Source organism: Leucopleurus acutus, assembly GCF_964270905.1.
Source record: "Leucopleurus acutus genome assembly, chromosome: 7".
In the NCBI taxonomy this organism is placed as follows: domain Eukaryota; kingdom Metazoa; phylum Chordata; class Mammalia; order Artiodactyla; family Delphinidae; genus Leucopleurus; species Leucopleurus acutus.
Window position 1 is genome coordinate 74,781,351 of NC_139150.1, and position 65,831 is coordinate 74,847,181.

Consider the following 65,831-nt stretch of genomic DNA (forward strand, 5'->3'; position numbering starts at 1 on the left):
GTTACAGTAATCAACCATATCAAGCTATCTTTTAAACTAAAAGACAGAGAAAAACTTTATGTAATAATGATACTGACACTTTCTGAATCTCTTTTCAGGCAGAGTTTTTTTTGGTTTTTGTGACCATGTTATAGTAGATTGATAAACATGGCATACGATAATACCAATTTTTCATTAATATGGTGATTTTAAATATCACATTAAAGATAGAATCTTATTTAAAATCCTCCACCAAATGTATTTAGAGGGAAAAAAAATCAGTTACTAAAACTCGTAGCTCTCTTTTGGCCTCAGGAAATATGTCCCAGGCAGAGAAGATATACTAAAACAGAAGACTAATGAATAAATATAAGTTATTCAAAGAATAAGAAACAATTTATCTTTTAAAAGTGACACAGTGAATTATCTTCCCCCCAAATTTTAAAACATTAAAATATTGGTTCTCTGAATCTATAATGTCATATCTTTTTATTTTTGTACAAATGACTTTTAATCTTAAGAGAATAAAAAAGATCTTACAACTGACAATAACTATTATAAGAATATACCTAATAAAGCTAATTCCCTTTGCTATTAAGGAGCAGTACTAACGTGTTTTACATTCAGGGTAACAACTGCTTCTACCAGATAATCAAGCTTTGGTTTTAAAATTTAAAAATAACTCTGATAAAATTAACGTAATAATTTTAAGAATTCTTTGAAATAATTCAATAAGATATCTCATATATATGTCAGCCCTCCTTTATATAAAGTACATTTTTATTTGTATACAATGAAGACTGACTACATGTCTTAAAATGAAAACACAGGGGTACCCTGGGAAGATAGTGGTAGCAAAAGCAAGAGTTTTTGAATCTCTCCATAAACCCAGGGAGAGCAATGGAAAGAAAACCCGAAAACCATGGACAACATTTAAAACAAGACTAAGTACAGGTATGCAACAACCTCAAAATATAAGTAGGTATAACAAACCCCTAACAAGTCCTATGACCTTCATAATATCAGCACTTCTGTAGGAGAAAACAAAGGGAAGCCAACTGGGCATCTAACAGACCTGATAATAGGAGACGCTCAAAATAAGTAGAAATCAGGTGAGGCAATTTGAGACAGCAACTGAAGGTGGGATGGGTTTTGCCTCTCATAATAGTAGGTGAATGTGAGGATAATAATGTCTCAAAGCAGCAGGAGCACTCTAGACCCTAAGCACTCCTGAAACGGACCAGCCAGGGCTCCCTTCTAGGAGAAAGTCCCACTAAGAAGAATCACTTGGTGGTAGAATCAAAACTGATCAGGATAGAGGAAATCAACAGATGGAAAGAGGAGTTCAAGTAAAGGTGGGAAAGGGGAACAGAGCTCTGAAAGCAAGGCAGCACAATTTTGAACAGCAGAGAACAAAAAACAAAGGAGGGGCTTCCCTGGTGGTGCAGTGGTTAAGAATCCACCTGCCAATGCAGGGGACACGGGTTCAATCTCTGGTCCAGGAAGATCCCACATGCTGCGGAGCAACTAGCCCCATGTGCCACAACTACTGAGCCTGCGTTCTAGAGCCCGCAAGCCACAACTACTGAGCCCACATGCCACAACTACTGCATGCCACAACTACTGCAAACCAAAAGGAGTATGAAGACAGAAAAGCTAATCTGAACCAGGTTCCTTTTTAAAGTTCAGAAAAATGAGCTTCACTAAAAATGAGAAACAAAAATATCAAAATCAAATCCTATGCTATATTGTTATAAATAAAACAGAGAATAAGGAACAGAATAACATCCCTCCAGACAATAAAAGTACACCAGAAAGACCCACAGAACATATCAAAACTATTACCTTGTATTTTAAAATGAGATTAAAGTCATTACAAAAATGATACAAGCCATAAAAAAATGAAATATGAATCAGAATTAGAAATGAGGGGACAGAATTTAGGGAGAAATTAGAAATGAAAGAAAAATGTCACTCCAGAAATGAAAACAAAACTAGAAGAAACATAGGAGTGAATAAACATAACAGATAGTGCCTTAAGAGAAACAGGTGAAAAGGGAAAAAAATTTAACTCAAAATGAGGATAAAGAAGGTTCACAAGAAAGTGACATATATTGAAGATAAGCAAAGACACATGGCAAATGACAGGAAATCCAGAAGAAACCAAAGCAAGGGCAAAAGAACAAATACTACAATAAGAATTCAAGTAAATATTTGTAAAATTAAAAAGAATGTGAAATTACATAATGAAAGAGCACACGGCATATTTGAAAACATCAGCACAATAACTAACGCCAACACATATTCTCTTAAAAATTACTAGAGTGAAAGAAGAAAAACACATGGTGACCTATATAAGCCAGCCTCAGGTATCACAGATTCTAGTCTACCATCATCCTTGTCTACTCTCTTTCACACCTTTCCACTTGAAACCGATTAATCGAAGCTTGGATTTAAGAAAAACAAAAACTCAGAATTGACCAAAGCAAAAACAAGTTAAAAATTCAAGTCACATCTGCTTAAACGTATACTAAACAACCACATTTGCCACTGCTCTCTCATGAAAGTCCACCGAAATGATAAGAAAATTTTGGAAGTTGAAGCACAAATGAGTGGAATTGACTTAGCAGGTGAAGAAATTTGCAACCCGAAGGGCTGTAGTAAACTAAGAAGCAACTTGCTTCTAAACACAAACCCAAGTAATGAAGATCCTAGGTTCCTCCAAAGACAGTGCAGAGGGGAAAACACGAAAGTTGTTTTCACAAACAGGCAACCCTTCTTTCACCAACTCCACAGAAAACTCTGGCAGAGTTGAAGCATGAGATTCTAAACCCAGGCATACCAAGCAGAGCGAAGGGCATTCAGGAAAAAGCCTTCAGAGCAAACCGTGGATATCCTCAGGCAGCCCCAAAGAAAAGTGAATTGTACCAATTAGCGAGCCTCATCCGTAAACAGGGCTTCCAATCAGCTTTTTAGGGTCTTACTCATGAAAGCAGCTAAACATCACCACAGATGGAAGGAAATTCGAGACAACCTTAGAGAGGAAAATAAGAAAAAAATTAAATTGAAGGAACTAGAAGGCAAAAAAGCAGAAGAAAACTTGAAAACAACTACTAAAATTAACATCCTCAGACAGGTAAAAATGTTTCGTCCATGAAACTATCAAGCGCAAGTCCAAGGCAAGGGTCAAGCAAGGCCCAACAGACTTAGCCATTAACGAAAAACAACAAGCTCTTTTTAGATGCAGGCAGCTTATTACTTACACAGTGAAAAAATCGTAGTCAAAGGTGCCAAGTCCCCATGGTCTCTGGGTTGGGTGACAGCAAAGTAAAAGGAACCAGATGCAACAGGATTAACAGGACACTGTTGCTGAGGTGCTAACGCCAGGCTGCAGCTAAGAAATTTTATAGCCTACAGCTGTGCCCTAAGTGGGGCAAGATAGAAAGTCTCAAGTCTCCAAGGAACCAGGGAGGCAGATGGGAAAATTGCCTCAAGACATCCTTCTGCAATATAGGGAGCTTCCCTCAAGAAGAAAAGGCCGATGAGAAAATTTTCTTGTGACGGCTCCTCACAAGACTTGACTGTCTGACCACGTTCCTAGGAAGATAACAGGGCATTGCACCAAGACTTAGGCCAGGAGGTTCAAGCTCTGACTGCATGGCCTACGGGGGATATGTACAAGGTCACCAGAACACCATGGAGTGGAGCCATGGCCCTACAGACACAACATACTGCTACTTTTAAAAGGGAATATTCAGAGAATTAAAAAATCTTTTGGATATTAAAAATATGATAGGAGAAAAAATCATTGGAAGAACTGGAAGAGAATATTAAGAAAATATATAAGAAAGCAGAAGAAAAAGATGGAAAAGAGTGAGAAATAAGAAATTTTAAAATTAGGCCTAGATATCCACATCTTAATAAAAGGAGTTCTAGAAATAGAGATTAGAAAAAATTAGAGGGAAGGAACTTATCCAAGAAGTAATATTAAAAATCTTCCCAGAACTCAATGATGTGAATTTCCCTTTTAAAAGAGTCCATCAATGATGAACTCAAGGATGAAAAAAAAGATCCATCCTTTAACACATCATCAAGAAATTTCAGAATATTAGGAGTAAAGATAAGATACTAACAGCTTCCAAAGAGAAACAAACAGGACACACATAAGTATCAAGAATCAAAATGACAAATGACTTCTCAATAGCTTCAGTGGAAGTTAAAAGGCACTGGTGTAATGCTGTAAAATTGAAAAGGACAATGATTTCCAGCCTAATGTCAACACTCACATAATGTTTCAATTGAACATATGGATAGAATTGAGCCATGTTGAGTTACACGAATGAATCAAAACTATTTATTCTTTATGTAGTTTTTCACAGGAAGCTGCTGGAAGAGGTACACCACCAAAATGAGGGAATAAACGAAAAGAGGAAGACAGGATTCAGGAAATGGGATATCCAGCACGAAAGAGGTGAAGAGCAACCAATCCAGATTAGCATAGGACAGAGAGCCCAGGAGAAATGTCTTTAAAGAAAGAAAAAAACAAACCTAGATTACATGATGTGTTTGAACCTACTAAGAAACTGAAACTCCTGGAAGGTAGTTAGGGTACAATTTAACTGCTACTACAGAGAACACTGAGCAAATGAAAGAATAAGGTCATTATAAATTAATTCCAAACGGCTTAAAACAAAAATTGGAACAAGAAAGGAAATCTAATTACAGATACCACACAACCCAGTTGTGAATAACATTCACACAGTCAAAAGAGTATAAATATTGAATGCTAATTGAACCAAAACTGTGATGTAACTGCACTAAATTGGGAGGATGAGAGAGGAAGCTACATTTTTAGGGAACAGGGAGAAGGAATAGAGCTTAATTTTCATATTCCAAAATAGATCAATAAATAAAATCTAAGGCTGAAATATCAAGGAATAGCAAAAAATCATGTTACTCAGAAATACAAAGGTAAAATTTTAAGAAGGCGAAAAGATTTGAAAGTGGTTACCTCTCAGTAGCAAGAGCTGGTGTAAAAAGAATAGGGAAGGCAGTACTGTTTTTCATTATAATAAGCCTTGGAAAAAAATTTTTTGACTTAAAACTATCTACATATTTTGAAATAAATAAATAAAGCAATAAGTTAAAGATAGCAACCTAAGTTTATAGGCCAAAGTGAATAATTCTAGACAATACTTACCAAGTGACCCTGACAATAAAGACTAATAGGTAGGACTTCCCTGGTGGCACAGTGGTTAAGAACCTGCCTGCCAATGCAGGGGACATGGGTTCAATCCCTGGTCCAGGAAGATCCCACATGCCACGGAGCAACTAAGCCCGTGTGCCACAACTATTGAGCCCATGCACCACAACTACTGAAGCCTGCACACCTAGAGCCCATGCTCCACAACAAGAGAAGCCACCGCAATGAGAAGCCCACGCACCACAATGAAGAGTAGCCCCGGCTTGCCACAACTAGAGAAAGCCTGCGGGCAGCAACGATAAATAAGTAAATAAATAAATAAATAAATAGTGAAAAAAATAGGTAAAAGAAAAAAAAACTGGATTATTGTTCATATCTAGCAACCCTATGGGACAAAGAAAGATTAGACTGTTTCATTTTGAATAGGGGGAAGAGGAGGGGAAGCCCTAAAAAATACTTGAACTCAAAAGAGTTCCCTAAGTTTTACAAATTTTATGGTATTTTCTACTGGAATCACAGGATGTTACAGCAGAAAGAAACCTTATATATTTGCTAATGATTCATCTCTCCTATTTTATAGTTACTTGTCCAAAGTTACACAGCTGGTTTGGGCAGAATCAGAACCCTCTGTTAACTCTCACACGCTTGTCATTTTATCACAATGCATTTTAAAATAATAATTAAGTATCAAGGAAATTGAGTTCCTACTGATATATTCATTAGCACTTTTCTTTTTATTTAAAAAGGGAGACTACTTGAAAATAAAAAATGTAAAAATATCTATTAGTTTTAAGTTAAAGCATATTAGTCTTTTACTTTTAAATAATTAGACATTATACAATAAAGGAAAAGTATCTATAACCAAACTCTCTTTTCCTACTTTTTATGATGAAATGGAACCGAGAATTTTTAAAACTTTCAGGCTGCCATCTATATTTTGCTTAAATTGTGGGTTCACTCCTGCTTTATCTACCTGGAAAATGGCATTGAAAACACATATTTTATTGCAATTTGTATTACTATTCAAATGACTCAGAACACCTTTATTCAGATAGCTAATCATGCCCTAGGATCTAACGATTTGCTGAAAGTAGGTTTTGACAACAAGATTTACAAGGAAAAGATATACTGCCCTATAGTTTTAAGGAACTGATGGTGTTCAACCAAAGGACTTGAGAGTGTTAGGTGATTTTCATAATTATTATGCTACACACTGGTAATCTAGTGATAGGTTTTTAGGATACACCTTGAGTCTCTGAATTAATAGGAACATCAAAAAGCGGGCCAAGGCCTATTGCAGAGGACCCATTATTACCAGTTGCCACCTATCATTCAAGTCTTGGGTCAAGTTCCTAGTCAAATATCAGAATTACCTGACTTTGGATGGAAAGTTAGGCTGCCCATTTTTCTTTCCTCTTAAATCACTAATTAAACATTGCCTAAAATTTTTCTTTACCTTGGCAAAAGGGAAGAATTAGGCATAAAACGAAGCAGTGCTCATATGTTTATTCATCAGTCTATTCCATGCTAAAATCTACACCACAACATTCCTACACCATAACAGTTTAAGATTCTGAACAAGACTAAACACCTTTGAGGTAGTCAATAAATACCTGTGAGCTGATGATTTAAATGACAGCATCAGATCAATATATGATATTTTCCCATATATTGATCTAGGCATTTCTAAAGTAACCTTATTCCTGTTCTCTAAAGCCATTCATTTGCAAAAACCTCTTGTCTTTCAACATTACAAAAAAAAAAAGTGAGAAAGTTGATTTTCCAAGGTAAGAATCCAAGCAGCCTCTGATTTGTTCAGTTCATTCTACCTCAAACGCTCCCACTCTAGTCAAATGTCCTCTAAACAATTCTGCACAGTGAATACAGCAGACACACAATGCTTCATGAAGGTGGTGACTTTAATCAGCTACAAAGCACTCAGACCTTTTTCTACTCCTATGTTTGATCACACAAAAGTCATCTACTGCATCTTATAATTAATAAGCAGCAATAAAGTTTATTCTGCACTACTTTGTTATTATTTTAACTTTTAAAAGTTGAAATAGAAACTGATTTTTTCATTTTGAAGCAGTAACTATGAGAACTATTTAAATCATATCCATGTTTATCAGCCTAAGAGAAGCATTTCAAATGATATAGGCCTCTGTCCTTCATTAGAAAGATTCCACAAGAAAAAAAAATGACAGGATTATTTAAAGGCATGTTCAGGAACAACAAAAATGAATTTGTTAACTGCAACTCCAGTGTTTCATAAATACTATTTTCATAAGAAACCCTCTAAAATGTACATATAATTAAGCCAGCTAGTAAGACACAATCCCTGTAAGTTTTGTGTATAAGGAAAATCCTCATACAACATTAACAGAACATGGCTGATAAATAAAATATACTGTTTTTGTTAGCAAATATAAAAACAATAGTTCCAGATTTATCTTTTAGAAAAAAAATTAATTTATTTTAAGAGTCTCCGCCTAAATTCATTTTGGTATCAAACAACTACAATTAGTGATGGGGCAAGCATCCATAATTGTGGCAGGATGTTATTTACAAAAACTATACAAAATTAGATTAATTATTACATCAACTTATCAAAGCTTCCTGAAATTAGTTTCATTTTTGGAAATGTATCAAAAGTCCTCAGATCCAGAATGATAGTCTTTATTATTTTTAATTCATTAATTTAAAATTATTTTAATTATAGCACATCAGATCTTCAAGCAAAAACATCGGATGAAAGGCTGTACGATAAAATAGTCTCCTTTTCCTAATAGCTTGGAATGTAAATTAAAATGTGTTTTTTTTTTTTTTTTTTTTTGCGGTACGCGGGCCTCTCAACTGTTGTGGCCTCTCCCGTTGCGGAGCACAGGCCCCGGACACGCAGGCTCAGCGGCCATGGCTCACGGGCCCAGCCCCTCCGCGGCATGTGGGATCTTCCCGGACCGGGGCACGAACCCGTGTCCCTTGCATCGGCAGGTGGACTCTCAACCACTGCACCACGGGGGAAGCCCTTCCCTTTTTATTGAAGGAAAAAAAAAATGAACTAAGCGTCCAGTAATATCAAATACCTGTTAGAATAACTTGTCTGCTGGAATTAAAGTTGGGCAATTACTTCTACATTGTTAAAAAATGCTTTATATTAAGTCCTTTTTCTCTTTTATAAAGAAAGCTTTTCTCAGCCATTTTGGATCTCTAAGTCTTGTAACAAAAATGTCACTCAGTTTTTACTAGCAAGTCCACACCCATAGAAGGCATCTTCAATGCAGTACATATTTTAAAAGTGCATATAAGCATAACTAAATTTCTTAAATTGTTAACAAACCTAGGAGCAATAATTTAATATTCTATCGCAAAATACAGGTAGCTTAAAGGCAACATGCTTGGTCAATCTTTCATAAACTTTTTGGTTTGATGTCAAAACATTTCAAAATAAAGAAAAAAATACCATGACTCTTTGCTAATGGCTTTTCTGGTATTAATTTGCAGATATAGCTAAATACTCATCTAACAAAGTATCCCGGTTACCCAATGATATTTGCCATGAATTCAGAAAACAATAACATATATAATACAAAAGTAACAACAACAACAAAAACATGTATTTTAGGCCTAAAATGAGTTTATCTAATAAGAGTTACATGAGAAATATCATGTAAGACCCCAAATAAACTTTAGATACAAAATTATATGATGTGGCTTTGTTCAAACACATCTAATATTCAGATACAATTTAAATAAACTAGGCTGGCTTTTTTATATCACCAGCTTTCATTAGGGCTTTAATAGCTCTTGCCCTCATCTCAAGTTCTAGCAGCTCCAGCTGCTGTGCAGAAGGCTGAACATCTTCTGGTGGAGGAACAGTCAGGGTGGCGGCTTTCGGTTCCTTTGGGCTAGACTCTGCCAGTCCCAGAATCTCATTCACACTTTTCTCAATGTCTTTCTCCAGGTCATCTATCTGACCAGCTTCACTTTGGACTGTATTTTCTGAGACCTCTGGAGCAGCTGCTTCTTCATTGCATGGGCCTTCTATGTCGCTGTCATAAGCATCTGCATTTATACTGAGTACATCACTATCTTCCCCTTTGCCTGTAACAAACAAAAAAAGGCAAAGAACCATGTAACCTAAATGCCCTGATCAAAATTTCCTTTCTGTTTATGATGAAAGGGCTGCTGTGACCCACACCTCCCACCATGGAGTCCCAAATACATTCCATAAACCCCATCCCAACCCCTGTTCCCCTGACTCAACTTCCTTCCTCCCTTCTTCCCTTCCTCCCTCTCTCCCTCCCTCCCGCCCTTTCTTTCCTTCTTTCCTTCCTTCCCTCCTTCTTTCCTTCCTTCCTTCCTTCCTCCCTTCCTTCCTTCCTTCCTTCCTTCCTCCCTCCCTCCCTCCCTCCCTTCCTTCCTTCCTTCCCCCCTCCCTCCCTCCCTCCCTTCCTTTTTTTCCCGCCCCCACATAGATTGTGGGACCTTAGTTCCCTGACCGGGGATTGAACACAGGTCCCAGGAGTGAAGGCGCCGAGTCCTAACCACTGGACCGCCAGGGTTCCCCCCTTCAACTTTGAAAACAGATCTGATTTAATGCAAATTTTAATGTATTTTTCATTCCACTTTAGAAGAATATGGAAGCACTGGGAAATGTATACCATCATATGGATGTCCCTGATCAATTTTCCTAATTAAAATATCGTTAACTCTTTAGACCACAGTGAAGCCTCTACATTACAAAATGCTGACACCCTTTGGATAGAGTATAGCTTATTACTGAAGAAGCAAAATTCTATTTGAGAAGGAGTTTAAAATACTTTGCCTTATAAACTACAAAAAAGGAAAAATATCACTGGCAAGCTGGACACCATGTGCATTGCAATTATTTCAAAGCTTTTCATATACTTTTTCAAACACTTTGTTCTAAATCAATAAATTAAAGGAGAATGCCTAAGGCCACTTTCTAAGGTAAAATAACTTTTCACCAAGAGGATTTTAATTAATAAAGTTAGCATGCCATAAATTTTTAAAGTACGTTTGTTATAAAACTTCTATAACTGATGCTAAGAACTTGCATATAAACACAGATTGTAGCCCTCAACCACCTTGGCCTGGACCATTACTGAAGTCCACGAGTTATTTACAACTTTGAGCGCTCCCTTATACCTCCAATTTATTTATCTTTTAAATTCCTAATATTTTTTTTAAAAAGAAAGTAATGATCCTCCAATTGTTAGCTTTGTTAGTTTTCTTGTAGTAGGAAGAACTTATTGACAAAATATAGATTGACAGATGGAAAATTCTGATAATAGAATGTACAAACAATTCTACTCCATGGATTTTAAAATAAATGATATAGTGACCTTGATTCTGCTACACACCCTCTCAATGTTTCAAAGGAGAAAACTCTTTATGAAAAAACTTTTTTTGATTATATTTTCTATGGATTCGTTTCAAACATTTTTAGAGGGCAGAGGTGGGGTTTGCTTTATTTTTTTAATCAGAAACAGCTATACATGTTATTCACTGAAGAAATGGGGCTCTATAAATTTGGTGTTCTCAGTTTACATTAAAAATTATCCAAATCCAAGTGACTGGGTTCTCTGTAGCACAGTTTTGGTAAAAGCATTCACAAGTTCCATCTGCCCATTATACCTGCACCATGGATGCCAAAGCTTTGTAGAATCTGTACCTGAAATGATTTAGCATAAGCACTTCACTTCACAAATGTGAAACTAAGGTAAGTGATTTGTACAATGTAATCTGACAAACTATGTAAAGATCTAGGATCATACTTCAAGTCTTTTCACTATTTCTTAATTTTCTTCATTCTACTGACTCACTTTTAAAGTATAGCTTGCAAATATATGAATACATTTTCAAAGATAATTTACTCTCATCCTATTAGAAATAGCAGGGTTTTTTGTTGTCAATTATGTTCCTCAAATCAGGAGTAAAACTTGTACACTCTTTCTAAAAAAGTAACTTTAACCTAAAATGCCTCATTCTAAGCCCTCAAAATGTCAGTGTGGTAAAGTTCTGTCCTTCCACACCCCCATTTTACATATGTGAAAATGTGTGTGTGTGCGCATGTGTGTTCACAGGGAAGTGAGTACACATTTAAATTATAAGAGAATTCTACAAAAGAGCATCTTCAAGTTTTTACATGGGCTTAGGAGTCTGAGAGTAACAAATCAATCTCAGGGAAATTGTTTGTACTCCTCTAAAATAAATAAAAACAGTTTTACTGTATGCATGATGTTAAAGTAAGACTATTGAAATCCACCAAGAAAAATAAAAAGACAGGTGGGTCTGAGGTAAAATAATACAAATGTAATTGAAAATATTAAGAATAAGAATTCAGACTGTTGGCTGTTAAAGACATTACAATAAAAAATGGCTCAGGGAAGAGAGCAAGCATAAAATTAGACCCAAATTGCTGATGTCATAAAGCAGCAAAATAACTAAAGTAACTTAGATGTGGTACATATATACAATGGAATATTGCTCAGCCATAAAAAAGAATGAAGTAATGTCATTTGCACCAACATGGATGAACCTAGAGATTATCATACTAAGTGAAGTAAGTCAGAGAGAGAAAGACAAATATCATATAATACCACTCATATGTGGAATCTAATTTTTAAAAAAAGATACAAATGAACCGATTTACAAGACAGAAATAGACTTACAGATATCGAAAACAAACTTATGGTTATGTACAATTTTGAGTGCTCAAAGTTGTAAATAACAAACTTATGGTTACCAAAGGAAAAAGGTGGGGGGACGAATAAATCAGGAGCTTGGGATGAACATACACATACTACTATATATAAGATAAATAACCAACAAGGACCTACTGTATAGCACAGGAAACTACTCAATATTCATATTGAGTATGAATATAGGTGATAACCTATATGAGAAAAGAATCTATAAAAGAATGAATATATGTATATGTTTATGTATAACTGAATCACTCTGCTGTACACCTGAAACTAACACAACATTGTAAATCAACTATACTCCAATAAAATTAAAATAAACAAATTAAAAATTTAAAAATAAAGTAACTTTAAAATATACACAAAGAAACAAGAGGGTATGATATATTCCTTACTAGATTATATAAAAGAGCAGAATTAATGTAACATGGGTGGCCCTTAAAATACTACATACCATTTAGAGAACTTCAGAGAAAAAGCAGCATAACTAAAGAAATGAATCAAATAACTTAAGGGAAAGGACTAAAGGAGTTGAAGAATTTGGCTAAGGAACACAGAGTAGAGTTAAAATATTTTTCAGGGAAAAAGCAATACAAGGATTTATTGAGCATTCATCTCTTATGGTTGATCCCCTAGCCAACTACTCACAAATATACATTCTATTCCATTTTCCTCTGATCTGGATACATTCATCATTTCTCTTTTCTTTTGTTTTCCTGCTATCTTCTGTGCTACCAACTTGATTCATACCCGTCAAACTCTACACAAGTACCAAAGCTTTTTAAATAACAAATCAATCCATCTAGATTCAGTATCTAGACAGCAAAATGAATCAATCACTATCTAAATTCATCACTAACACAGATGAATAAATGGAACAATTTATCAGAGAAAATATTTGTTTATATTATTTAATGAGGCATAGTTATAAACATGGGATAAAACCATAAAGGGAAAATATCTCACAACTAAACAGAACACCCAACACTTTAAATATTTTACTGACAAGGAGAAAATTTACAACTACAAAAGACTCAATCACTTTAAAATTAATATAGTTTCGGTATTTAAAAATGGGAGTGTACTACATAATAGAAAACCTAAAATGCAATACCTGTATTTTTATTATCATCTATAACAAACCTCAATGCTTGAAAGCTACAGAGATTCCCCTAAGCTAGATAAAGGAAAACATTTTATGTTTTATGTTTGCTTTTTGTTAAAATAAAAGTTTTAATTATCCAAAGTAAACAAACATAGAAGAATTATTAAATATTTTGAGTAATAAAAATTAAAAAGGACTTTTAAGTTATATTACATTTAAACCTTGATAGGGCCTATAATATTCCACTTGCAAATAATTCAACATATCAGAATACTTTTAAGGCATAAAATGAAAGCATATCTAATGCTATGAGTGACTACATGCTTGTGAAACTTCTTGATAGTGAGTTATTAAATTAAGCCAAGAGACAAACCCTAGTACATGGAATAATTAAGTACCTGTCTGAATTCCTGATAAAGATGGCAAATTGAGCACACATATCTAATTCCTTTCCCTATCAAGAATCCACTGAAGTGACAGGAGAGATACTTAAAAATAATAGCATAAGGACTTCCCTTGTGCCACAGTGGTTAAGAATCCACCTGTCGGGCTTCCCTGGTGGCGCAGTGGTTGAGAGTCCGCCTGCTGATACAGGGGACACGGGTTCGTGCCCTGGTCCGAGAAGATCCCACATGCCGTGAAGCGGCTGGGCCCATGAGCCACGGCCGCTAAGCCTGTGCGTCCAGAGCCTGTGCTCCGCAATGGGAGAGGCCACAACAGTGAGAGGCCCACGTACCGCAAAAAAAAAAAAAAAAAAAAAAAGAATCCACCTGTCAATGCAGGGGACAAGGGTTTGAGCCCTGGTCCAGTGAGATCCCACATGCCGCGGAGCAACTAAGCCCGTGCACCACAATCACTGAGCCCGAGCTCTGGAGCTTGTGAGCCACAACTACTGAGCCCAAGTGCCACAACTACTGAAGACCATGTGCCTAGAGCCCGTGCTCTGCAACAAGAGAAGCCACCCAATGAGAAGCCCATACACCACAACGAAGAGTAGCCCATGCTTGCTGCAAACTAGAGAAAGCCTGCACACAGCAACGAAGACCAAACGCAGCCATAAACAAACAAATAAATAAATAAATTTATAAAAAAGAAAAAAACTGTAAATTAACTGAGAATGAAAATAACAAACATCAGTCCTTCCTAAGTAAAATACAAAACAGAGAACCACAAAGGAAAAATACCAACAAACAAAGCTGAAAAAACGTAAGACTTCTGAGAAAGAAAATAGACTACAAATAAAATTGTAAGACAGGGCAAACCTATAATAAAATATTAGCAAAATACATTTTTTAACAGGACAAATGTAAGGATATATACAACGTCTGGGTATTGTTAGAAATAACTAAAAACATGGGCAAAGGATAGAAACGGGTTAAGCATTTCACAAAATATGAAATACAAAGGATCAATAAACATATAAAAATGATCAACATAATTTTTCATCAGGGAAATACAAATTAAAACATTAAGATATTACTTTTTACTCATTAGTAAAAAATAAGAATTTCAGCCATCTGGAGAAAAAAATAATAAATTGGCAAGATGCAAAAATGATCAAAACACACTGTTAAGTCAAAAAAGTAAGCTAAAGAGTAATAATCATACTATGTTAAAAATAACATAAGTAAGTTATTAATAGTGGTTTACTTCTGGGGAGGGGAGTAAAAGTAGAAGGGGAAGAGAAGAAATTGAGTTTTCCAATTTTGCTCTATGAACATATGTATTTCTTCAACCATTTCTAAGAATATAACCTTGTAGAAAGTTTAAAAAAGAAATTATAATATTAGATAAGAAAGGGTATCATCTAAAAAGAAATTTTGCTGGATTTTTACAAAATGTAAGTAGGCAGGATAAAATTGACAGAAAAATAAAGGCAAAGCAAAATCACTGCCAAAGACACCACAGGTAAGTGTAATTCTTTCTTAGAGTCTTGGAAGCAGGGAAGAGTTGGCTTTGGAACATACAGCAAGATACTTAAACTCATTCAGAATAGTTGAGTCAACTGAACCCTTCCTTCCTTCCCTCCCCTTCCTTGACACATGCCCAAGCACACTATTGGGAGGCCTACCCCATTCACTTACACTAAAGAGATCTGGTAGAGAAATATAACTAAATATCTATTGAAGAAATCCAAACCAGCTACCAGAAAAACTACAATAAATGAAGAACCAAGATGAACAAAGGAGGACATAAAGAAAATTTAGGGATCAGAAGATATTCTACTGGAGGAGAATGAGGGGTTGGGGTGTCTACTTAGTATCCGTATGGAGTTTGAAGTAGACAATGTAGCCATAAAACAAGCACAGGGTGCAATGAAAAAGGACCAGAGAACAAGAAATATTATAATTTACAATTACAGTTATCAAGAGCAAACATTCAATGGCTGTTGAAAGACAATGTTTAAAAAAAAAAAAACCTTTCAAAATGTAGAAAATAAAAATATATTTAAAATATGCAATAAAAGTTAAGAGATGAGGATGAATGACTCACAAGTCCAACAACCTAATATAATTAATTCAACAAATATTGTTGAGCACCTACTATGTATAAGACATTGTTTTAAACACTGAGGAAACAGCAGTGAATTTTAAAAATTCCTTGCCTTACCATTAAGTCATAGGAGAGACACTATAAATAAATCAACATCAGGTGCTATGAAAAAAATAAATCAGGATAGAAGATAGTAGTAGAATGTTTTCATACAGTGATCACTGTAATTTGATACAGTAACAGTTGAGCAGAGACTTAAAGCAACAGAACAAGTCAGAAAGCAAGAAGAGAGGGAGTGAAGAGGGAAAATACTATGTATAAAATAGTTAACTAATGAAAACCTACTGTATAGCACTGGGAACTCTACTCAGTGCTCTGTGGTGACCTAAATGGGAAGGAAATCCAAAAAAGAGGGGATATATGTATACATATAGCTGATTCACTTCACTGTACAGCAGAAACTAACACAACACTGTAAAGCAACTATACCCCCCAAAAATACAAATAAAGAAATAAGAGAAGAAAACTGATATGAAACAAAGAAGGCTTTCACACTGAAAGGGTCTGCCAAGAGCATCACACCTAAGACACATCCTGTGAAATATCAGAACTCAACGATTAAAAAAAAAATAGTTCTTAAAATTTCCAAGGAGGGAAAAAATAGATGTCCAAGAAAAGATAGCCTCAAGAAATCAAGAGCATTCTTATCAGCCACTGTGGACAATACATTCCAATGGCTACGGACATGCTCACAAAAAAGAGGACTAATGACATACTGTGTCTCGAGGACACAACACTGCTTCTAAATATTCTTGTTAAAAGATTGAACATGAATCTGATCAAGGCTTTATATCTAATTATCAATTTACAGAAAAATAATGTTAAATAAAACACTGAGATGCAATCAGTAAATTTAAACTGAGAAACTCCGACAACCCAGCTTCTTCAAGAAATAAACTGCAAAGAGAGGGAGAAAGGGAGAGAAAGGGGAGTAGATTAAAAAGAGACTCAGTATCATCCAATTGCAATGTAGGGACCTTATTTGGATCCCGATTCTTACAAATATAGTTTTAAAAATACTATAAGACAATCAGAGAAGTTTGAACACTGAATATCTCAGGATTAAAATTACATTATCACTGTTCTGTAACCCCTAATGAAATAATGGAACTAGACAATACTAAATAGCTATTAAAACCATTAGGCTGACAACACCTGACCCAATAGATCAATCTTAATATCACAATACCCACCAATGAACAACTAGGTTTAAATTTGAACACTTTCTGAATATTATCTGATGGTTTAAGAAATGCTACTTTTTAAGGTATTATGATTATGTTTAAAAACCCACCTCTTATCTTTAAGAGATATATTGATACTAAAATATATACAAATGAACTGAAAAGATGTAGGATTTGCTTTAAAATAACATAACAGGTAGGAAGCAGGTAGGAATATAGATGAAAAAAGATTAGACATAGGTGGATAATTGTTGAAGATGTAGCTGAGTACATGGGAATTAATATTCCTATTTTCTTTCCTATTTTTGCTTGAAAATTTCCCAAATAAAAAGGTTTTTTAAAGTTGATTTTTATTTAGAAACCTGTAACAACAGGTTTTAATACACACACAGACACACACACACACACACACACACACTGGAAAAGAAAATGAGAACATCGAAATCCAATTTTCCTATCAAGCAAACATAGAGTTGGTTATTAGAAGGGTTAAACTACTTTACTTTTTCTATTTTAATTAGTTTTTCTCATCTGATTTTAAGTTATTCACGTTCAGTGGTTATGCCATTTAGAACAACACATTTCACCATCCTTCCCTCTAGAATCTTAACTCTCCAAGGCCTCCGGCGTTATCAATCTGCTGGAATCTCATTAGTAACAAAGCGTATGATATATTGGACAGCAATGCTATGCCTCCATGGATTTCTTTTCTTAGACTACAGATAATTTTGGTTTAAAAATTTTTTAAGTTATGAAGAACACATTTTTAATGTATTCTAACTGTAGAAAGTCAGCTTGATAACTTTTAACATTTTTAGTGAGTTCCAGCCTTTTCAAGAAGCCAAAACTTTATTTTCTGAAAAAGAAACAAAACTGTTCTTTTAATATATAAGAATAATTTTTTCTGGATAAGCCTTCAATCTTCCTCTCAGCAAAACTAACAGATTTGGCTATTTTTTTTCATGCAGTGTTTTAAACTATTGATTTAACTTTAAGTGCATCATGTTAACCATCATATTCAAAACTTAATCATGACATTAACCAACTATTACTCATAAAAAAGAAAATGCAAACAATTTAATACAGAAAAACTGTCTAGTATTCCACCAAACCCCTTGAACTATCCATTAAACTTCTGGATAAGTGATTGTCTGCTAGCCTGTAAACCTAACTTTTAAGAAACACGAATCCAGAGATTAGTAAATATTCACTCAGTATCTATTTACATATGTGCTGTAAAGGCCACAGAAGTAGGCCTTACAAAATGCCACAGGTAGTGTAGACTAAATATGTGTGGCAGGATTTAAGACACAGGTTTTGCCTTCATGGTGCTTGAGGATGCTTAAAATATGAACATCACACTTTAAAATGCTAAATTGTACAATATAAAGTATAATAGAATATCACAGTATATAAAGCAATAGTGAAAAGTCAAGGAGATCTTTACAGACATGTATTATTAAGTAGGTCTTAGAATCTAACAGGTGATATTGACAGGGGAGGAAACTCCAAGTGTGAGGGACAGAATGGACAAAGGCAAAGTATTAGATCTAAACTCAGTACAATATGTGAGCCTAACAGAATAAAACGCAGACGTGAGAATACAGAAAAGGGTAGTACCCAAAATTACTGCCTCTGAAGACATCACCATTCCAGGATAAAAAGCACAACAGGCTTTTACAATGGATCAGGTAAGTAAATATTTTGGGGTCACACTGGGGTACAATAACAGGCTAACACATGAGAGATTCCTGACCACCCTTCCTCTAGTAATCTGAAAGTAAACAGGAAGAACTTATTTTTAGATGTCATTCATCATTTCTCCTATCATTTGATTAAACAGGCTTCTAATATGAAAACATACAAAACATAAAACATGGGGTTAAAAATGAAGACAGAGTAGTGTATTTACAAGCACTGCTGTTTAAAATCAGGCAACTGTTCTCCCCAAAGATTTGTTGGAACTTATGAATTTAAAAGGGCATCACACTCAAATATTCTCTGCTAGTAACATCTCAGTGCTCCACAATCTGCCCATCCAAGGAAGGCGTTCTTAAACTCATCTACCTCACAATAGGCCACGTTTCCTGCGACACTGCTTTAGTTTGTTTAAATATAAATATAAGCTTACAAAGAGATACTAAAGACTGGATTCTAATTTTAGATAATGTAAAAGTATCTTTTATATACTCATGCAGAAAGCAGCCAGTCATTATCAGTATGCCAGAAAAGTGGTAGTGCATTTCATAAAACATAGAAATCCTACCCTAAAACTGAAAACACTTTCATTAAAGAAGTAGGAAAAATAACGAAAACTGTCAGTTTCACCCTCATTCTTTCCATAAAAGAAAATACGTGGAAGTAGTGAGAGTCTTTGGAAAAAATAACTATGTCACCTTAGAGTATATGGTATGAAGGTGGAAAATGCAGTATAAAGTGTCCTGTATGTTTTCAGAATGGTTGGAAAAAAGATAATCTCATGAGGAAGGACAGTTCAAGAGTGTAGAAAGATGCTCAAAAATAAAACTCGGGCTTCCCTGGTGGTGCAGTGGTTGAGAGTCCGCCTGCCGATGCAGCGGACACGGGTTCGTGCCCCGGTCCGGGAAGATCCCACATGCCGCGGAGCGGCTGGGCCCGTGAGCCATGGCCGCCGAGCCCGTGCGTTCGGAGCTTGTGCTCCACAACGGGAGAGCCCACAACAGTTAGAGGCCCGCATACCGCAAAAAATAAAAAAATAAAACTCTAACCAAACATTAATTATCCAAATGAGGAAATATCCAAAGAAATATAAGCTACAGAAGAATCTCTATGATGACCACATATTTTATAAAGGGCACATGATCAATGCTTAATATAAAAGACTGGTATTAATCTATACAAGCAATATAAACAAAGCTAAAGGCTAAGGGAAACAAACCAAAACATGGCTCAGTTTTGTTAAGACCAGAAAGAAAAACAAGCTTATAAGCAACTCACTCTTTGGGGTAGGTGGTAGAATATTAATAGGTAAATCTAACTAATATTCTATTTCATTTCTATCTTCTTTTTAAGAACCTTGAACATACTGGACAGGACAGAAGAGAAAGAAGGAATTCTTTTAGTCATCTATCCATCCACTTACTCATTCAAAAGAATATATGAGTACCCACTACAGACAAGCAGTGAAGACTTAAAGAATCCTAAGACACAATCCTTTACCTTAAGTACCTAAATTTAGGTACTCATAAATGCTTATTGAATTGAAAACAATTATTAATTATTGGGCAGTGTTATAACAGAAGTAAATAAGCAGGCAACTATGGACTTTAGTTAGTAATAATGTATTAATAGTGCCTCATCAATTTTAACAAATTTACCACACTAATGCACGATGATAATATGGGAAACTGGGAGAAGCGGTGGTAAGTGGGTATACAGGAGCTCTGTACTTTCCACTCAATTTTTTGTAAACCTAATTTAAAGCTGTTCAAAACAATTTTAAGTATTAGTTTTTAAAAATAAAAATAAAGCTTGTTAACTACAAGCTCAATATGTTATCAACTATATGATGTGGCAACCAAAACGGCTGATTAAATCATAGGCTAGGTGTGAGGTGTATAAAAAGTTCAGGAACTGTTAACAAAATTGATTTCAAGCCTAGTATTTACTATCTTTCTTTTGGTAGCAGCACTTCTATATAAGGAGGTACTTTTCCCAATGAACTGGATGAGAACATAGTGGCTGAAAAACGCAGAGGATCCAAACATCTGAGGAAGGGTTGGAGTATGCAACCTCCAGTGTAGCTCCCCTAAGAGTGTGTCTAGGATCCTATGAAATGCATCACAAGATAGAATGTTTAAAATGAGTACAATTTAAATAAACATTTCTCTCAATACTGAACCAAATTCATAATTTCATTCTTGATAAAAAACACACAGAGCATTATGCATCCAAAAACCTTATCGGTTTACTTTTTTTTTTTTAAATCCAGAAAAGTCTCACATTCAAATGCAACAGAGGGGCCTTCAAAAGGTACAGGAAGAGTATGGGCTAATTTCCATATAAAATGTAATTTTTACCCTTTCATTCAACTACTACTCATAGAAAGAGACAAATTAAAAAGCAGGGAGGATCATGTTGGTGTCACTGCTGGTAATAACTTGTGAAAAAGCTCAAAGGAATGAGAAAAGAAATGTAAATTCTTATGCCACACCGATGGTTACACCACAATCTCTTCTTACTTCACCAACTGCTGAACTGGATAACATTTCCCCAGAACAAGTTTTTTTAAATCTTTTAAAGAAGTTAACTCATGTTGAAAAGCTGCATTCTGTGAATACTTATTTGTTAGAGCCAGTCAAGGAGATAATCAAGGGCAAGGAGGAAAGGAATTAGGCTCAAACTTTGAAAACAAATCAGTAGTACACATGCTTCTCTGCTTCCAACTCCAGAACAGCCTTCTAACACTTTCTTTTCAGTTTCCCCTCAGCTCTCTAACACTCCTACCTGCAATTTTGGTTTTCAAAGGAAGAGGCAGCACAGAGCTCATCTGCCAATCCAGACTTCTTCACGTAAAACTTTTGGCCTACAAATGCTACTTAATTAACTGATGATCTTCATTCTCTCTTCCTTTACAGTGCAATAAAAGTCTCTGATGACATTTTTCTCATTATCTTTTCAATTTTTTATAGCTTGTACTTATTCCTTCATGGTTGTAAAGTTCTTTTCAGCAAAACTCAACCCCTTTGTAACTGCAAACTGATTTCTTCATTCTTTTTATTCTAGTCCCTCTCCGTACCTACCTTCCCTTCTCCTAGTGCAGTACTACCTCAGAACAACAACAGAAGCAATAAGAACAAAAATTGAGTTTTTCCATTTCTCTCTCACCTTAAGGACTCAAACAGTCTCACACAATTTTACGCTTAATCTTTGCTAAATGATGGAAAATATCCCATATAAAACTGAATTTTTTTGAAGTAATAAATGAATACATTATGGCCACCATCAATCCTTTACAATAGTCTAAAAGAGTGGTCTCTCAACTTCATTATTTACATAAACCTATCAGTGAAAACATTTTTTAAGTACCTGTCCAACTACATATTTTTTATTTACTTATAAATTAATATATAATTAATATGAACCACTACAATTACATACATGTAACTGAAAATTTTAAAAGGGAGAGGTTTAAATATATAAGTTTATATGTATTTATTTACTTTAGAAGCTCTAGTATTTTTATCTTGCATTCCCAGGAAGTGTGTATAATTACACCGTGGTGACCAGTGGTCTGAAAGGCTGAAAGAAGCCCAAAGAAAATACCTATCTAAACTTTCATCACACGGTTTAACCACTGAAAACAATTTTCCCCTATTAAAGTCTACTTTTCAAATTCTTGAAGCTCTCAACAAGGTAATTCTTAAAGCTGTCTATCATTCATTAACTGTTTTTTAATTAATTTATTTATTTATTTATTTATTTTTGGCTGCGTTGGGTCTTCGTTGCAGTGCACAGGCTTTCTCTAGTTGCTGTGAGCAGGGGCTACTCTTGTTGCAGCATGCAGGCTTCTCATTGCAGTGGCTTCTCCTGTTGCAAAGCACTGGCTCTAGGCACGTGGGCTTCAGTAGTTGTGGCACGCAGGCTCCAGTAGTTGTGGCTCGCGGGCTCTAGAGCACAGACTCAGTAGTTGTGGCACATGGGCTTAGTTGCTCTGCGGCATGTGGGATCTTCCGAGACCAGGGATCAAACCCGTGTGCCCTGCACTCTACCCCAGGATTCTTAACCACTGCGCCATCAGGGAAGTCCTATCATTCATTAACTCTTGAATTAGAAGGCCAAAATATAATTGCATGAGGCAACTACATTACTTTAAAAAAAGTGACAAGATTTGAGTCTAACCACAGCAAAAGTCTGTGCATTTTGTGTGTGTGTTTGCACATCTTTCTCTAATAGAAAAGAGGAATAATTTTCACATGAGAAAGTTAATGTAAAAGATTCAGAGTAAAATGTAGTCAATGTCTTATTAATTTTAATCGTTTTATACACCATGTGCTTACATTACTTATTTTTATAACTGTATTCAAATGAATGCATCTTAAGTAACCATCATACAGCTTAAAGACTAAAAACTCAAGCATCTTTTTCTCTAACAGAAAAATGCAGAGATAGAAAAAATTGTATATCTCATTCTTCTTCCATTAAACAATTTAATAAAACAGTTACTAAGAAGCACTCTTCACAAGTGCAGACACTGCTCTAGGCCCTGTTCTTTAGAAAATCTGATAGAAAGGAACTTCAAGATCGAGGCCAAACATCCAAATATTTAAACATTGCGAGAATCTGCTCTACAACAGCAACACCAAGTGGCCATTTGTGCAACCTGTGTTCAAACACCTTCAGCAATAGGGATGAACGTATCTCAGAAGGCAGCCCAATGCATTTTCTGATACATCTGATTATTTGAAATAAATAAATCGATCCAAACATGTTTAATGATAACCTTATCTACTGGCCCTGCTTTTATTCTCAAATTCTCAATACAGAACAAGCCTAGTCAGTCTTCTATTTAACAGCCCTTCAAATATTTTAAAGGGACTACTATAAACCTCAACTCTTCTTGTCAACCTAAATACACAATTTTTAACTTAGCTATTTGATTAATCATGTATAGTAAAAAAAAATTTCTCATAACAATTTCCAAGAAGGAATGCAAACATAAGAGTTTAATTCTTGAAGTTACAAAGGAGAATAATTTGCAAAATTACACAAAGTTTACCCCAGTTGTAAACTTTAAAGCAAAAATTTAAATTGTTTTAATATTACTAAATGTCTTAACTTTATTTATTTATAGATAAATATATAGAAGAGAATTCATTAAGATTAGCAAAGATTTGTTTGATATTTTAAAAGTATTTTCTATGCATTAAATACCTTTGACAAACAGCAGTTTCATTTTTTTCTTAACTGTAGCACAAATGACTAATTTAGAAAATTTATATAAACCATTCTTATACAACTACCCTCCTGCTAAAAATGAATGCCTTAGGACACTAATCCTAATCCTATTTTACTACAGGACCAATCAATCAACTAGTAGATTATATTTACATTTAAATAATGTTTGCACAGTGAAGGTGAAAGTTAGTGTACAATCTGATACCTTCAGCACAGCCAGTTTCATAAATAAATTTCCTATCGATAAGATAAATATTACCAGTACTAGACAAAGAAATGCCATTTTCAATTTACCTAATTCATAGTCACTGTTTCTCAGTATTGAGTATTTTAGAAACTGAAAAAACTGAAAATATAATTTAAATAACTTGTCAATATCATATACCATTAATAGGGCATATAAGATTTATTTTATCCTGAAAGAACAAAGGGAAAATTCAGTGCTGCTTTATATTTTGGTCTACTGAGCAAAGGGTTACTTTAGTGCTAAGTAAGCTTCAATTAATTTTCTTAAATGGTCAAGTCATTAAATAAAATGACAACGCATTCACAAGGAGAATTATGCTCTGTTTTTATTGAGCTAATAACTGTGAGCAAAAATAGAAAGTTACAGATAATATTAAATCAATTTTGAAAGTTCTGCATATTAAAGACAGACAATATTAGTTCATTTAAAATAAAGGCAAGGGCTTCCCTGGTGGCACAGTGGTTGAGAGTCCGCCTGCCGATGCAGGGGACACGGGTTCGTGCCCCGGTCCGGGAAGATCCCACATGCTGTGGAGCGGCTGGGCCCGTGAGCCATGGCCGCTGAGCCTGTGCGTCCGGAGCCTGTGCTCCACAACGGGAGAGGCCACAACAGTGAGAGGCCCGCGTACCGCAAAAAAATAATAATAATAAAAATAAATAAATAAATAAAGGCAATAATCTTTACTGAGCCTGTCAGGATTTGTTTCCTGGGGTACCTCACCTTCTTGGTTAACTCCAAGCAAGTTAGTTACTATCTGGTTCAGATTTCAGCTATACTAATATTTGTCTGTAAAAAGTTCCATATAATTGAATCTTCTAAATGACTTACGTTTATCCCATTATGCAACAAAATTTAAAATTTTAACCACTTCATAGGCATTTTTCTAAAAGACTTCACTTATTTCACTGCTTTCTAAAAAGAGCTGAAATTTAATTTAACCATTTTCTACAAATTTAGTTACAGTATGAACATGAACTGTACTGCAAAACGGTAACTGCTGTGCTTGGATCTCCTGTTTCCTCTCCTCTGCTTGCTGTCACTTACTGATGACAGTGTGTTCTTGATGTTTCTGATGCTGAGGTGAGAACCCAAGAGTGTCTATAAAGGCTCCTGAGCATAAAAAACTAGGCTTTGTGATATCTGGTTACTGAGTTATTTTTCTCTCCTTCTTCACCTCCATCGCTAATTTCCCAATTACTGAAGTTACCATAAAAAAATATATATATATCACAGCAAAATAGGCTGTTAGCACCAGGAAGGGAATTCTGAAGAGAGATCCAGGTACCTGAACACAGAAGCAGAAAAACCCCTTCCCTTAGAGGGCAGCACTGGCTAATGTGCACAATGAGGTCTCCATTCCTTTTTCACTGGGAACTGGAATCAACCTGCCCATTCTAGACTTTTCTATCCTTTATATGGCATTCTTTTTTTTAATTTATTTTTCAGGATTTTTTTTAACATCTTTATTGGAGTATAATTGCTTTACAATGTTGTGTTAGTTTCTGCTGCAAAACAAAGTTCATCAGCTGTACGTATACATATACGGTATTCTTCTCTCCACAGATAATTTAATAGCACAGTCTCCACACCTTCTGCTCATTAAATGCAAAGAACAGAACAAAGGCAGAAACAATAGCAGTGCTGTCAAATTACACATGGGGCATAAGAGTTAAATGACCATGACTACATTATATGGAAACGATGTGTGCTTGGCATGTATTGATACACGACAAACAAATATAAATAAAACTATGAATCTGAGTTTCTGTCTATGGGGGTGCTGAGAAGGATAAGGGCACAAAGATGTAATTTTGTCTGGCACTGGAATTCTCAAAATCATCAGAAATATTTATAAACACCAGAGAACGTAAGTTAGAATTACAGAAAATCTAGATTTTGTTCTCACTACACATAAAGTGAAGGAATCACAAAATTAATTAATCAACGTTCTCCCTTTTTCTTTTAAATACATATTTTGTTTTTTTGTTTTTAATTTATTTATTTTATTTATTTATTTTTGGATGCATTGGGTCTTCGTTGCTGCACACGGGCCTTCTCTTGTTGCGGCGAGCAGGGGCTACTCTTCTTTGCCGTGTGCAGGCTTCTCATTATGGTGGCTTCTCTTGTTGCAGAGCACGGGCTCTAGGCACAGTGGGCTTCAGTAGTTGTGGCACAAGGGCTCAGTAGTTGTGGCCTGTGGCTCTAGAGAGCAGGCTCAGTAGTTGCGGTGCACCGGCATAGTGGCTCGGCAGCATGTGGGATCTTCCGGGACCAGGGATCGAACCCGTGTCCCCTGCACTGGCAGGTGGATTCTTAACTACTGTGCCACCAGGGAAGTCCCTCCCTTTCTTAATTAAGCATTAGTAGTACAGGCCACGGCTTAAAAAAAGAAATTCTGCCTAAGTAAACTGATGACCTGTTTCTCTCTACCAAATAAGTTCTTATGATTCAAGTTTTAGAGAAACTATTCTAAGCCATCAAAGACTAGCTGCCTACAAAATAAACAACATAACCCTCTTGGCTGCAACAGATTCTCACTGCTCTGAAGTAATTTTCATCAGAAAAATGGAAAAATGTGAAGTAATCTTTGACTAACTAGTAAAAATTTATTTTTACATTCAGTTTTCCCTACTAGGCATGAGAAAACAACAACAACAACAAAAAGACATCTAAAAGATTAGCCCTATTCATCTACCTGGCTTGAATAAATAACAACTACCATTTTACTTCTGTTAGCTGGTAATGTCAAAAATTACTGATTTATAGAAAATAATATATGAGGAAGAAAGTAAACAAGGATAAAATATCTAGCAAAAAAAAAGACAGAAAAAAGTTACTCTATAAAACTTTCTCCCCATATACAACCCAAAGATATCCAGTTAACACAGCTACAGTATCTTGGAAGTGAGAATATATAATAGATTACTGAATTAAAACTATTCAAAAATGACACCTTTCTGTTGGCATCTGTAACCATACAGCACTAAGACAGAACCACTCCAATGGCTAAAGGAGTCATGAAATAAAGGATGTATATCTTACTCTTGATCTTAGACTAAATAAACTATTTTGTTTCCCTATCTATAAAATGGGGGCAAACTGGAAGACTGTGAAAATTTATTATTGGTAAAATGCTTATAATTTTCAGGTAAAATGTTACAGATAAAGTTAAGTACGTGATCCATACCTTGTTTTAGTTCCAAACCTTCAGGTTGCTTGTTCTCTCTCAGGGATGAGGTAGAATCTACACAGATGTCTTGCCTGAGGAATGAAAATAAATAAAAACAATCTTTTAAACATTATTCAATGAAATAATATTTACTGCTGAGGTTCCTAGAATTAAGTTATACACTTGAGAAGACAGTGAATTCTTCTCAGCCCCCAAGGTACCATTCAGTACATTCTGGAAACTCAGAAACATGTATACAAGTGTCAGAAGCAGCGGCTATAAACTACTACCAATTTAAGTAGTATACTTTGTAAAATCAAGGAACAAACCAGGAATGAATACCGAGGTTAATTTTCTCTCCCTTCCAATACTCTGCAGGGTAGATGATGGGAGAAGTCATAACTCACAGAAGAATCTAGTAATTTTTCAAGTTCAACTGTTAAATTTAATGGGCACTCTGGCATTCAAATTATTATTTTTTTGTTTGTTTTTGCTGTATGCGGGCCTCTCACTGTGTGGCCTCTCCCATTGTGGAGCACAGGCTCCGGACGCGCAGGCTCAGCGGCCATGGCTCACGGGCCCAGCTGCTCCGCAGCATGTGGGATCCTCCCGGACTGGGGCATGAACCTGTGTCCCCTGCATCGGCAGGCGGACTCTCAACCACTGCGCCACCAGGGAAGCCTCAAATTATTTTATATTCATCTAATTTCATACCTCAAATGCTTTGGTGTCTACGGGATGTGGAAAATACATATCTTATTTGTAATATACATATGTAATCAAAGTAAATGGATTATGTATAAGATCATGCCATAAAAAAAGTTCTTGATTCACTATTTCTGCAAAAGAGCTGTAAACTAAACTAATACTCTTTCTTAGAGAGCATTATACCATTATAATATTGATGTTACAAATACTCTACAGCAAAAGTCAAGACATTAATTATTGTAAATATTCAAAATAACTATCTTCTTTAAAATACATACCTATTACCTTCTGAGAATTTTTATACACACCCTAAGACTAACATACTAGAAATATCTAGGAAATTTTCGTATTCACAAAACTTTTTATATCCACTTAATAACAAATCCCTCAAACAACTAAAGGATAAAGACTTGTGATTATTTCTTTGAGAAGTTTACAATTTTCTTTCCAGTCAACACATTTGGCACTTATAAGTTTGTTCTGTATTAAAACTTTACTAATACAGTACAAACTCAAATAGAAACTATGAAAATATTTAACTTGGTACTATGACATCTTAGAGATTTATAACTGAGATAGCTCCATTTTTTATCCTTTTGTCTAATGTTGCCTACTCAGATTTTATTCTTTCACCAGAATGACTAGCAGATCCCAAGGAGGATATCAACAACACACCCTGGCAATCTAGGGGCAGATTAAATACCAATATACCACATTAAAAGCTTTGCAAAGGGGACTTCCCTGGTGGCACAGTGGTTAAGAATCTGCCTATCAATGCAGGGGACAAGGGTTCGATCCCTGGTCCAGGAAGATCCCACATGCCACGGAGCAACTAAGCCAGTGCACCACAACTACTGAGCCTGCGCTCTAGAGTCCACGAGCCACAACTACTGAAGTCTGCATGCCTAGAGCCCATGGCAAGAGAAGCCACTGCAACGAAGAGTAGCCCCCGCTCGCCACCACTAAAGAAAGCCCAAGCACAGCAATGACAACCCAACGCAGCCAAAAAAAAAGAAAAAAAAAAGCTCTGCAAAGAATAAAGTTAAAATATGCCACCTCAAGCCTTACGTCAAATTAGACTTTACCTACTGGGAACATTAATCTATTTCTAAGTATACTCCTTTAGAGAAAATGTTTGTTTGCTCTAATACCTGAATGGCACTTATTTCTCTTCTAAACACATACACCTAACTTTTTCAAAAAATGACTTGAACAAAAACATAATGTAACATCACCATTAAAAGGACCATGGGCATATGCAATACCTAATAAAGACACAACATCACTCACGCAACATTATAGCTGAGAATGTATAATCTATATCATGAGGAATCATGAGACAAACTGCAAGTGGAAATGAGTAATGTTCTATTAAAAAGAGGGAGGGGAGTTAAAGTCAATGTTATAAAAGACAAAGAAAGGCTGTGGAAATATTCCAGGTTAAAGGAGGCTAAAGAGTCATGACAATTAAATGTTATAACTGACTTGAGACTGCTCAACTGGAGGGGAAAACATAAAGGATATTACTGAATCAAGTGACAAACTAAAATACTGATGGCAGATAGGATAAAAGTATCAATGTTAAATTTACTAAAGCTGAATTTACTGAAGTTAACAATGTATTGCGGTTATATGAAAAAGAATATCACTATTTTAGGAAAAGTACAATGTAGTATTTAGAGGTAAAGTGTCATGATGTATGTAACTTAGCCTCAAATGTTTCAGAAGAAAATATACAAGTATATAAAGAGAAGGTGTGCAAATGGGACTAAATGTTAATAATAGGTAAATCCAGGTACAGGATATATGTATGTTTCTTGTACTATTCTTATTCCTGCAACATTTTAATAATTCTGAAATTATTTCCAAATAAAAATTTTAAATTAATAATAATGTAGTGAAGTGCATTATTTTATGCATTATTTGATTTTCTCTGTGAAAGCTCCTTGAATCCCCTTCAAATAAAACCGGACCCCTCTATAAACTCTATCTGCTGTCATAAACAAATTTTTTTATTGCCCAAAGTGAATGTTTATAATGTTCTGTTTTCTCTTAAGTTGGATTTGATCAGGCTGTTGAAGAAAATCACCAAAAAAAACTTCAGACAGTAGAGGTAGTACACCACCTTGTGGCTGAAAAGTGAAAAGCTAGATGCTTTTACATCAGTATCATCTGAAGCTGAAAAAATGTTCCAGAAAATAGTTTGGAATTTTAATTTTTCCAAGACGTAGATTTGCAACTAAAATTATCATACACATTCAGAGTTCTGTAATGCAATTTAAACATTTTCACTAAAGAGCATAAAAGGCAAGACGGAAACAAAAAAGGAAATGTCTTAAAGTGTAAGAAAATTATGTCTCCCCCAACATAATAAAACATACTAAGTGTCAGAGTTAGGAAAACTAAAGGAATTCCAATTTATAGTTAAATTACATTTAAATATTTCTATCAAACGCTTTAAAACCATATAAGAATTTTATAACAACTGGAGAGAGAAGAGGTGAAGAGAAAAAAGGGGGGAGGGAAGGAACACACTAAAAATCTGGCTTGGGTTAAGAATCTTGCAATGTTTTTTGTAGTCTTTTCCATTAAGAAAAAAAAAAAGACAGTTTTTATTTCCCCAATTCTCTTCTCCCATCTGCAATGCTCCTTAAAGCACCTTAATTTACAATCTTGGTCTTGAATTATAAAAGAGCCCTATATCTATCCTTCGGATTTAAGTTCTCAAACCAATATCAGTCCAACTTTCTTTCTTTTACTCCAAATATGGTTCTATGAGTGATGCTTTCTTATAACTCCAATGAATTTGTTTTTTAAAATCAGAGTAATACACTGGGGAGATCTGTAGGACTTAATCAAGAACAACCACACATGTGAATTACTAAGGTTTAAAATATATTGCTAAACAGAAAAAAAAAATCAATTTCTTGTCTAAAAGAAAAATACTGGGAAGAGACCTCAACAGAAGGATAAAGAGAGAACCAAACCAGAAGGATTCCTCCCACTTTGGAAAAAGTCAGCTAACAAAGAATCAGGCAAACTGGCCTAACGACAGATACACCCTTGGTTCTCGCCACTATCCTGGGAGTAAAACTAGAGGCTGAATGATGCCAGCTTATCATGTTATGAGGTTTCTACTATTAAAAATAAGAGACAGGCAAAGAAACTAGAGTAGCCAAAACAATTGTGAAAAAGAATAACCAAGTTTAAGGATGCACACTATCACATTTCAAGAGTAAAAAGCTACAGTAACCAAGATAGTAATGGTATTAGAGAAAGGATAAACATCTGGATTAATAAAACAGAACAGAGTACAGAAACAGATCTAACACATATATGGTCAATAGTTTAAAACAACAACATAAATGTGTATCACAGTTCTGTAGGTCAGAAGTCTGGGAGGGGTCTCACTGGACTAAAAGTGTCCACAGGCTGCACTCTTTTCCGGAGACTCTAGGGGAGAATTCATTTCCTGCTCATTTGGATTGTTGGCATAAATTTGTTCCCTGAGATGGTAGGGCCAAAATCCCTGTTGCCTTGCTGCTTACCCAGCTTCCAGTCAAGGTCTTCTCATGTCACATCTCTCTGACCTACTCTTCTTCTGTCTTCCTCTTCCACTTTTAATAACTCAGTGTGATGAGACTGGGATAACCTGGATAATCCAGGATAATCTCCCCATCTCAAAGTCCTTAACCTTAACCAAATCTGTAAAGTCCCTTTTCTCAATATATAAAGTAACACATTCTTAAGTTCTGGAGATTAGAGAGTCATTTTTCTGCCTACTATATTACCTGAACTGGAGAATGGATAAGCAAACTGTGGTTCACCCACGCAATGGAATATCAACTACTCAGCAAGGAAAAGGAAGGAACTACTTATATACACAGCAACATAAGTGAATCTCAAATGCATTATGCTAAGTGAAAGAAGCCTATATACTGTATTTATCTATATGACATTCCGGAAAAAGAAAAAGTGTGAGGACATAAATCAGGTTGTCAAGGGTTGGACACAGGAGAAGGAGTGGACTACAAAGAGCCATGGGGGAAATTCTGGGTATGATGGAACGGGTCTATATTGTGGCTGTGATGGTAGATAAATTTGTCCAAACCTGCATAACTATACAGTGAAAAAAACAAAAAACCAAAACTAAATTACACTTTTATCTAAATTACACTTTTAATATTTTTGTATCTAAATTACACTGTTAATATTTTTTAAGTTGGGGTACCACAAAGCCTTAGAACAAGTTCAGAAAAATGAAATCACCTAGTGCTCAAATGTAACCCTCAAACACTATGGAATGGAGCAAAACAATCTTTCTCAAAGGGCCTTTCCAAATAGCAAATAAATTCACATCTCTAGTGTTTCCCTCAGCAAGCTCATTCCTCAAGATAGCAAAATTTAACCCTTGTTTCCATTTCCTTTCCCCAAATAACATAATTCCAAAAATCAGTTACCATACTCCAGTTTCTCTGATCCATGATTCTCTAAGAATTCATTCTATAAATTGCCCCCCACAACTCCAAGTTTTTGTAAATAAGTCAATTCTCTAAATGGGGGCTCTAATCTATATAAAAGTGACTAAAGGGAATCACAGAGGTTCTCCTCTTTGTTCTATCCCTATATTCCTGCTTTCAAGCCTTTTCCAGTTTTAACATTTGTGTGAAATCACTTTATAAGTGCTTTAAAGGTGCACAAGTAGGATGTGTAAATATCCTACTACTTTGAATGTGGAGTCCTATCTAAGCATTAAGTCGCAATACTGTCAATGATTAGTAGTACTTTCTGTGAAGGTTTTCTGAAAAACGTATTCTGTTATTTCTGATAAAGTTATTATATAGAATAGTCTGCCTAAGTATTACCGCTAATTTAGAAGGACACAAGAACATAAGTGGGGTACAGATAACCAATTTATTACCCTTTACCAGCCAAAAAGCACACAGTCAAGCCCTTTATAATACATATACTATGTCTAAAAGAATTTAGCATACAGAAGTAATGGCAATTTAACAAATTGATCTCATTTGTGAAAAAAATCCTTTTATGCTTTAAAATAGGTATACAATAGTTTTCTCTTAATTTAAACTATGTTTGTAATAAATGAAAAAGTTAGACACTTGTAAGCAATAAATTTTTAAAAAGCAGTAGCAGTAAAGAATAATAATTTTAAAAATCACAATGAATTCTTTTGCTTTCTTTAGGCTTTCATAAAAGGAATTTGGAGAAGGGAATCCCCAATACTCATCAACGTAAAGTGGAATTTTAAGAACAGTGATTGTGTGACTCAAAGTAAAAATTCAGTGATTCATAGTAAAAATTCTAGAGCAAATACAGCAACATTTTTTTCAATGCATTTCAACAACTACTATTCTAAGCACTTTACAATCTTTTCCCATTTAATCATCATCACAATCCTATGAGTAGGTACTGATATTACCCCTATTCTCCAACCAAGGAAATTGAGGCCCAGAGAGGTTAACTAACTTGCCAAAGGTCAGAGAGATAGTAAGCTGTGGAATTCTGCTGCTAAAAGTGCAGGCAGTTTAACTCTAGAACCTTCATTCTTTACATTTATGCAGACTTTCTCCTACTTAAAGAAATAGTTCTCCAAGCAGTAATATTAAAAATGATACGTAGCCATCATCTATATCTCAAAGTATCAGGTCAGTTTTCATTCAAAATTTGACCCCAAGACCTCATAGGAAAATACTTCTTTCTATTGGAAAAACTAAGATATGCTATTAAATCATCAAGACAGAATTATTATTTTACAGTGGAAAATTTCAATGAAAAGACAGACATGAGCAAATACAACTGGTAACCAAAACAAATTCCAAATGAATCAAAGATTTAAACATTTTAAAAAACCATAAAGTACTAAGAGAAAGTATGAAAAATACTTTTTATAATTTCAGAATAGAGAAGGACTTTTGTAAATATAAAACCCAGGAACCATAAAAGATTGATAAAATCAGACTACATAAACATGAAATATTTATGCATGTGCAAAAGAACAATAAAAGCCATAAACAAAGTAAAAAAAAAAAGCAACAAGCAAAAAGAAAAACAATTGCAACCCACATCACAAACAACGGATTAAAAAGACCAGAGGGGACTTCCCTGGTGGCGCAGTGGTTAAGAATCCTCCTGCCAATGCAGGGGACATGGATTCAATCCCTGGTCCAGGAAGATCCCACATGCAGTGGAGCAACTAAGCCCATGTGCCACAACTACTGAGCATGTGCTCTAGAGCCCGTGAGCCACAACTACTGAGCCTGCCCTCTAGAGCCCACAAGCCACAACTACTGAGCCCGCATACCGCAACTACCAAGCCTGCATGCTGCAACTACTGAAACCTGTGCACCTAGAGCCCATGCTCTGCAACAAGAGAAGCCACAGCAAAGAGAAGCCTGTGCACCGCAATGAAGAGTAGCCTCCACTCACCGCAACTAGAGAAAGCTCATGCACCCCAACAAAGACCCAGTGTGCCCAAAACAAATAATAATAATAAAATAAATTAATTAAAAAAAAAAGACCAAAGCCCTCTACCTACATACACACACAAGGTAAACAAAAATGACAAAGCTCACAGAAAAAGGAAATTCAAATAGCTTTGTAATATATGGAAAAACAGTCAATTTCACTCAGAGAATATAAATTAAAATTCCAATGAGATATCCTTTTTTACCTATCAGATGAACAAAGATCAAAATGTTAGATAACATTATATTAGCTAAAGTATATGAAAACATGTATTCCACATTTTGGGGGAGGGGTATAAATTGGTTTAAACTCTGAAAGTCAATTAGGCAGTATCTATTAAAATTTCAAATGCCCAAACATCTGATCCAACAATTAACTTATAGGGCTTTATATAATCACAGAAGAACAAGATGACTTACATACAGAGATACTCATATCATATGCAGTAACAGAAGACAGTAAACACTTAAATGTCCAGAAGAACAAGATTACTTATATACAGAGATACTCAACATATACAGTAACAGAAGACAGTAAACACTTAAATGTCTATAGATAGACTTTTGCTATATTCAACAATGGTGTTGAATATAGTGTGTGTGTGTGTGTGTGTGTGTGTGCATGCGTGTGTGTGTATGAAGCCTTATATGCACTAGGTAGAACAAAATCCAAAAAAGTCATACTATTAAATGGAAAAAATTAAACAAAAAAGGGTATGGAACAGTTTGCACAATATGCTACCATTTGTGTGACAAGAAAAACTATACATACACTTATACATTTGTAAATGTATACAATTTCTCTGGGAGGATACACAAGAAACTGGTTTACGGTGGTTGCCTCCAAGAAGGGATTCAGAATGGGGAACAGAAAAAAGAGTGAGACTTATTTTCACTATATACTTTAAAAAACTTTATACTATGCGCATACATTTACCATTCAAATAAATAAGCTGTTAAATAACACACACAAGATATATGGCTATGTGGGAAAATGTCCTCATTTGCTGAAAATTCAAACATAAATATGTAGAATCAACTTACAGTACTTCAAGAAAATAGATAAAATAAATATGGAAAACTGTAATAATTGTTAGGTCTAGGCAATAGTTATTTGGGGGTTTCATTATACTGTTCTCTCTACTTTTCTATACACTTGACAATTTTCGTAATAAAAAAATAAACACAAGAACAACCTAATACAGTGAAGTCCCTTTTGCCTAACTCGGACAAGATGGTATCACTTAACTGAAAAAAAAATATTTTATTAACACAGGGAAACACTTTTAAAAGTTACATATAGGAGGAGCTTCAAGACGGCGGGAAGACTAAGACGCAGAGATCACCTACCTTCCCACAAATACATCAGAAATACATATACATGTGGAACAACTCCTACAGAACACCTACTGCACACTGACAGAAGACCTCAGACCTCCCCAAAGGCAAGAAACTCCCCACGTACCTGGGTAGGGCAAAAGAAAAAAGAATAAACAGAGACAAAAGAATAGGGATGGGACCTGCACCAGTGGGAGGGAGCTGTGAAGGAGGAAAGGTTTACACACACTAGAAAGGCCCTTCATGGGCGGAGACTGCGGGTGGCGGAGGGGGGAAGCTTCCGAGCCACGGAGGAGAGCTCAGCAACAGGGGTGCGGAGGGCAAAGCGGGGAGATTCCCGCACAGATGATCGGTGCCGACCAGCACTCACCAGCGCGAGAGGCTTGTCTGCTCACCCGCCGGGACGGGCGGGGCTGGGAGCTGAGGCTCGGGCTTGGAGAGCAGGGAGAGGACTGGGGTTGGAGGCGTGAACACAGCCTGAAGGGGGCCAATGCGCCACAGCTAGCGGGGAGGGAGTCCGGGAAAAGTCTGGAGCTGCCGAAGAGGCAAGAGACTTTTCTGGCCTCTTTGTTTCCTGGTGCACAAGGAGAGGGGATTAAGAGCACCCCTTAAAGGAGCTCCAGAGACGGGCGCGAGCCGCGGCTATCAGTGCGGACCCCAGAGACGGGCATGGGACTCTAAGACTGCTGCTGCCGCCACGAAGAAGTCTGTGTGCAGAAGTCACTCTCCAGACCTCCCCTCCTGGGAGCTTGTGCAGCCCGCCACTGCCATGGTCCCGGGATCCAGAGACAACTTCCCCGGGAGAACACATGGTGTGCCTCAGGCTGGTGCAATGTCACGACGGCCTCTGCTGCTGCAGGCTCGCCCTGCATCCATACCCCTCCCTCCCCCAGGCCTGAGTGAGCCAGAGCTGCCAAATCAGCTGCTCCTTTAACCCCGTCCTGTGTGAGCGAAGAACAGATGCCCTCAGGCGACCTACACGCAGAGGCGGGGCCAAACTCAAAGCTGAGCCCCAGGAGCTGTGCAAACAAAGAAGGGAAAGGGAAATTTCTCCCAGCAACCTCAGGAGCAGAGGATTAAATCTCCACAATCAACTTGATGTACCCTGCATCTGTGGAATACCTACACAGACAATGAAACATCCCAAACTGAGGAGGTGGACTTTGGGAGCAAAGATATATATATATTTTTTTCCCTTTTTCTCCTTTTGTGAGTGTGTATGCTTCTGTGTGTGATTTTGTCTGTATAGCTTTGCTTTTACAATTTGTCCTAGGGTTCCGTCTGTTTTTTGTGTGTGTTTGCTTTTTTTAACTTTTTAAAAATTTTTTCTTAATAGTTTTTTATTTTAATAACTTGATTTTACTTTATTTTTTTAAATTTTATTTTATCTTCTTTCTTTCTATTTTTTCTCCCTTTTATTCTGAGCTGTGAGGATGAAAGGCTCTTGGTGCTCCAGCCAGGCGTCAGGGCTGTGCCTCTGAGGTGGGAGACCCAAGTTCAGGACACTTGTCCACAAGAGACCTCCCAGCCACACGTAATATCAAACGGCAAAAATCTCCCAGAGATCTCCATCTCCACGCCACGACTCAGCTTCACTCAACGACCAGCAAGCTACAGTGCTGGACACCCTATGCCAAACAATTAGCAAGACAGGAACACAACCCCATCCATTAGCAGAGGGGTTGCCTAAAATCATAAGGTCACAGACACCCCAAAACACACCACCAGACGTGGACCTGCCCACCAGAAAGACAAGATCCAGCCTCATCAACCAGGACACAGGCGCTAGTCCCCTCCACCAGAAAGCCTACACAACCCACTGAACCAACCTTAGCCACTTGGAACAGACACCAAAAACAATGGGAACTACAAACCTGCAGCCTGCAAAAAGGAGACCCCAAACACAGTAACCTAAGCAAAATGAAGACAGAAAAACACAAAGCAGATGAAGGAGCAAGTTAAAAACCCACCAGATGTAACAAATGAAGAGGAAACAGGCAGTCTACCTGAAAAAGAATTCAGAATAATGATAGTAAAGATGATCGAAAATCTTGGAAATAGAAAAGAGAAATTACAAGAAACGTTTAACAAGGACCTAGAAGAACTAAAGAGCAAACAAACAGTGATGAATAACACAATAAATGAAATTAAAAATTATCTAGAAAGGATCAATAGCAGAATAACTGAGGCAGAAGAACGGATAAGTGACCTGGAAGATAAAATAGTGAAATAACTACTGCAGAGCAGAATAAAGAATGAAAAGAATTGAGGACATTCTCAGAGACCTCTGGAACAATATTAAATGCACCAACATGTGACTTACAGGGGTCCCAGTAGAAGAAGAGAAAAAGAAAGTGACTGAGAAAATATTTGAAGAGATTATAGTTGAAAACTTCCCTAATATGGGAAAGGAAATAGTTAATCAACTCAAGGAAGCACAGAGAGTCCCATACAGGAAAAATCCAAGGAGAAACACGCCAAGACACATATTAATCAAACTGTCAAAAATTAAATACAAAGAAAACATATTATAAGCAGCAAGGGAAAAACAACAAATAACACACAAGAGATTCCCCATAAGGTTAACAGCTTATCTTTCAGGAGAAACTCTGCAAGCCAGAAGGGAGTAGCAGGACATATTTAAAGTGATGAAAGGGAAAAACCTACAACCAAGATTACTCTACCCAGCAAGGATCTCATTCAGATTTGATGGAGGAATTAAAACCTTTACAGACAAGCAAAAGCTAAGAGAATTCAGCACCACCAAACCAGCTTGACAACAAATGCTAAAGGAACTTCTCTAGGCAGGAAACACAAGAGAAGGAAAAGATCTACAATAACAAACCAAAAACAATTAAGAAAATGGTAATAGGAACAAACATATCAATAATTACCTTGAATGTAAATGGATTAAATGCTCCAACCAAAAGACACAGACTGGCTGAATGGATACAAAAATAAGACCAGTATATATGCTGTCTACAAGAGACCCACTTCAGACTTAGGGACACGTACAGACTGAAAGTGAGGGGATGGAAAAAAATATTCCATGCAAATGGAAATCAAAAGAAAGCTGGAGTAGCAATTCTCACATCAGACAAAATCGACTTTAAAATAAAGACTATTAGAAGAGACAAAGAAGGACAGTACATAATGATCAAGGGATCAATCCAAGAAGAAGATATAACAATTGTAAACATTTATGCACCCAACATAGGAGCACCTCAATACATAAGGCAAATACTAACAGCCATAAAAGGGGAAATTGACAGTAACACAATAATAGTAGGGGACTTTAACACCCCACTTTCACCAATGGACAGATCATCCAAAATGAAAATACATAAATAAACACAAGCTTTAAATGATACATTAAACAAGATGGACTTAACTGATATTTATAGGACATTCCATCCAAAAACAACAGAATACACATTCTTCTCAAGTGCTCATGGAACATTCTCCAGGAAAGATCATATCTTGGGTCACAAATCAAGCCTTTGTAAATTTAAGAAAATTGAAATCGTATCACGTATCTTTTCCAACCACAACGCTATGAGACCAGATATCAATTACAGGAAAAAATCTGAAAAAAATACAAACACATGGAGGCTAAAGAATACACAATAACCAAGAGATCACTGAAGAAATCAAAGAGGAAATCAAAAAATACCTCGAAACAAATGACAATGAAAACACGACGACCCAAAACCTATGGGATACAGCAAAAGCAGTTTTAAGAGGGAAGTTTACAGCAATACAATCCTCCCTTAAGAAAAAAGAAACACCTCAAATAAACAACCTAACCTTACACCTAAAGCAATTAGAGAAAGAAGAACAAAAAAACCCCAAAGTTAGCAGAAGGAAAGAAGTCATAAAGATCAGATCAGAAATAAATGAAAAAGAAATGAAGGAAATGATAGCAAAGATCAATAATACTAAAAGCTAGTTTTCTGAGAAGATAAACAAAACTGACAAACCATTAGGCAGACTCATCAAGACAAAAAGGGAGAAGACTCAAATCAATAGACTTAGAAATGAAAAAGTAGAAGTAACAGCTTACACTGCAGCAACACAAAGCATTATGAGAGATTACTACAAGCAACTCTATGCCAATAAAATGGACAACCTGGAAGAAATGGACAAATTCTTAGAAAGGCACAACCTTCCGACACTGAACCAGGAAGAAATAGAAAATATGAACAGACCAATCACAAGCACTGAAATTCAAACTGTGATTAAAAATCTACCAACAAACAAAAGCCCAGGACCAGATGGCTTCACAGGTGAATTCTATCAAACATTTAGAGAAGAGCTAACAACCATCCTTCTCAAACTCTACCAATATATAGCAGGGGGAGGAACACTCCCAAACTCATTCTACGAGACCACCATCACCCTGATACCGAAACCAGACAAAGATGTCACAAAGAAAGAAATCTATAGGCCAATATCACTGATGAACGTAGATGCAAAAATCCTCAACAAAATACTAGCAAACAGAATCCAACAGCACATTAAAAGGATCATACACCATGATCAAGTAGGGCTTATCCCAGGAATGCAAGGATTCTTCAATATATGCAAATCAATCAATGTGATACACCATATTATCAAATTGAAGGAGATAAACCATATAATCATTTCAATAGATGCAGAGAAAGCTTTTGACAAAATTCAACACCCATTTAGGATAAAAACCTTCCAGAAAGTAGGCATAGATGGAACTTTCCTCAAGATAATAAAGGCCATATATGACAAACCCACAGCCAACCTCATCCTCAATGGTGAAAACCTGAAACCATTTCCACTAAGATCAGGAACAAGACAAGGTTCCCACTCTCACCACTATTATTCAACATAGTTTTGGACATTTTAGCCACAGCAGTCAGAGAAGAAAAGGAAATAAAAGGAACCCAAATCGGAAAAGAAGAAGTAAAACTGTCACTGTTTGCGGATGACGTGATACTATATATAGAGAATCCTAAAGATGCTTCCAGAAAACTACTAGAGCTATTCAATGAATTTGGTAAAGTTGCAGGATACAAAATTAATGCTAAGAAATCTCTAGCATTCCTATACACTAATGATGAAAAATCTGAAAGCGAAATTAAGAAAACATTCCCATTTACCATTGCAACAAAAAGAATAAAATATCTAGGAATAAACCTTCCTAAGGAGACAAAAGACCTGTATGCAGAAAATTATAAGACACTGATGAAAGAAATTAAAGATGACACAAATAGATGGAGAGATATACCATGTTCTTGGATTGGAAGAATCAACATTGTGAAAATGACTCTACTACCCAAAGCAATCTACAGATTCAATGCAATCCCTATACAACTACTGGCGTTTTTCACAGAACTAGAATAAAAAATTTCACAATTTGTATGGAAACACAAAAGACCCCGAATAGCCAAAGCAACCTTGAGAAAGTAAAACGGAGCTGGAGGAATCAGGCTCCCTGACTCACACTATACTACAAAGCTACAGTAATCAAGATAGTATGGTACTGGCACAAAAACAGAAATAGGATAGAAAGCCCAGAGATAAACCCACGCACATATGGTCACCTTATGTTTGATAAAGGAGGCAAGAATATACAGTGGAGAAAAGAAAGCCTCTTCAGTAAGTGCTGCTGGGAAAACTGGACAGGTACATGTATAAGTATGAAATTAGAACACTCCCTAACACCATACACAAAAATAAACTCAAAATGGATTAAAGACCTAAATGTAAGGCCAGACACTATCAAAGTCCTAGAGAAAAACATAGGCAGAACACTCTATGACATAAATCACAGCAAAATCCTTTTTGACCCACCTCCTAGAGAAATGGAAATAAAAACAAAAATAAACAAATGGCACGTAATGAAACTTCAAAGCTTTTGCACAGCAAAGGAAACCATAAACAAGACAAAAAGAGAACCCTCAGAATGGGAGAAAATATTTGCAAATGAAGCAACTGACAAAGGATTCATCTCCAAAATTTACAAGCAGCTCTTGCAGCTCAATATCAGAAAAACAAACAACCCAATCCAAAAATGGGCAGAAGACCTAAATACACATTTCTCCAAAGAAGATATACAGATTGCCAACAAACACATGAAAGAATGCTCAACATCATTATTCATTAGAGAAATGCAAATCAAAACTACAATGAGATATCATCTCACACCAGTCAGGATGGCCATCGTCAAAAAATCTAGAAACAATAAATGCTGGAGAGGGTGTGGAGAACAGGGAACCCTCTTGCACTGTTGGTGGGAATGTAAATTGATACAGCCACTATGGAGCACAGTATGGAGGTTCCTTAAAAAACTAAAAAGAGAACTTCTATACGACCCAGCAATCCCACTACTGGGCATATACCCTGAGAAAACAATAATTCAAAGAGAGTCATGTACCAAAATGTTCATTGCAGCTCTATTTACAATAGCCAGGACATGGAAGCAACCTAAGTGTCATCAACAGATGAATGGATAAAGAAGATGTGGCACATATATACACTGGAATATTACTCAGCCATAAAAAGAAACGAAATTGAGTTATTTGTAATGAGGTGGATGGACCTAGAGTCTGTCATACAGAGTGAAGTAAGTCAGAAAGAGAAAAACAAATACCATATCCTAACATGTATATATGGAATCTTAGGGGGAAAAAAATGGTCATGAAGAACCTAGGGGCAAGACGGGAATAAAGACAGAGACCTATTACAGAATGGACTTGAGGATATGGGGAGGGGGAACGGTAAGCTGTGACAGAGTGAGAGAGTGGCATGGACATATATACACTGCCAAATGTAAAATAGATAGCTAGTGGGAAGCAGCCGCAGAGCACAGGGAGAAAAGCTCGGTGCTTTGTGAGCACCTAGAGGGGTGGGATAGGGAGGGTGGGAGGGAGGGAGACGCAAAAGAGAAGAGATATGGGGATACATGTATATGTATAACTGATTCAGTTTGTTATAAAGCAGAAAGTAACACACCATTGTAAAGCAATTATACTCCAATAAAGATGTTAAAAAAGAAAAAGAAAAAAAGTTACATATATAATTTAAGCTTTTTAGGTTAACATAAAACAGAAATGTATCTTCATTCATCAGCCTTTGGATATGAAGTCTTATCTTTGATATGAATCCATGGAAAAGAGTTCAGTCTCATCCTACTCATATAAGCCATTGACTACATCTCTACTTTTGGCTTATTTAAAGCACAAAAGTGCAGAAAAAAATAATCCTCTTTATTTATACAGTGCTGCCCAAACTTTTACTGTTGTTATCCCACAGCTAAAAACAACTGCAGTTTGAGTTTTTCCAAAGCATTCAGCGTGATCAAATAATCTTTTTATACTGATATTTCACCTGTTTTTTCATATAACTATATTGTAAAACTACAGTAACTGCACTGGAAACAAATACAAGTGACTCTTGGTAAGCAAAAACTTCAAATGGTGGGAGAAGTGCACCAGCGTATTAAAGAATAATCATTAACAACCAGTTTAGTGCACTTAACATCAGTGAATTTATTTTTCAAGTGAAATGGAAAAGACAGTTAATACAAAGAATCAGATAAGTGATTAAGAAAATCTTACATTTTTTTAAAAAGTCATAAGGGAAGAGCAGAAAAAAGGAAAACTACCTGCTTACATCTAATCTAGTGCTTGAGCAGCAAGCTGAGGCATTAAAACGACTGATGGGAAAACAACAACAGATACAGTGTAAAAATCAGCTTTCTGTGACACAAAGAAAGATTTTTTGTGTGTGTAGACAGTTACAAAACCAGAAAATCCTTCCCAAGACCCTCAAAATTCCCCAATGGAAAACACAGTTGCAATTCAAATGAAGAGCCTATCTAAGACCTCTGAGAAGCTCAGGCCCTCTCATTTCAAGGAATGTTCTAAAGATTCTAGAGAGGTGCCTATCTGCTAAATATTTAAAAAGAACTGGGTCAACATCTGCTTCAAAGTTATCAAGTTGAAAGCAGGGGGTTTAAAATAATATAGGAGGAAACGTAGTGGGTGATAGGTATTCAAGCGTTCATCGTACACTGAAATTTTTCATAATAGAGTTAAAACAAACAAATAACTGTTACAAAACAACCTCATACATTCCAGAGTGGGTTATGCGAGTTAGATCAATCACAGGTCAATTTGTGAAGGTATTATTACTAATAAGCCCAGGTCTAGGGTCTACCTGAGGCCTATTTTTGTATCTACTGATAAAAATGCTTAATTATGTACTGTAGATTTATGCTGCCCATTAATTCAATGCTCTGGAGCACTGTAAATTTTATTCAAATGCTTTATTCCTTTGAAGCTTAATAATAACAGTTTATGAAGGACTCTTTTATTCCCAACAAGTTTAGTTTTATTGACACTTACTGAGAGTTCAGCATTTGGCTTAGTACTATTGCCCCTTCGAAAGTTACTTATACATACATAATCCAAGGAGTGCGTTGCCTGAATTGGAACAAATTCAACTCAATACTCTAATGCCAGCTGAGCTGAACCCACAAGACAGCTATAACTCATCAAAAAGGACATGAATGCTTCTCCCTTACTAAAAACAAAACTAACGCTTTTTATTCAACTAACAAATGACATCAGAGTTCTACCACATATCACTATAAGGGTTGTTGTCCAAATTATATGTATTACCTAAAAGCTCTACCTGTTCAGGAGTATCTTACTTTTTCAGAAAGTTAATCACCCAAAACTAGAATTTGATAATAACTAATTTAGAACATGCCCATCGTCTGCTAAGAAGCAGTGACTAGGATCAATAGTTCCAGAACACTCCTATAGAACCTACTTTGCAGTATACCTTAGTTTGAGAATCTCGATTTTTAAATTTCTTTGCCTTCTAGAACTGGGATATTATCTCATCACTGCTTATTATCCATAGAGAAATACAACTTCATTTCCACTGACATCTCCCTTAATATCATTCACTAAAAGCATATTAATTTAAAATTCATAAAGGTATTTATTAAATCAATTCTAAAACATTGTTAAGATTTCCCTAAAATGTTTTTGTATTTTTATTCTTTTTATATAAAACCTCGATCCTGATTATTTTATTGCACTATTCAAGATTTAAATTTCACTACGAACATATTCTTTAGGGTGTAATCATCTCACATTATAGGCCAAGCTAATACCTGTTCTCATTTTTAGTGTTACTTTAGCTATAATAAAGCTTCTTTTCCAAATGAAGACAGCGCTCTGATTCCAGGCATATTACCTTATTTACTTAAAATTGTTGTTCTTGTTAAGCAACTTGTAATCTGTAACATGTGCAAATCTTGTCACAATATCTAAGTTTTAAAACACTGCAAAATTGTAAATGCTAAAATTTTTAGACTATCTCAGTACAATACAAAGTTGCTCATTTACTTAACTAAGGTGAACTAAAGTGACAGACAAACCCATCCCTCACCTTTTTAAAAATGAAGGTATTTAGAAACTACAAATGTTCTATCTTCATAGTTCCTGCATCTCATTCCGATTAAAATTGTTATAAGTTAACACTCACTAATTTCAAGTTTCAAAGTAGTACCCTGTCAAAAATTTCTTACAACTACTACTTTCTTTTTCCTTTGGGTTGTAAAAAAGAACTATTGTAAAGTAAGTAAGAGTAAGCAATCAAAATTTTAAAAAGCAGTAGAGATCAAGAGAGCTTGGGGGAAAAACATGTATTTGAAAGCTGACCTTAGAAGATAAATATAACTTAAAAATATAAAGCTAACAATGTGAGGAGATCATATAAAACTGAAAATATAAAGATTTTTTTCCCTTGTGCATAAACATTTGTGTGTACTTCTGTATTTTCAAACTTTTAATGGTTTATGAGAAAATTAATTTACATAGGGCATATTAAATACCATATACATACACATACGCATACATATACCTCATACTGAAAGTTGTCACTTTACAGCTTCTTAGATAATTCTAAGAAGCTATTAATGTTATGTCCTTTCCCATAAACACCACAATAAAAGCACACAGGTTTCCGTTAAAAGAAAATATCAAAATTTTCACGTGTCTTTAATACCATAGACTGCTTTATCTAGACCTATTTAAAATTCTTTTTGTTCATCAAAATTGGGATAGGGCTTCCCTGGTGGCACAGTGGTTGAGAGTCCGCCTGCCAATGCAGGGGATACGGGTTCGTGCCCCGGTCTGGGAAGATCCCACATGCCACGGAGCGGCTGGGCCCATGAGCCATGGCCGCTGAGCCTGCGCGTCCAGAGCCTGTTGTGGGAGAGGCCACAGCAGTGAGAGGTCCGCGTAACGCAAAACAAACAAACAAAAAAAATTGGGATAAAAAGGTAAAGGTGTATGTCTCAGTTGATAAGACACTGACAAACTGACAGAACTGGTTCCAAGGCAAACCTTCGGCCTTTATGTATTTTCCCTTGAATCAGAGTTTCACTTTCTAGACATTCTGTACATTAAGCATATAGGCAAATGAAGTACTATGTGGCAAAGTGAAACATATATATGCCACTCAAAAAGAGAGTACCTACACTCAGCTCCAAATTTTTTTTGCCCTCTCAGGAAAGGTTGCTTGATCTGATTTTCAAGCAAGTCAGAAATCCAAACTTTGGTGTGTTATCACTTGATTTTTAAATGTTGGAACTATTTTAAAATTTTTTAAATATTTAAATTGAGCAAAACATCTCTATGGTTACAGGCAACAATCTAAAACTCTGGCTTATGTCTAGGTTTTAATCAAGTACCTTGCATAGTTTTCTATTGCCACTGTAACAAAAATCACCACAAATTTAGTGGCTTAAAACAATGTGAATTTATTATCTTACAGTTCTGGAGGTCAGAAATCCCAAATTAGTCTTACGACACTAGAATCAAGGTGTAGGTAGTGCTACATTTCTTCTGCAGAATCCATTTCCTTGTCTTTTCCATCTTCTGAAAGATCACCTGCATTCCTTAGCTTGTGGCTCCTTTTTCCATCTTCAAAGTACATCACTCCAATCTCTGCTTCCATCATCCCATCTCTTTTAGCTGCCTTTGACCAGTTAATTACTCCCTACCACCAATGTTGCATGCGTGTGTGTGGGTGGGGGTGGGGGGGCGGGGTTGTTTTTTGGTTTTTTGGTCTAAATGCATTTGCTAGAACCTCCAAGAAACATTGAAAATGAATGATCCTGTCTGATTCGTCATTTTAATTCACCAAGTGGGTAGTTAAGCTTGGTCAAATGGTCATTACATATCTGAATAGTTTTCTACTATATCTTTTTTACCTACAGCTTATATTAGAAATGACTGATGAATATTAGCAAAGGCCTTTTTAGCATCTACTTATCTGACCATGTAATTTTTCTCTTTTAATTTGATGAAATGACTTATGCTAATAGACTTTCTAATGAAGTCTCCTGTAAATTCCTAGAGTAAATCCTACTTGGTCACTAGCATAATTACCCACTGATACACTGCTGGATTCGATATGCTAATGTTGTACTTACAATTTTTACATCTATATTCACAAGTGAGAAGGCCTATAATCCCCTGAACACTTTTTTGGCACTATTTATGCAATTTGGGATATTAAAGCTATGCAGAAATCATAAAGTAAACTGAAGATCTTTTCATCTTTTTCTAGGGCTTGGACTAATTTAAATAACACAGGTGTAATCTGTTTGAAAATAGTAACAGATGGCATGCATTACTGAATGTTTTATTAGCTGTAAACACATTAAACACATTACATCATGCAAATAATAATTCAGTTGTGAATTCACCTTGTCTTTTTCAACAGATCTCTATTCACCTTTCTAATTTCTTCTTTGTTAATCTCTTCAAGTTTTCCACTTTTGGGAGAAGTTAATTTGGTTAATTTGTATTTTGATAGAATACCATACATTTGCTCGCTTCAAGTTTGTTTATACAATGCTGCTGCATGTGGATTCTCATTATTCTTTTAAACTCATACATGCCTATGATTCTGTCTCCTCCTTTCTCACTAATCTCAATTTTAATTGCTCTCTACCTATTTCCTTAATCAGACCGAAGAAGAGTTTATCTTATTTTCTTGTCTTTACAAAAATCAAGTTAATAAATTTAAATTATCCTTTTGTTTTCTGTTTCTTAGTTTTAATGTTTCCCTTTGTTGTTTCATTTTTCCAACTTTCTTTTGGTTTATTTTGTTATTTTTAAAATTCCTTTAAGATATGAACTAAGTTCCTGGGCTAGTCATTAAGCTTTTCTCTCTCATATCTAGATCTTCTCTTTAAATTTAGCTTTGAAATGCTAACAATCAAACAGAACACATGAATTCCAACTGGATCCTGGATCAGAATCAATCAATTAATTAATTAAAATAAATAAGTAAACTATAAATTTTTTTTAGTAATTGGGGGAATTTTATATGGGCAATATATTAGATGATATTATTTGAATTACTGTTTATTTCTGAAAAGTGATGATGGCATTGTGGCTGTAAAACTCTCCTTATTTTTAGGAAGTGCACACTGAATTGTTTAAGCATGAAATGTTACGACATCTGTAACTTATTTTTTAATAGGTTATGAGCCGAACTGTTTCCCCACAAAGAATTCATATGTGAAACCCTAACCCCAGTGCCTAAGAATGTTGACTGTTTTGGAGATAGGGCCTTTATAAAGCTAATTAACTTAAAATAAGGCCATTATGGTAGGTGCTAATCCAATCTGACTAGTGTCCTTATAAGGGGAGATTAAGACACAGGGAGAGACACCAGGGGGACACACACAGAGAAAGACAACCAAGTGAAAAGGCAGCAAGAAGGTAGCCATCTGCAAGCCAAGGAGAGAGGCCTCAGAGAAAACAACCCTGCCAGTACCCTGATCTGGACTTTCAGCCTCCAGAACTGTGAGAAAATAAATTTCTGTTGTTTAAGCCAGGCAGTCTGTGGTATTCTGCTATGGCAGCTCTAGCAGCCTAATACAAATGGCTCTTGGGGAAAAAGGATAAATATAAGGAGAGAGCAAAAGCAAAAATGGCAAGATGTTAATGTTGCTGAATCTAGGTAGAGGGTATATGGATGTTCATTACATCATTCTTTCAACTTTTATATAAGTTTGAAGTTTTCCAAAATAAAAAGTTTGGGGAAAAAAATTTCACTGGGAAATATATACACACACACATACATGTAAGTTTGTATTTGTTTGTTAAAGCTGCCATATCAAAATACCAAAGTCTGGCTGGCTTAAATGACAAAAATGTGTTTCTCACAGTTCCGCAAGGTAGAAGTCAAAGATCAAGGTGTCTGCAGGTTTGGTTTCTTCTGAGGCTTGCAGATGGCTGCCTTCTGGCTGTGTCCTCACATGGCTCTTCTCTGTGTGTGCCCAGCCCTGGAGTCTTTCAGTGTACTCAAATTTTCTTTTCTTATAAGGACACCAATCAGATTGGATTAACTTAATCACCTCTTTTTTTAAAAAAGATTTATTTATTATTTATTTGTTTATGATTATTTGTTTAATATATAAATATATAATAAATTTATTTTTATTATATATTAAATATTATGTATTATTTATTTGTTTATTTATTTTATTTTTATTTTTGGCTGCGTCAGGTCTTAGTTGCAGCACTCGGGCTCTTCGTTGCAGTGTGTGGGCTTCTCTCTAGTTGTGTGCAGGTTTTCTCTTCTCTAGCTGTGGTGCACAGGCTCCAGGGCACATGGGCTCTGTAGTCTGAGGCACGCGGGCTCTAGTTGAGGCGTGCGAGCTCAGTAGTTGTGGTGCATGGGCTTAGCTGCCCCACGGCATGTGGAATCCTAGTTCCCTGACCAGGGATTGAACCCACATCCCCTGCATTGTAAGGTGGATTCTTTACCACTGAACCACCAGGGAAGTCCCATTTACCTCTTTAAAGACCTTATCTCCAAATGAGATTACATTCAGAGGTGGTAGGGGTTAGGGATTTCCACATATGAATTTTGAAGGGACATAATTCAGCCCATAACCAGGTGTTTTCTCGTTATCCTTGCCCTTACAGTATTAAGTCTTTAAATCAAAAATTTTAATTCTATCATTTCTTCAATACTTTTCTAGCTATTTGTTTCTCTTTCTATAATTTCTAGTATGTTCAGGATAGGTCTAAAATTGTCTTCTAGGTAGCCATGAGTTAAACATGAGGATTTATACTTTTTGTGTGTGGTTTTTATTATTCTGTGTTTATTTATTCAACTTGATTTCTTAGGAAAATGATGTAGCCCCCAGTCATAGCTAACCTCTTTATCAGTTTGTCTACTAAGTTTAGGAATTCAGAATTTATTTTTAGTTTCTAAAACTATATTTGTGGGGACTTCCCTGGTGGAACAGTGGTTAAGAGTCCACCTGACAATGCAGGGGACACAGGTTCGAGCCCTGGTCCGGGAAGATCCCACATGCCGCGGAACAACTAAGCCTGCGTGCCACAACTAATGAGCCTGTGCTCTAGAGCCCAAGCCACAACTACTGAGCCCACGTGCCACAACTAATGAAGCCCGCACACCTGGAGCCCATGCTCTGCAACAAGAGAAGCCACCAGCCCCCACTCGCTGCAACTAGAGAGAGCCTGTGTGCAGCAACAAAGACCCAACGCAGCCAAAGATAAAAAGATAAATAAATAAATTTATTTAAAAAAAAACTACACTTGTGCTCTAATTGTACTTCTTTGAGAGTTTTCATTATTTTGTTAAAGTTTTCTTTCCTATAGTCTATTAATTCTGTGTTCCACAGAAGCTACCTATTCAACTTATTCAGCTTCATTTTCCTCTCTCAAATTATTGAATTCCTTTCATTGGTCTTTGCCTACTCGTAACTGTTCCCTCAGCATCTGGACAGCTCAGACTACTGTTATTTATTAGAGAGTAAAAAACCAGCAGGTAATAAAAAACATGGAAATTTTCAGCACCAAGGACCAAACATGTTAACTAACTTAGCCCTCTGTCGAAGCACTGGAACGAGGTTTTTATAAGTCTGCCCACCAGGTTCAGTTCTCTTCTATAGAGATTAACAGGACTGAATTGTCCCTTTAAGCACAAAGCACATAGCAAATGTCAGGAACATGCACTAAAGCCAGCATCTTCTCACATTAACTCCCTGTCCCACCTTCATTGTTTCACACTGCAGTATATCTCCCCATTCATAACTAAGATTATTAATAATAAAATAGTAAACAAATAATAACAAACAAGTCACATTAGCTCATTTAAGCCCAATAATCCTATTGAAGCAAGGATTACCCACATTTTACAAATGTATAAAGTGATTTTAGGGAAGGTTAAGTGTCTTAAAGCCAGGTCCATTAACATGAATGCTTATATAATCTCTTCAGAACTAACAGTCCTCCTACTTCCACGTTCATTTGTGTGACCTCAGGCACACAAATCTTTCTGGGCCTTATCTTTCCATTCGTAAAATGATGATGCTAATACCACCTACCTCACAAGGTTGTTGTACAAACCCAATGAGTGAATGAAGTCATATAAAGTGATTAGAACAGTGTCTGGCACACAACACTTACTGGCTCAGTAAGTGTTAGCTTTAATATTATTATTTATCTGGCATCTTTAGCTTATTTGGCATCTTCTAGCTTAGTATTATTATTTATTTGGCATCTTGTAGCTTTTTTTTTAAAAAGCCTATATTCTCAAATAACTCAAAAGAATCCCAATGATCTGGCACTTATCAGATCCACAAGTGGCTACTATGACAGTTTTGGGTAATATTTGTGACTGCTTAACCTGCTCATTGCAGCATTTAAAAGCTAACATGATCTGTCTTACAGTAACACTGTAAAAGTGGGTTCTTTGCAATAGTCACTTTGAATCTAATCACCATTTTTTTCATTAGAAAAGTTCAGAAGTCAAATACTGTATTTTGTTGTAATTTTTTTTAAGAGAATTAAGTTTCTAATCTGATTGGCTATCCATCAAATGGCTTCTAACAGTAGAAAAGTTAGCATTAATGTTCAGGTATGAACAATAACGGACTTAAACTTGACACCTCAAAAACTGGGAAAAATAAGCAGAGGCAAACAAAGAGGCAAAACATTTGCCTTAAATAAAGACAAATGTAATCAAGCAGAATTTAATGCTCTGTAAGAAACATCAAGAAGCAAGACGATTAATTTAGATAATTTAAGAAACTAAGGACTTCCCTGCCCGCCAATGCACGGGACACGGGTTTGATCCCTGATCCAGGAAGATCCCACATGCTGCAGAGCAACTAAGCCTGTCATGCGCCACAACTACTGAGCCTGCGCTCTAGAGCCCGTGAGCCACAACTACTGAGCCCACGTGCCACATCTACTGAAGCCCGCGCGCCTAGAGCCCCTGCTCCACAACAACAGAAGCCACTGCAAAGAGAAGCCCATGCACCGCAACAAAGAGTAGCCCCTGCTCACTGCATCTAGAGAAAGCTTGTGCACAGCAACAAAGACCCAACACAGCCAAAAATAAATGAATAAATAAATAAATAAAAATTAAAAAAAGAAACTAAAAAGTACTAAAAAGTGACAAGCCTTGTAAATGGTTAAACTATCTGAACTAGATTAGCATACTACATAGACAATTTAAAGCTAAGTATTTTGAAGGAAAATCAATAGCAAGACTTCTTAGAAATGTGTACATTTTCTACTCTGTGGGTAAGTATAAATCATCCTGTGACACTCCTAGGCAAGATGTATGTGATGACCAAAAATCTACTGATTATGAGGCAACCAAGATACAACGATTTCTTCAATGCTTCAGTATAAGTAGATTATTTGATGCCCTCTACAGTTATAATATGAAATTATCTTTTTACAGTGATACTTACCCAATAGCATTGTATTAGAAGTGAAAATATACTCAAGGTTTCAGGTTAAATCTGTGCTACTTATTTATGCTACTGCCTCTGGTTACCTGTTTTTATTTGTGCTCCTGCCTATAGCCAAAGTCTGCAAACAGAGATACAAGTCAGTCTTTGGCAACTACCAAAAAAAAATTGTTTTAGTCAAAAATCATCAATAGATGATAAAATCAGTGGGTGAAAGTTTGATGAGCCCATGGCAGAGCAGAATAATCTAGAAAAAGAAATTAGCATGTTGCTTCTTGATTAGTCAGCATCCCAAAACATCAGGTATTTTTCATCATCACAATAATCAAATTATATGTACCTATATAAAGTGAACCACCTTACTATCTCAGCTATGAAAAGAAGCTATTATCACCAAACATTAATAGGTATGTAGAAGATATTCAGTGAGATAAAGTCTTCTAAACTACTAACATAATGTTTGGTAGAGTAAGTATAATATTTAATAAATAGTGGGATCACTAGTGATACATATATTCAAATTCCAAATGAGAAATATGATTCTGCTTGAGGTTGGCATTGTTGCAGTCCTATATCTGAGCAGTAGTTTAAGAAAATCATCTTAATCCTGAACGCAATTAACTTCATTCTCATATATACCAAAAGGACTAATCATTACAAGTAAAAAGATCAATCCAACATTGTTGAATCACTTTATATAAACATAACACAGAAAAACAATCACATTCTTGAGGTAAGAAATCACCAAAGGGATAACAAAGAAATTCTGAAATAAAAATGAAAGTTTTTAACTTACTGACTGACTAAATCAGATCCCATCTTAGAGCCATCATCTGCCTCTTCTTCCACATCAGAGTCCATACCACTGTCACCTTATGAATGACATAAAAAAAATTGAAAGCATGCTCATAAAATGTCAGAGTGATTTAATCATTATACAGAAAGTGTCATGTATAAAGTGACGATTAAATAACTTCAGTGTTGCTGAAAGATGACATTTTTAATTGCTTATATTTAAAATGCCTTATTAGGTATTTGTCATTGCCTTCCCTTGATCTATTTTATAAATGTATATATATACAAAATATATATAAGCAAGAAGGTGTGTACATATAATACTTACAAACTATACATGCATGTATACATCTATCACCATTTTACATTTTAAAAAGATGTTATCTCTGGAAATTGAAATTCTCCATTTTTTTGTTCCTTCTCTTGTAATGCTAATGCTAATATCCTTGTAGAGTCCAAAAAGAAAAGCTTTAAAATCCAAAATTCTACAGATAATATATACAAAGAAGAGTCTTAGTTCAGGCAGACAGATAAATGTTGGCAATTCTTCTAACTCTGCATTTGGGTCTTATCAGAGCAGAAATGGTATTCAACAGATAATTAAAAGCAGTAAGAATATAAAGCAGATAATTTTAAAATATTGTAAGAGAAGGCTTTGCCTTCTCAATAAGTAATTTTTTCTAGTATTTTGGATAAACATTTTTTATTTCTTTTTTTTATTGTGCACAAACTTAATGCTCTTACCTACACAACTGATCTAGAGAAACCATACATACATCAAAAAGTCCATTCCTGAGATGCTATTCTGATATGTAAACTATATTTCTGTACAAACAGAAGTAAAAATACTCAGTGATTACCCAATAATAAAATTAAAGTAGCAGTTAAAAAAAAAAAAGAATACCTCAGGATTTATGCTAAGTATAGTATTAACCACTAAGTTACCAGAAGGTAGAAATACGCATTCTTACCCTCAAGAATCTTCAAGATTTTTTTTTCAGACAGGAGCTCTAACTGTTCCTGGCACAGTTTTTTAATTTCTTCTATTGAACAGTTCTAAAGAAAATGACATTTTAAAAAATGCATTTATATAACAAAGCACCAATATAAACTAGAAAACAGCAACCATTTAAAAAAAAAAAGTCTGCTAAGCAAAATCCTACAGTAAAACAAATTAAAAGCCACATAAATTTTTTTCTGGGATGAAATGTGAAGACCTGCCAGTTAACATGTAAATATTATAATTTATAGAGTTTTGATTTGGATATATAAAGTCATGTTTATTATGAAAGAACTGAAGAATAAGTAGGTGCCCAGATATTCTTAATAGCAGCCTACTTATGTGAGGTAATACCTCTAAAGGCTTAAATATTCAAGTCCTAGCTCCATACATCTTAGATATATATGATGTTGGGCTTAACTTGTCCACGGCTTTTTTTCCACATCTGTAAAATTAGAATACCATGTATTTCCCTGAATAATTTTCAGAGATAAATATATGAAAACATTTATGAATTTAATGAAATATAGGCTATTACCAACTATCATTGCATACTGTTACACAGCAGTACACTACTTCTTAAAGCACCAGAAAGAATCAGTATACCTCTAACTTAGTTACTTAAACTGCCTGTATTTAATAGAATAATTTCCAGAAGGTCAAAAAATTCCTTACTTAAATATAGTAAAGTACCCTATTTCTTCCTGGCAAATTTTTAAATATACAAAGCCATTTACGGTTCTACAAAATCCCTTCTTTATATCTTTTCGAAGTAGCTCATATTAGTTGAAAACGTCCGATTATAATTTCCATTAAGTAAAATGACTGCTATAAAAAAAGTGTTTGTATATTCTGTATATGTGGATAGCCTGATAATGTATGTAATGAAGTACCTTTAACACATCAGGAAGCATCTTCTGTAACTTCTTCTCTCCTATGATACAGAAACACTGCTGAAGCATTTCTTTTTTGTCTGATATATAGAAACTAACTGGTTTTAATGCCACAGTCAGGTCTAATCCACCTTCTTCAAGGTCACTGTGCTCTGCCAAGAATAACTCTTTTTCCAGAGTTGGCAAAAGATATTTGGCTTCCTAAAATTAAAAGAGATAAGAACCATTAAACAACAGAAATATATCTATAATGTTAAACATTTCCAAATTCTTTTTTTGCACAAATTATTTATTTAAAACCATAGGAAAGATTATTTAATTGCTCAGGATTCTTTGAAGTTACTCTCCACTCTGTAATTATCAATAAATTGAGAAAAAGTGAAGAGATAATATCCTAGGACACACAAATGAAAATATAGTCAATACTGAATGATTTCCTACAATTTTATACTTGTGGAATACGATATTCCTCCAGTAGACAATTCACCCAAGAATTTTATGTATGCATTGTCATTCTTCTTAATTCATAAAAAGAAATGGGATAGCAGCAAAAATGTTATAAACCACAAATATTATATACTAAAGTATCATTGCTTACCAGAAGCTACTGTCATTTTTTTAAATAAAGATTTCTTTTTAAAAAATATTTATTTATTTATTTATTTATTTTTGGTTGGCACTGGGTCTTAGTTGCAGCACACGGGCTCAGGCTCTCTAGTTGAGGCGCATGGGCTCAGTAGTTGCAGCGTGCAGGCTTAGTTGCCCCGCGGCGTGTGGGATCTTGGTTCCCTAACCAGGGATCGAACCCGCGTCCCCTGCATTGGAAAATGGATTCTCAGCCACTGGGCCACCAGGGAAGTCTCTATCATTTTAAAAAACTGTTATATATCTAATGATATTCAAAGCAGGCAAGTAATTTAAGACATTTCAATCAATTTTACCTCCTATCTCCCAAATCTATCCAGTCTCTCCAAATCTACTGCCATAATCCTGATCCAAGGTACCATCCTCTTTTTGCCTAGATTACCTCAGTAGCACTTAACTGGACTCCCTACATCTAATCTGAGGTCTTGCCAATCTGTTTTGTATACTGACACCAAAATGGATTTTATAAAATGCACATATACTCATCCTCCCTATTTACTGATATAAGCTGTCAATGACTTCCCACTGTTCTTAGGGTAATATAGCCTATTAGGCCCTTCATGCTCATTGTGTTCCAAACACAACGACCTTGTCTGAACTACTCAAACATAAGGTGTTCTCCCTTCATTTCATACAGGCAGGGCTTTTGTACACACTGTTCTTCTGTCTAGGAGAGTCTTTCTTCCCCACTTGCCCATCACTCTATACTCCCAAGATCAACAAACTCAGGTATCAATTTAAAAGTCATTTCCTCAGGAAAATCCCTAACTATATTATTCAAGTAGGTTTCCTTTTTATACTTTCTAACGCAATTGTTTAAAATGCAGTTTAAAAACAGGCTAATTTTAAAGAACACTATGATAATTACACTGAAAAAGCAAAGGTTAGCTCTTGTTCTAATGGCTCACAAAGCAATTCAGGGGTTAGCAAGGATGTAAAGGAACTGAACTCCCATACAGTGCTAGTAGGAATATAAAATAGTGCAGCTGGTTTGGAAAATGGTTTGTAGTTCCTTATAAAGTTGCCATATGATGCAGAAATTTCATTCCTGGATATATATCCAAAAGAAATGTAACCATAATGTCCGCACAGAAACTTGTACACAAATGCTCATAGCAGCATTATGCATAATAGCCAAAAGTTGGAAACAATCCAAATGTCTATATCAATTGACAAATTAAAAACGTAAATGTGGTATTAGCCACACAATAAAATATTATTCAGCTACAGAAAGAAATGAAGTACTGATATGTGTTAAAACATGGGCAGACTCTGAAAAACAAATATGCTAGGTGAGAGAAGCCAGACACAAAAGATCACATATGATTCTATTCATATAAAATACCCAGAACAGGGAAATTTATAAGTCTATAGAGGGGACTTCCCTGGTGGCTCAGTGGTGAAGAATCCGCCTGCCAATGCAGGGGACACAGGTTCGAGCCCTGGTCTGGGAAGATCCCGCATGCCGCAGAGCAACTAAGCCCGTGTGCCACGCCTACTGATCCTGCGCTCTAGAACCACGCGCCATAACTACTGAAGCCGGCACGCCATAGAGCCCGTGCTCCGCAACAAGAGAAGCCACCACAATGAGATGTCCACACATCGCAACAAAGAATAGCCCCATTCGCCACAACTAGAGAAAGCCCACGCACAGCAACGAAGACCCAATGCAGCCAAAAGAAAAAAATCTATAGAGATAGAAAGTAGATTAGTGATTGCCTAGGGATAGAATGGGTGTATGGGTGTAGGGCTAGTAGGGATGACAGCTAAAAACTGCATATAGGGTTTCTTCTGGGGATGATGAAAATATTTTAAAATTGACTACAGTGATGGTTGCACCACTCTGTGAATATACTCAAAAACCAGTGAACTGTATACTTGAAATTAGTGAATTGTACAGTATGTGAATTATATCTATATAAAGCTGTTAACAACAATAGGGAATGCAATACACAACAAATATTATGGCACTATTGGAATTTTGCGATGTTCTCTACATGCCTAATATATAATGACTTCTTTTTTTTTTTACAACTACAGTTACTTCTCATGAGAAGTACAGTTTAGTTCTGTATGCAAATGCTTATAGAATCCTTATTATTGGTCTCCCCATAATAATAAAGAGTACTAAAGACATGGAAACTATTTAAGATAAGAATGGTGATATCCAAAACTGAATCTAAAAGGGGTGGAAAAATGCATAGATCTATAACTATTGAAGAATTTGGGGAAAAATAGATGGCAGTTAAGAGAAAAAAAACACCCCTAGAAAAATCCACCAGACCCCGACAGCTGTATGGTCCAACAGTCAAGTTCCGACATATCTTTGAGAAAAAGATATAAACTACTCTGGAACACACCAAAAAAATGCAAAGCTTTCCCAACTCAATCCATAAGGCTACCATAACCCTGATACCAAAACAAGACAGGTTAACTACAAAAATAAAAACAATAAGCTGATTTAACTTAAGAACATAGGTACAAAAGTAAAAATACTGAATTTCAGCCGAGTACAACAACCAAATCAACAAATCAAATAGTATTTATCCCAAGAATGCTGAGGACAATTCAATGTAAGTTAACTTATCAATAAAATTACATAATCAGATTAAGAATGAAAACTACTGATCACCTCAACAGAATGCCCCAAAGACATCTGATAGAACTCTACAACCCTCAGAAAACCACGAATTAAAGAAAATGTCCTTAACTTGATCAAAGGTATCTTTCAGAACCTATGGTAAATACACTTACTGGTGTAAAATTAGAAATGTTTCCACTACAAAAAAAATGGGAAAAGAATGCCTACTATGAACGCTTGTGTTCAACACTATACTAAAAGCCTTAGATTAAAAAGAAAGAAAAGGACTTCCCCGGTGGCGCAGTGGTTAAGAATCCGCCTGCCAATATAGGGGACATAGGTTCAAGCCCTGGTCCGGGAAGATCCCACATCCCACATGCCGCAGAGCAACTTAGCCCGTGCGCCACAACTACTGAGCCTGCGCTCTAGAGCCCATGAGCCACAACTATTGAGCCCGCGTGCCACAACTACTGAAGCCCGTGCGCCTAGAGCCCGTGCTCCACAAGAGAAGCCACTGCAATGAGAGGCCCGCGCACCGCAATGAAGAGCAGCCCCCACTCACTGCAACTAGAGAAAGCCTGTGCGCAGCAACAAAGACCCAACGCAGTGAAAAATAAGTAAATAAAATTTTGAAAAGAACAAAAAATAAGAAATATCGGGGCTGAAAAAGAATAGATATATGTACATGTATAACTGAAGCACTTTGCTGTACACCTGAAACTAACACAACACGGTAAATCAACTATACTCCAATAAAAAATAAAAATTATATAAAAAAAGAATTATCAGGGCTGACAAGAGTTAATAAAGAGGCTGCATATCAAACTATTAATGGGGAAGCATAGAGACTTCCATGATTTTCCCTTAATTTCTGTGTTGTATACATTTAAAGTATGTATTCATGCATTTGTTTTATAATGCAAGCAAACTTTTTTTAAAAAAACGTTAATATCTTGCTAGGTCGATGGAGCATAAAGAACATGGCTTTTATAATCAGATATTGCATTCGAATGTAGGCGTTATTAACAAACTGTGACTGTGGGTAGACTTCCTTAACCTCTTTGAGCCTCAATTTTCTCATCTTGTAACGTGGAGGAAGAGAGAAATAAAGCGCAGCTCGCAAGGACAATGAAGGGTAGTTTCTGACCCATACTTTTCAAGGAGACTGAGGAGACCACAGGAGTGGAAGAAGCCAAAAGCAGTATGAGTCAGACGATCGGTAAATCGGAAACTTTAAGTTCAAGACGTGCGAGTGTGGGGTTCAAGGGAACTTAGGAATGTGAACTTCAAACACGGGACCCCTTAGGATCGCAGCGCTAACGTAAGATACCTCCGGCTCCGCATCCCGCTGCCACATTCCGCTCCTAGCCCACCTTCTTCCGGAAACGCAGCCGCTTCAAGAAGAGGCGAGAAGAGCACGCACGCACCTGCTGCAAGGAGCCGGAGACGCTGGCAGATGAGTCAGTGCTCCTCCGCTTACGGCGCTCATTGCGCTCCACGCTGCCCCCACCCCAGCAGCTGCCGCAGCTCCCACCGCCAGTGACACTTCCACTCAAGCTGGTGTTCCCGCAGCAGGTGACGCTCCCGCAGCCGCTGGCGCTCCCGCAACCGCTGGTGCTTCCACTGCCGCCGCTGGCGACGGCGGGAACCGGGTCCGGCGCCGCGAGCGCCGCCGCCGCCGCCGCCTCCTGACCGCTTCGTTTGCGCCGCTTTTCCCGGGAAGACTTCTTCCCCGTCATGATCCCTCTGCTGCAACCATCCGGGGAAAGCCCGCCGCTTGTGGATCGACCGAAACCCTGCCGCAGCAGCTAGCAGCGGGCACGGGCGTCGCAGCTTTGACGTCACTTCCGGTCGCATCGCTGACGTCAGGAGGTGTTTCTGGAGCCGGGGCCGGGGCCAATAGCGCTGCCTCCGCCAGCCGAGGAGGTAGGCTTGGGTTTGCAGCAGGTGAGCAGCGCGGGTGGCTTTTTATTGTTTGTTTTCATACCCCTACAAAGGGCCGAAGGCGGAGCATTACAACAACTCTTTGCCTTATTGATATTGTTTTTCAATCTTTGTCTATATACAATACACAGTAAGGTAAAGGTATATTGTTTGATTCTCCAGTGTCATTTGTCTTTCAGTTTTTGGTTGACAATGACAACAATAAAGAAAATTTAAGGGAAATCTCATTATCATCATCACGTGTATAGATTTTTTTTTTTTAATGTATTATAGGGAGTTGTACAAGAGTAGGTTCTTCTGCTTCTTTGTTTTTCCCCATTAACACTACTCTCTGGGCATGATGCCTTTTCACTCTAAAGGCCCTTGACGCTTGTATTTATTCTTTCTCAATTTATTTAATATTCAAATACTGGCGCTTAGGTTGTTGACAGCTTGGCACATTGTCAGAAAAATGCCGCTATATATAACTTAAGAAAAAATTTACATTATTTTGTACTCAAAAAAAAGAAATTGACCAAAGGATATAAGCATCTTATTTTTCTTCTATTTAATCGAGTTCTTTTGAAAAAGAAGGGCTGAACCAACTTAGAATGTCATGCATACACTGAAATCTTCGTAAGAATTTTTCTAACACATGATAATAGTAGTTTTAACTTGGATTCTTGACTTACAGTGTTGAATACTTTTCCACTGATTGAAAAACTGTTTCCTCATCATCAAGTAGTCCGGTATTGTTTAACCTTTTATCTACCAGAATAAGTATAGCGAACTGCTAAATGTAAATTAATTCTTTATGTTGGGGAAAGGGGAGCAGGAATAAAATACTCTTGGCATATTAGTGTTGCTACCTTTTCTCTCTTCCTTCCTTCCTCATAAACTGCCGTTTCACACTAGTTCATGGTGTTTTGAAGGAGAGGAAAACAAGAAGAGTTTAGGAGTGGAGGTGACCAATAAGGAGATCCCAGACCATTTTTTAAAGGGATTTGAGGCAAGAAATGCAAAAGAAAAGGAGCAGTGTGTGAAGGCAGCAATGGAAAAGAATAGAAGAGAATTTAGGGAGTACTTCCGGAGATTATGTATTTCCTGCATAGAGTGCATGAGGGACAAGAAAAAGACGAGTGAGTTTTTGAAAATAGATTATGGGTCATAGTTTTATGAATGTTAGCTTTTGTGGGCTGCTGTGTGGGATTTTTGGATCTAAACACAAACCAGGTTTTAAAATCAGAGATCAAGAACACATAAAAAAATGTGTCACCTTTTGGCTTCGGTGGTCTCAGCTGAGGCCTTTAGCCACAGAAGGAAAAAGGTAAGGATAGGGCAACACTAGTTGGGTGGTAGTAATTTTCTAACTTTCATTGAGGTGACAGAAAGCAGTTGAAAAAAGAAACCTCCCTTTGACCACATTTCCTACCTGTCTCAGTCACTCAGCAACAATTTAGTAAGTGCCTAAAACAAACCAGGTTGCAGGGGCAATCCCAGGTCTGGGAAAATAGCTGTCTCCACTCCCCATTCCACCCTTATATTTGCCTTCTAAAGTCAGTGCTGAGGCCAAGCCCACTGTGCCCTCAGGAGTTCCATATTGGCCTCATTAAGTCTCATGCCTGAAAGGAATGGGAATATTACAGTATATTCACAGACAGAATAAATACATAAAATCAATAACATGTAATTGTTGTGACCTTGTTATGAACTGAATTATGTTCCTCCAAAATTTATATGTAGAAACCCTAACAAACCCAATATAACTATATTTGGGGTAGGGAGTTTAAGGAGGTAATTAAGCTTAAATGAGTTCATGAGGACAGGGAAAGGGCTTTGATTCATGGTGTGAATATGATATCCAGGTTGTCATAGAGTCAGTGAGATGCCATTGTCTATTTAGGTTGAACCATATGAAATTGCCTTTTTTCTAAGTCAAAACTGGTTGAATGGTGACAGTTTCATATGGTTCAACCCAATATTATAGAGCTTAAGAGGCCCAGCACTAAATATTGTTATGAACTTAAAAGCTCTGCAAGCAGATGCAGGACTGCTTTTCTGCCCTGGAACAGATATACGGGAGGGTGGACAGAGATTGGGATTTATATGCCATTTTCATAACTACTCTTCAGTGAGTTAACCCAGTGAGCGTTAATCACAGTGATTGGCTAGGGACAGGATGCATTAATGCTGGGGCCAATCAGTACTTCTCTGGAATTTTATAAAGAGACATTAGATGAGAATTTTGCTCTTTCATCTTAAATTATGAACTATAAGGAAGTTACCTCATAGCTGCTAGTTGTCGTGTTCCCTGTCCTGGGAAGGATGCTAAGAGAATGAGACCAACAAGAGACACTTGCTGAAACAAGACACAGAAAGTCCTAATGGTGTCATTTTTCATCAGTGAGCCAATAATTCTTTTTTTTTTAAGCTGATTTGTTACTTTCTGTCACTTGCAGCCTAGAGTCCTAATTAATACAACTTACAACATGTAAGATGTTCCAGGAACAGCATTTTTTTCTGCTGCCCCATAGCTTTCCTAGAAATATACCCTCTGAGACTATTCAAAAACCCCACCTCCACTCACCTTAACTACATCTAAGATTTCACTTCAAGTATCACTTCTTACTGAAAACCCTTCCAAATCACTTGCATTCTGAACCCTGCTAAGATTAGCCGCTTTTTCCTTTGTAACCTACTGTTCTCCCTACAGAGCAACCAAAACTCTCTACTGCAGGCACTTGCTAATATCTTCTTCAAAATACTGTTAGTTCTCATGAACAGAGGCCGTGTATTACATATCTTTGTAGTCTCAACATATAACACAGTATCTGGCACATGCTAGAAACTCAGTGCTTGTTAAACTCTGTACTGAGAAGTTGCAGATCCACACAGAGCTTCTTTCTATGTCGTCACTGTGGTAAATGGCATTAATGGCTCCAGGTCTTCACCTCTCTGTATTCGTGCCCTTTGCCATGTAATTTGATAATGTCCTTCTTCCACTGACTAGAGACATAATTCCTGCAAAGTGGAGTCAACCATATGACTTAATGAAGCCAAGGGGATATTAGCAGATGTGCAGCAAGCAGTCTCAATAAAAGCTTGTGCAGTTAAGATGGTCCACTCTTGTGCTTCCACCATCACCATAAAAATTATATACTCAGACCAGCCCATTGGTCCCAGGAGAAAGAGGAGACAGATAGGGCTCAGCTGCCCCAGCTAAGCTATCCAGTCAAGTCCAGAGTAGAGCAGAGTCACAAATGAGCCTTGCCAGGATCAGCCAACCCCCAAACGTGTTAACTCCTGAGCTAAATAAATGCTATCGTTTTTGTTATTGTTTTCTGTGCAGTATTACTGTGGCTATAGTTAACTTGCATGCATACTTTCTAGACTCCCCCTGCCTCCTCTTTCCTTGTATTTCTCTGCTAGTTATGAGAAGGACCTTCAACGCTGTTTGATATCAAATGAGTCACTGTTCAATGCTACAGCTGTAGGATGGGTAGATGTGATTCTTATATTCTAACAGAAATGCCTTTATATTTCATGGTGAGGTTCTGTGGCATTATAAAGAAGTGTAAGGATATTTGCGTTTAGAGTTCCAACCAACTGCTTTTATTAAAAAATCATCAGGACACCACCACCCCCTACCACCTACATGGGCACTTTTTCCCCCTGTAGCAATAAAATCTAGTATTTTTCTTTTCCTTTTAAATATTCTTTGTACACAGCAGTCACTTTCATTGTTAAAGAAGATGTTAGACTTGGTTATCTTTGAAAGTAATGCTTGGTAAACACATATGTGGCAGATATTTTGCTAGCCTTTTTTTTTTTTTTTTTTTTTGGCTGCGTTGGGTCTTCATTGCTATGCGCGGGCTTTCTCTAGATGCGGCGAGCGGGGGCTGCTCTTCCTTGCGGTGCGCGGGCTTTTCACTGTTGTGGCTTCTCTTGTTGCAGAGCACCGGCTCTAGGCGCACAGGCTTCAGTAGTTGGGCTCAAAGGCTCTAGAGCGCAGGCTCAGTAGTTGTGACGCACGGGCTTAGTTGCTCCGCGGCATGTGGGATCTTCCCGGACCAGGGCTCGAACCTGTGTCCCCTGCATTGGCAGGTGGATTCTTAACCACTGCACCACCAGGGAAGCCCGTATTTTGCTAGGCTTTTACACAAATATCTTATTCTTCTATTTTATGAAATCTCAATGTAGAGATATGTAAACTGGGACTGAGGTTAAGCAACTTGCCTTAACTCATTAGTAAGTGGTGGAAATATCACTGAACTATATGGCTTTTTAACTCCAAAGCCAGTACTCTTTTGCTATATTACACTGCATCTCTGGTTGCTCTTACTATTGAAATTTTAAATGATGTAGACGTAAGCAAACATTTCTTGAATTTATTAGTTCCTTTGAGGACACAAGAATGAAAGAAATGTGGTTTGAGGACTTGTTTCAGGCCACTTTTTTCTGCTCTATGTATCAACCTTACATGCCACTACCAACCATCATAGTTGCTATTATGATAAAGTGAAGTGGCTACTACAGATCGAGATTTTTCTCCATATGGATGTCCACTTTTGCCAACATCACTTTTTAAATATAATTTTGTTGTTTTGTTACTACTGACTTGTCAAAAAAATTTACTTGACCTCTTTCAGTTTCTTCACCTGTAAAAGTAAGATTACTAGCAGTACTTGCCCCATGGAAATAATGGTAAACATAGGAAATAGCATAATGTACTTGCTTAATGCATGCTATTTAGTTTACTTAAATTCATCTGTTCTTTGCAATGCTGCTCAACTGGTTGGTTTTAAATACAGTTGCAAACCATTGAGTAAACATTGCCATATCATATGCCTTAAATGTAGAGTGATGTTATCTCTATCACATCATATCTAATGAAAATATCATTGCCACTTGGACATTATACTTTTGTGATTTATTATAAAGTGTCCAGGAAATCCAGGGTCAAGTTTTAAGTCCCAGGAATTCATCTTAGGCCTAGCATCAATATCAGCTTACCTATTTTACAGAAGTATGTTGGTCAACTTTCTCCTCTAAAACTTCCATTACCCACCTTATTCTGAAGGCTGTTTTCCTCCATGACAGGCATGAGTGGTTTACTTTTGCCCTCAAAGTCAAGATCCTGCCTTTCTTAGTATCCCTGGAAAACAAGCATCCTAATTTCAAATATTAAACAAATAAAACCTGATAACCACTTTAGGAAGCAGACAGGTGGAAAAATATTTAAGAACAAGAAAACTTCAAAAAAATGTTCCCCCATCTTTGTTGAGATGGTAACTAGAATGCCAATTATACCATTTTTATTCTCCTAACCTCCTTTAGTTAAGGGAAGGAAAACATCACTAAGGAAGCTCAGATATGATGCAATCAAGTAAAAAAAAAAAAAAAATCAAACAAAAAACAAGTACTAATCACCTGTGAATATTCTGGCCACAATAGTCTAATTTCAATCTAACCAAGCCTTTGGATTTAGCTTTCTGTTTATAGGAAATAGGTGTGGCAGGCAAATTCTAAGAGGGCCACCAAAGATCCCT

The 65,831-nt window shown here is 36.4% G+C and overlaps 1 protein-coding gene across 2 annotated transcripts; it reads right to left on the bottom strand.

Moving 5' to 3' along the window:
• Positions 1–8,064: 8,064 nt before the first annotated feature.
• Positions 8,065–60,152, bottom strand: CAAP1 (caspase activity and apoptosis inhibitor 1). Of its 2 annotated transcripts, none has more exons than XM_082842160.1 (6): positions 59,787–60,152; positions 55,134–55,334; positions 54,212–54,296; positions 53,242–53,317; positions 27,126–27,199; positions 8,065–9,286 (listed from the first exon to the last, which is right to left on the bottom strand). In XM_082842160.1, exons 1-6 carry the CDS (start codon positions 60,096–60,098, stop codon positions 8,940–8,942), a joined length of 1,095 nt encoding a protein of 364 aa, XP_082698286.1. In that variant the 5' UTR covers positions 60,099–60,152; the 3' UTR covers positions 8,065–8,939. The 2 variants fall into 2 exon arrangements, with proteins under 2 accessions (XP_082698286.1, XP_082698287.1); XM_082842161.1 differs by lacking the exon at positions 59,787–60,152 and adding an exon at positions 59,690–59,770.
• Between the last annotated feature and the right edge of the window lie 5,679 nt (positions 60,153–65,831).

Coding starts and splice junctions, on each gene's coding strand:
- CAAP1 (XM_082842160.1), bottom strand. CDS start 60,098: ATGACGGGGAAGAAGTCTTCCCGGGAAAAGCGGCGCAAACGAAGCGGT. Junction 55,335..59,786: donor TCTCCGGCTCCTTGCAGCAG/GTGCGTGCGTGC, acceptor TTTTAATTTTAG/GAAGCCAAATATCTTTTGCC. Junction 53,318..54,211: donor AATCTTGAAGATTCTTGAGG/GTAAGAATGCGT, acceptor GTCATTCATAAG/GTGACAGTGGTATGGACTCT.